Here is a 60,948-nt window from a genome sequence, read left to right on the forward strand (position 1 = left end):
TCCAGGGCCAGTGTTGTTAGATGAGGCCATCCACATTACAACAGGGCCTGTGCTACTGGCTGAGGCTAACCAAAATTCACCAGGGAGTATCTTGCCGGCTGAGGCCATTTACATTTCACCAGGGCCTGTGTTCAAGGCTGAGGCCAACTACATTTCACGAGGTCCTGTGTTGGTGGCTGATGCCATCCACAATACACAAAGACCTGTGCTACTTGCTGATGCCATCCCCATTATACACCAGGTCCAGTGGTGTTCGCTGAGGACATGCACAATACACCAGGGCCTTTGGTGCTGGCCAGTACCATCCACATTACACCAGGGACCGTGCTTCCTGTGAGGCCATGTTAACCACACTTGGGCCTGTGCTGTTAGCTAAGGCACTCCACATTTCACCAGGGCCTTTGGTGCTGGCCAATACCATCCACATCTCACCAGGGCCTGTGTTGCTGGTTGATGCAATCCAAATTTAACCAGGGCCTGTGCTACTGGCTGAGGCAATCCACATTACACCATGGCCTGTTCTTCCTGTGAGGCCATCTTCAACACACCAGGGCCTGTGCTGCTGGCTGATGCCATCCACAGTACATCAGGGCCTGTGGTGCTTGCCGATACCATCCACATTTCACCAGGGCCAATGTTGTTGTCTAAGGCCATCCACATTACAACAGGGACACTGGTGTTGGCTAAGGCCTTCCACATTACACCAGGGAATGTGCTGTTGGCCGATACCATCCACATTTCACCAGGGCCATTGGTGTCGGCTAAGGCCATCCACATTTCGCCAGGGCGTATGTTCCCGACTAAGGCCATCTACATTTAACCGGGGCCTGTGTTCATGGCTGAGGCCAACTACATTTCACCAGGTCCTGTGTTGGTGGCTGATGCCATCCACAATACACAAAGGCCTGTGCTACTGGCTGATTCCATCCACATTACACCAGGGTCAGTGCTCCGTGTGAGGCCATCTTCACCACACCAAAACTTTGCTTCTGCCTTAGGCATTATTTACCAGACCAGGGCCTGTGCTATTGGCTGATGCCATCCTCATTATACCAGGTCATGTGCTCCCTGTGAGGCCATCTTCACCACACCAGGGCCTTTATTGTTGCTGTCTGAGGCCATCCACATTGCACCAGGGCTAATGCTCACTGTGAGGCCATCTTCACGACAGCAGGGCCTGTGCTGCTGTCTGAGGCCATCTAAATTTGACCAGAGCCTGCGTTGCTGGCTGAGGCCATCTACATTACACCAGGGCCTTTGGTGCTGGCCAATACCATCCACATTTCACCAGGGCCTGTGTTGCTGGTTGATTCAATCCAAATTTAACCAGGGCCTGTGCTACTGGCTGAGGCCAGCTAAATTTCACCAGGGCGTGTGTTGCTGTCTGAGGCCATCTACATTTCACCAGGGCATGTGTTGCTGGCAGATGCCATCCACATTACACCAGGGTCTGTGGTACTGGCTGAGGCTATCCACATTACACCAGGGTCTGTGGTGCTGGCCATTACCATCCACATTTCACCAGAGCTTGTGTTACTGGCTGAGGCAAACTACATTTCACCACGTTCTGTGTTGGTGGCTCATACCATCCACAATACACAAAGACCTGTGCTACTGGCTGATGCCATCCACAATACACAAGAGCTTGTGCTACTGGCTGATTCCATCCACATTACACCAGGGTCAGTGCTCCCTGTGAGGCCATCTTCACCACAAAAGTAACTGTGTTTCTGCCTGAGGCCAACTTTACCAGACCAGGGCCTGTATTGCTGGCTGAGGCCATCCATATTACAACAGGGCTAGTGCTCCCTGTGAGGCCAACATCATGACAGCAGGGCCTGCGCTGCTGCCTGAGGCCATCTACATATGACCAGAGCCTGCATTGCTGATGATGCCATCCACATTACACCAGGGCCTGTGTTGCTGGCTTAGCCCATCCTCAATACACAAGGCAGTGTGTTGCTGGCTGTTGCCATCCACAAAACTCACGGGAGTGTGTTGCTGGCTGTTGCCATCCACAATACACAAGGGCCTCTGCTGCTGGCTGATGCCATCCACATTACATCAGGGCCTGTGGTCCTGGCCAATACCATCCACATTTCACGAGGGCCTGTGGTACTTGCCGATACCATCCACTTTTCACCAGGGCCAATGTTGTTGGCTAAGGCCATCCACATTACACCAGGGTCTGTGGTACTGGACATTACCATCCACATTTCTCCAGGGCCAGTGTTGTTAGATGAGGCCATCCACATTACAACAGGGCCTGTGCTACTGGCTGAGGCTAACCAAAATTCACCAGGGAGTATCTTGCCGGCTGAGGCCATTTACATTTCACCAGGGCCTGTGTTCAAGGCTGAGGCCAACTACATTTCACCAGGTCCTGTGTTGGTGGCCAGTACCATCCACATTACACCAGGGACAGTGCTTCCTGTGAGGCCATGTTAACCACACTTGGGCCTGTGCTGTTAGCTAAGGCACTCCACATTTCACCAGGGCCTTTGGTGCTGGCCAATACCATCCACATCTCACCTGGGCCTGTGTTGCTGGTTGATGCAATCCAAATTTAACCAGGGCCTGTGCTACTGGCTGAGGCCATCTACATTTCACCAGGGCGTGTGTTGCTGGCTGAGGCTTTCCACATTACAGCAGGGCCTTTGGTGCTTTCCGATACCATCCACATTTCACCAGGGCCAATGGTGTTGGCTAAGGCCTTCCACATTACACCAGGGTCTGTGGTGCTGGCCATTACCATCCACATTTCACCAGAGCCAGTGTTACTGGCTGAGGCAAACTACATTTCACCAGGTTCTGTGTTGGTGGCTCCTACCATCCACAATACACAAAGACCTGTGCTACTGGCTGATGCCATCCACAATACACAAGGGCTTGTGCTACTGGCTGATTCCATCCACATTACACCGGGGTCAGTGCTCCCTGTGAGGCAATCTTCATAACAAAAGTCAGAAACACCTCAGGTGTTTCTGATCTGAGGCCAACTTTACCAGACCAGGGCATGTATTGCTGGCTGAGGCCATCCACATTACAACAGGCCTAGTGCACCCTGTTAGGCCAACATCACGACAGCAGGGCCTCCGCTGCTGACTGAGGCCATCTACATTTGACCAGAGCCTGCATTGATGGCTGATGCCATCCACATCACACTAGGGCCTGTGTTGCTGGCTGAGGCCATTTACATTTCACCAGGGACTGTGTTGTTAGCTGAGGCCAACTACATTTAAACAGGGCCTGTGTTGCTGGCTGATGAATCCACAATACACCATTGCCTCTATTAGTCGCTGATGCCATCCACATTTCACCATGGCCAGAGCTCCCTGTGAGGTCATCTTCACAACACCACGGCCTGTGCTGTTGGCTGAGGCCATCTTCACCAGACCAGGGTCTTTGCTGCTGGCTGATGCCATCCAAATTACACCAGGGCCAGTGATTCCTGTGAGTCCATCTTCACCAGACCAGGGCCTGTGGTGCTGGCCAATACCATCCACATTACACCAGGGACAGTGTTACTGGCTGAGGCAAACTACATTTCACCAGGTTCTGTGTTGGTGGCTCATACCATCCACAATACACAAAGACCTGTGCTACTGGCTGATGCCATCCACAATACACAAGAGCTTGTGCTAATGGCTGATTCCATCCACATTACACCGGGGTCAGTGCTCCCTGTGAGGACATCTTCACCACAAAAGTAACTGTGTTTCTGCCTGAGGCCAACTTTACCAGACCAGGGCCTGTATTGCTGGCTGAGGCCATCCATATTACAACAGGGCTAGTGCTCCCTGTGAGGCCAACATTACGACAGCAGGGCCTGCGCTGCTGCCTGAGGCCATCTACATTTGACCAGAGCCTGCATTGCTGATGATGCCATCCACATTACACCAGGGACTGTGTGGCTGGCTTAGCCCATCCTCAATACACAAGGCAGTGTGTTGCTGGCTGTTGCCATCCACAAAACTCACGGGAGTGTGTTGCTGGCTGTTGCCATCCACAATACACAAGGGCCTCTGCTGCTGGCTGATGCCATCCACATTACATCAGGGCCAATGTTGTTGGCAAAGGCCATCCACATTACACCAGGGTCTGTGGTACTGGACATTACCATCCACATTTCTCCAGGGCCAGTGTTGTTAGATGAGGCCATCCACATTACAACAGGGCCTGTGCTACTGGCTGACGCTAACCAAATTTCACCAGGGAGTATCTTGCCGGCTGAGGCCATTTACATTTCACCAGGGCCTGTGTTCAAGGCTGAGGCCAACTACATTTCACCAGGTCCTGTGTTGGTGGCTGATGCCATCCACAATACACAAAGACCTGTGCTACTTGCTGATGCCATCCCCATTACACCAGGGCCAGTGGTGTTCGCTGAGGACATGCACAATACACCAGGGCCTTTGGTGCTGGCCAGTACCATCCACATTACACCAGGGACAGTGCTTCCTGTGAGGCCATGTTAACCACACTTGGGCCTGTGCTGTTAGCTAAGGCACTCCACATTTCACCAGGGCCTTTGGTGCTTGCCGATACCATCCATATTTCACCAGGAAATGTGCTGTTGGCTGAGGCCTTCCACATTACACCAGGGAATGTGCTGTTGGCCGATACCATCCACATTTCACCAGGGCCATTGGTGTCGGCTAAGGCTTTCCACATTTCGACAGGAAGTATGTTCCCGACTAAGGCCATCTACATTTAACCGGGGCCTGTGTTCATGGCTGAGGCCAACTACATTTCACCAGGGCCACTGTTGTTGGCTGAGGCCATACACATTACACCAGGGACAGTTCTTCCTGTGAGGCCATCATCACCACACCAGGGCCTGTGCTACTTGCTGATACCATCCACATTACACCTGGGCCTGTGGTGCTGACCAATATCATGCACAATTCACCAGGGACACTGGTGTTGGCTAAGGCTATTCATATTACACCAGGGTGTGTGGTGCTGACCAATACCATCCACATTTCACCAGTGCCACTGTTCTTAGCTGATGCCATACACATTACACCAGGAACAGTGCTTCCCTTGACGCCATCTTCACCCAACCAGGGCTTCTGCTGCTCGTTGATACCATCCACATTACACCTGGGCCTGTGGTGCTGACCAATATCATGTCCATTTCACCAGGGCCAGTGGTGTTGGCTAAGGCCATTCATTTTACACCAGGGACAATGCTTTTGGCTGAGGCCATCATCACCACACCAGGGCGTGTGGTGCTGGACGAGGCCATCCACATTGCAACAGGGCCACAAGGGACAGTGCTTCCTGTGAGGCCATCTTCACCCGACCAGGGCCTCTGCTGCTCGTTGATGCCATTCACATTACACCTGGGCCTGTGCTCCTGAATGATGCCATCCACAATACATAAAGACCTGTCCTACTGCGTGAGGACATTTACATTTCACCAGGGCCAGTGGTGATGGCTGAGGTCAACTACATTTCACCAGGGCCTGTGTTGGTGGCTGATCCCATCCACAATATAAAAAGGCCTGTGCTACTGGATGATGCCATCCACATTGCAACAGGGCCACTGCTCCCTGTGAGGCCATACTCACCACACCAGGGCCTGATTTGCTGGCTGAGGCCATCCTCATTTCACCAGGGCCTGCGTTGCTGGCTGATGAGATCCACAATACCCAAGGACCTGTGCTACTGGCTAAGGCCATTCACATTACACCAGGGTGTGTGGTGCTGACCAATACCATCCATATTTCACCAGGATCACTGTTGTTGGCTGAGGCCATACACATTACACCAGGGACATGGCTTCCTGTGAGGCCATCTTCACCACACCAGGGACTGTACTGTTGGATGAGGCCATGGACATTACACCAGGGACATTGCTCCCTGTGAGGCCATATTCACCACACCAGAGCCTGTGCTGCTGGCTGATACCATCCTCATTTCACCAGAACCTGCGTTGCTGGCTCATGCCATCCACATTACATCAGGGTCTGTGCTGCTTGTTGATGCCATCCACATTACCCCCGGGCCTGTGGTAATGTCCAAAACCATCCACATTTCCTAAGGGCTTGTGTTGCTGGCTGATGACATCCACAAAACACAAGGGCCTGTTATACTGGCTGATGCCATCCACATTTCACCAGGGCCATTGTTCTTAGCTGATGCCATACACATTACATCACTGCCTGTGATGCAGGCTTCTACCATCGACATTACACCAAGGACAGTGCTTCCTGTGAGGCCATCTTCAACACAACAGGGCCTGTACTGTTGGCTGAGGCAATCCACATAACACCAGGGATGGTGCTTCCTGTGAGGCCATCTTCACCCGACCAGGGCCTCTGCTGCTTGTTGATGCCATCCACATTACACCAGGGCCTGTGCTACTGGCTGATGCCATCCACATTACACCAGGGCCAGTAGTTTTGGCTGAGGACATTCACATTACACCTGGACCTGTGGTGCTGAACGATATCACCCACATTTCACCAGATCAAGTGGTGTTGGCTATTGCCATTCACATTACACCAGGGTGTGTGCTACTCGTTGATACCATCCACATTTAACCAGGGTTTGTGTTGCTGGCTGATGCAATCCACATTACACCAGGGCCAGTGCTCCCTGTGAAGCCATCTACACCACACCAGGGCCTATGCTGCTGGCTGATACCATCCACATTTTACCAGGGCCTGTCCTTTTGGCTGATGCCATTCACATTACACCACGGCCAGTGGTGTTGGTTGAGGACATTCACATTACACCAGGGCCTGTGGTGCTGAACCATTTCATGCACATTTCACCAGATCAAGTAGTGTTGGCTATGGCCATTCACATTACAGCAGGGTGTGTGCTACTCGTTGATACCATCCACATTTCACCAGGGTTTGTGTTACTGACTGATAGGTTCCACATTACACCAGGGCCAGTGTTGTTGGCTGAGGCCATCCACATTACACCAGGGCCAGTGCTCCCTGCGAAGCCATCTACAATACACCACTGTCTGTGTTGCTGGCAGAGGCCTTACACATTGCACCAGGGCCAATGCTCCCTGTGAGGCCATATTCACCACACCAGGGCCTGTGCTGCTGGCTGATACAATCCACATTTTACCAGGGCCTGTGCTTTTGGCTGATGCCATCCACATTACACCACTGCCAGTGCTTCCTTTGATTCATTCATCACCACACCAGGGCCCGTGGTGCTGGCCAATACCATCCACATTTTCACCAGGGCCACTGTTGTTGGCTGAGGCCATACACTTTACACCAGTGACAGTGCTTCCTGTGAGGCCATCTTCACCACACCAGGGCCTGTACTGTTGGATGAGGACATCCACATTACAACAGGGACAGTGCTTCCTGTGAGGCCATCTTCACCACACCAGGGCCTGTACTGTTGGATGAGGACATCCACATTACACCAGGGACAGTGCTTCCTTTGAGGCCATCTTCACCACACCAGGGCCTGTACTGTTGGATGAGGCCATCCACATTACACCTGGGCCTGTGGTGCTGACCAATATCATGCACATTTCACCAGGGCCAGTGCTGTTTGCTAAGGCTATTCACATTACACCAGGGTGTGTGGTGCTGACCAATACCATCCACATTTCACCACGGTTTGTGTTGCTGTCTGATGCGATCCACAATACACAAAGGCCTGTGCTACTGGCTGAAGACATTCACATTACACCAGGGCCTGTGGTGCTGGCCAATACCATCCACATTTCACCAGGACCACTGTTATTGGCTGATGCCATACACTTTACATCACGGACAGTGCTTCCTGTGAGGCCATCTTCAACACAACAAGGCCTGTACTGTTGGCTGAGGCCATCCACAATACTCCACTGACTTTGATGCTGGCCTATATCCATCCACATTTCACCAGGGCAAATGTTGTTGGCTTCTACCATCCACATAACACCAGGGACGGTGCTTCCTGTGAGGCCATCTTCACCCGACCAGGGCCTCTGCTGCTTGTTGATGCCATCCACATTACACCAGGGCCTCTGCTACTGGCTGATGCCATCCACAATACACCAGGGCCTGTGCTACTGGCTGATGCCACCCCAATTACCCCAGGGCCAGTGGTGTTGGCTGAGGATATTTACATTACGCCAGGGTGTGCGGTGCTGACCAATACCATCCACATTTCACCACGGTTTGTGTTGCTGTCTGATGCGATCCACAATACACAAAGGCCTGTGCTACTGGCTGAAGACATTCACATTACACCAGGGCCTGTGGTGCTGGCCAACACCATCCACATTTCACCAGGGCCACTGTTGTTGGCTGAGGCCATACACTTTACACCAGGGACAGTGTTTCCTTTGAGGCCATCTTCAACCCGACAGGGCCTGTACTGTTGGCTGAGGCCATCCACATTACTCCAGGGACTTTGGTGCTGGCAAATACCATCCACATTTCACCAAGACAAATGTTTTTGGCTTCTACCATCCACATTACACCAGGGCCTGTGCTACTGGCTGATGCCATCCACAATACACAAGGGCCTGTGCTACTGGCTGATGCCATCCACATCCCACCAGGGCCAGTGGTTTTGGCTGAGGACATTCACATTACACCTGGGCCTGTGGTGCTGAACGATATCATCCACATTTCACCAGATCAAGTGGTGTTGGCTATGGCCATTCACATTACACCAGGGTGTGTTCTACTCGTTGATACCATCCACATTTCACCAGGGTTTGTGTTGCTGGCTGATGCCATCGACCTTTCACCTGGGCCAGTGTTGTTGGCTGTGGCCATCCTCATTACACCAGGGCCAGTGCTCCCTGTGAGGCCATATTCACCACACCAGGGCCTGTGGTGCTGGCTGATACCATCCACATTTTACCAGGGCCTGTGCCTTTGCTGATGCCATCCATATTACACCAGGGCCAGTGGTGTTGGTTGAGGACATTCACATTACACCTGGGCATGTGGTGCTGAACCATTTCATTCACATTTCACCAGATCAAGTGGTGTTGGGTATGGCCATTCACATTACACCAGGGTGTGTGGTGTTGTCCAATACAATCCATATTTCACCAGGGACAGTGTTGTTAGATGAGGCCATCCACATTACAACAGGGCTTGTGCTACTGGCTGAGGACATTTACATTTCACCAGGGCCTGTTGTCATGGCTGAGGCCAACTACATTTCACCTGGGCCAGTGTTGGTAGATGAGGCCATCCACATTGCACCAGCGCTAGTGCTCCCTAGGCCAACTTCACGACAGCAGGGCCTGCGCTATTGTCTGAGGTCATTTACATTTCACCAGAGCCTGTGTTGCTGGCTGATGTGATCCACATTACACAAGGGCCTGTGCTACTCGTTGATGCCATCCACATTAAACCAGGGCCTGTGGTGCAGTCCGAAACCATCCACATTTCACCAGGGCTTGTGTTGCTGACTGATGTGATCCACAATACACAAGGGCCTGTGCTACTGGCTGATGCCATCCCAATTACACCAGGGCCAGTGGTGTTGGCTGAGGGCATTCACATTACGCCAGGGCCTGTGGTGTTGGCCAATACCATCCACATTTAAAGAGGGCCAGTGTTGTTGGCTGAGGAAATACACATTACACCAGGGACAGTGCTGCTAGCCTTCCACATTACCCAAGGGCCTGTGTTGCTGGCTGATGCCATTCACAATACTCAAGGGCATGTGGTACTGGCTGATACCATCTACATTACAGAAGGGCCTGTGGTGCTGGCCAATACCATCGACATTTCACCAAGGCCAGTGTTTTTTGCTGAGGCCATCCACATTACACCAGGGACAGTGTTGTCGGCTTCTACCATCCACATTCTACCAGGGCCTGTGCTTCCTGTGAGGCCATCTTTACCCCACCAGGGCCTTTGATGCTCGTTGATGCCATCCACATTAGGGCCTGTGATGCTGGCAGATATCATGCACATTACACAAGGGCCAGTGGTGTAAGCTTAGGCCATCCACATTACACCAGGGTGTGTGGTGCTTACCAATACCATCCATATTTCACAAGGGCCAGTGTTATTAGATTATGTCATCCACATTACACCAGGTCCTGTGCTGCTGGCTGAGGCCATCCACATTTCACCGGGGCCATGGGGTTGGATGAGGACATTAACATTACACCAGGGACTGTGTTGCTGGCTGAGGCCATTCACATTGCAGTAGGGCCTGTGCTGCTGGCTGAGGCCACCTATATTTTACGAGGGCCTGTGTTTTGATGGCTGATGCCATCCACAATACACCAGGGCCAGTGATTTCTGTGAGGCCATCTTCACTAGACCAGGGTTTGTGCTGCTTGCTGATGCCATCGAAAATACACCAGGGCCAGTGATTCCTGTGAGGCCATCGTCACCAGACCAGGGCCTGTGCTGCTAGCCATCCAAATTACCCAAGGGCCTGTGTTGCTGGCCGAAAACAACCACATTTCACCAGGGCCTTTGGTGTTGCTGGATGAGGCCATCCACATTACACAAGGGCCTGTGCTACTCCTTGATACCATCCACATTTTGTCATGGTCCTGGGTCAAGCGACCCAATGTTTGAGTCACTATGGTGAGATATTCCGCGGGACACGCCTGGCCTTTGGGGTCCCCCGGAGTTGCCAGGAGCTCCCGCCTGACGCTCCGCCAACACTCGCCTCCTCAGCCTCTGCGAAGCCGCAGGAGGTTCCACTTTCCACGTTAACGGGGCCCACGGCCAAGAAGAAACGGCGTTCGCGTCGCCACCGCATCGCCCGACGCTCGGAGGTGAGTGAACCTGTTCTGTCACCCCAAGTTCCTCTGAGCAGACGGCATGTGAAGTAACTACAGACTTAGCCGGTGATATGGCTAGCAATGAGCTATTCACCAAGCCACAGGCTAGAGACAGTCCTTCTCAGTCGATCACGACTGCTTCACTCAATCCTGCAGGGACCACAAAATCTACACATAGACTGAAAGAGACTTCCACTGATTCTCATGTTAATAGTGTGAGTAGTGGGGTGAAGGAGTTTCCTTTTGTGTCTTTTACCATGTCTGAGATTCCATCCAAGTCTGAGCTATCGGTTTCTGAGCCTGACCTCAAGAACTGTGTTTTCTCACCTCCGGGGCCCTCTGAAGCCACAGTAAGCAAGGATATTGCAGAGTTGGCGAATCATGAATTAAAGTGTGATATGACTAGTGATCCTGTTTTCCCTGCTACTCTTGTGTTTAATGAACTGAAAACGGTGAATGCCGATCATGAACTCACGCTAATCTGTCAAGATGAAAACATAAATGCGGATCATGGTAACCTGGACTGTGTAACATCACAACATGAATTCTGTCTTCCTGAAGGTCATACACAGGGTGATTTTGAACTGTTTTGCTCCAGCACCATTAACTCCACTCAGGAGTTTGAGGCTGAGATCAGGGTTAATGTGACACCGTTTTCTCCTGTCTCTGTGAACTCATCACTAGATAAGATTTTGGCCCCGACCAATGATGTTACCTCCCACTCTCAGCCTGAAGTGTCACCTGCTTCAGTTAATGGTTCAAGTACCGTTTTACCCGTATCTGTCTCTCCACTCAATGTAGCTATGACTCTGAAGCCACAGATCACTACGGGTGCAGGTTCCAACACACACATTCATCCAACACATCACAGTCATGCTACCACGGTGCCATTGGTTAGGTCCATACCTGTGTATTCACTGTTTTTCCAGGAGTCAGCTCCTGATGATCTGAGCCTTGTTTTTGTGGATCGAGTGGCAATTCTTGTTTTCCGTAGGGTTGTACCAGCTCCTCTGAGCCGCACACTACCATCGATTAAATCCAACCAGCTTATGTTGACCTCTCCTGGGGTTACAGAGACAGGGCCATTAACCTTTGAGCCACTTTGGACTGATGCAGACTCTGGGTACCCTATGATTGCTGGCTCAGAACTGGTGGTCACTACCACTGTTCACTTCATGGTATTTTGTGCTAAGATATTAAGCCCTATAGACTGTTTTTCACCTGCTCTCTCTCTCTCTGGGATTGTGCCTCAGCAGCCTGTGTTTCCTCAGCTCCTAGTCCGGCCAGGGGCCTTCATGCCTGTTTGTCCTACGTCTGCTGTTGGACTCCCGGGTGTGCCTATCCGGCACCCTGCGGCGACACCACCACTTCATGCCACGTCAGCTGGGGGTTCAGGTGAACCGCACCAGCCTCATGTCTCGTCAGCTGGAGGGCCCGAGGAGCCCGTCCAGCCTCATGTCTCGTCAGCTGGAGGGCCCGAGGAGCCCGTCCAGCCTCATGTCTCCGCTGGAGGGTCCGAGGGGCCCGTTCAGCCTCCTGTCTCCGCTGGAGGGTCCGAGGGGCCCGTTCAGCCTCCTGTCTCCGCTGGAGGGTCCGAGGGGCCCGTTCAGTCACCAGCTGCTCCACCAGCATCCTCATCCACGTTTGCAGCAGCCGTGTCTCCGCCCATGCCGTCGCCTGGTCCGGCTTCTGCTTCAGCTCCTGCTTCGCCTGGTCCAGCTTCTACTTCAGCTCCTGCTTCGTCTGGTCCGGCTTCGGCCTCGGCTTCTGCTTCGCCCTCGTCTGGTCCGGCTTCGGCCTCTGTTTCTGTGTCGGCCTCACCTGGTCCCGCGGCTGTGTTGCCGCCGCCCAAGCCACGTTTTACCCCTCGGAATCGCCGGCCGCTTTCCGGGCCGTCAGCTGGACTTCGTTGCCATCGGGGTCGGCCGCCTGAACTGATGAACTGTGACCTGCTGTGCTCTCGACCTCCGGGTCGGCCCCCTGAACCTTTGACCTCTGATCTGCTGTGCTCTCGACCTCCGGGTCGGCCCCCTGAGCTCATGGATTTTGGACTGCTGGACCGTTGGCCTCCTGGTCGGCCCCCTGGTCGGCCCCCTGAACTGCTCCGTCGTCGCCTTCGCCGCCGCCGCTGCCTTCCGTGCGGCCGGCCCCCTGAACTGTTCCGTCGTCTCCGCATTCCACGCGGCCGGCCCCCTGAACTGCTCCGTCTCCTTCGCCGCCGCCGCTGCCTTCCAGGCGGCCGGCCACCGGGTCGCCATCGCCTGTGTCACTGCCGTTGCCTTCCGCACGGCTGGCCCCCTGAACTGTTTCCACGTCTCCACCGTTGCCGTCCGCATGGTCGACCCCGCCGCCCACCCTGGGTCGTTTTCTGTTTGGTTTTGTTTTCCTGTGTTTGGGCTGTCTGGAGCCAGCCCTTACCAGGGGGGGGGGGGGGGGGGGGGGGGGTACTGTCATGGTCCTGGGTCAAGCGACCCAGTATTTGAGTTTATGTATTTTTTGTACTTCTGTTGTGCCTTAGCTTAGTGCACCTAGTTAATTTCTAGATTGCTGTTTAGTCTCGTTCCTTAGTTGTTTATGTCATCTTCCCCTGTACTAAGTCTCCCTGGTTCATGTGTCACGTCTGCGTGGTTATGTTTAGTTCATGTCATGTCTAATCTCCATGTTTCCTGTTTTACTTTGAAAGTCTGTATTCAATGTCAGTGTATTCAGTTTCACCTCTCCTGTCCTGTCGTGATGGTTCATGTGTGTCAGCTGTGCTCCCATGTGTGACCACTTCCCCAGATCATCCCTCATGTGTATTTAGTCTCTGTGTTTCATGTAGTCTGCGTCGCGTCGTCTGTGTTCCCACCCCCTGTGTTCCGTATCTCCAGCCATAGCTTTTCCATAGTTTATGTCCAGTTTAGGTTTCTGTTGAGTTATAATCTTATGCTCCCCTCACTCTGGTTTGTTCCTTTTCATCAGCCATAATAAAAGGCTCGCTTTTATTTAATCCACTCCTGTATCTTTGCTTTTGTTCGCACCTGGGTCCACCACACACATTTCTGCACGGTCTGCCTCCGCAGATCATGACACATTTCTCAAGGGCTTGTGTTGCTGGCTGATGCGATCCACAGTACACAAGGGCCTGTGCTACTGGCTGAGGACATTAACATTACAACATGGCCTGTAGTGCTGGCCAATACCATCCACGTTTCACCAGGGCCAGTGTTGTTGGCTGAGGCCATACACTTTACATCAGGGACAGTGCTTCCTGTGAGGCCATCTTCACCACACCAGGGCCTGTACTTTTGGCTGAGGCCATCCACATTACACCAGGGCCTTTGGTGCTGGCCAATACCATCCACATTTCACCAGGGCCAGTGTTGTTGGATGAGGCCATCCGCATTACACCAGGACCAGTGATTCCTGTGAGGCAATCGTCACCAGACCAGGGCCTGTGCTGCTAGCCATCCAAATTTCCCAAGGGCCTGTGTTGCTGGCCGAAAACAACGACATTTCACCAGGGCCTGTGGTGTTGCTGGATGAGGCCATCCACATTACACCAGGGCCTGTGCTACTCGTTGATACCATCCACATTTCGCCAGGGCTGGTGTTGCTGGCTGATGCGATCCACAGTACACAAGGGCCTGTGCTACTGGTTGAGGACATTCACATTACATCAGGGACAGTGCTTCCTGTGAGGCCATCTTCACCACACCAGGGCCTGTACTTTTGGCTGAGGCCATCCACATTACACCAGGGTCTTTGGTGCTGGCCAATACCATCCACATTTCACCAGGCCTTTGGTGCTGTCCGAAACCATCCACATTTCACCAGGGCTTGTGTTGCTAGCTGATGACATCCACAACACAGAAGGGCCTGTGATACTGGCTAATGCCATCCACATTACACCAGGGCCAGTGGTGTTGGCTGAGGACATTCACATTACGCCAGGGCCTGTGGTGTTGGCCAATACCATCCACATTTAAAGAGGTCCAGTGTTGTTGGCTGATGAGATACACATTACACCAGGGACAGTGCTGCTAGCCTTCCACATTACCCAAGGGCATGTGCTACTGGCTGATGACATCTACATTACAGAAGGGCCTGTGGTGCTGGCCAATACCATCGACATTTCACCAAGGCCAGTGTTGTTTGCTGAGGCCATCCACATTACACCAGGGAGAGTGCTTCCTGTGAGGCCATCTTCACCACACGAGGGCCTGTGCTGCTGGCTGAAGCCATTCAAATTACACCGGGGCCTCTGGTGCTGGACAATACCATCCACATTTCACCAGGGCCACTGTTGCTGGCTTAGTCCATCCACCTTACACCAGACACTGTGATGTCGGCTTCTACCATCCACATTACACCAGGGCCTGTGCTTCCTGTTAGGCCATCTTTACCCCACCAGGGCCTTTCATGCTCGTTGATGCCATCCACATTAGGGCCTGTGATGCTGGCCGATATCATGGACATTACACCAGGGCCAGTGCTGTAAGCTAAGGCCATCCACATTACACCAGGGTGTGTGGTGCTTACCAATACCATCCATATTTCACAAGGGCCAGTGTTGTTAGATTATGCCATCCACATTACACCAGGTCCTGTGCTGCTGGCTGAGGCCATCCACATTGCAACGGGGCCATGGGGTTGGATGAGGACATTAACATCACACCAGGGACTGAGTTGCTGGCTGAGGCCATTCACATTGCAGTAGGGACTGTGCTGCTGGCTGAGGCCACCTATATTTCACGAGGGCCTGTGTTGATGGCTGATGCCATCCACAATACACCAGGGCCAGTGATTTCTGTGAGGCCATCTTCACTAGACCAGGGTCTGTGCTGCTTGCTGATGACATCGAAAATACACCAGGGCCAGTGATTCCCGTGAGGCCATCGTCACCAGACCAGGGTCTGTGCTGCTAGCAATCCTAATTACCCAAGGGCCTGTGTTGCTGGCTGAAAACAACGACATTTCACCAGGGCCTGTGGTGTTGCTGGATGAGGCCATCCACATTACACAAGGGCCTGTGCTACTCGTTGATACCATCCACATTTCTCCAGGGCTTGTGTTGTTGGCTGATGCGATCCACTGTACACAAGGGCCTGTGCTACTGGCTGAGGACATTAACATTACAACATGGCCTGTAGTGCTGGCCAATACCATCCACATTTCACCAGGGCCACTGTTGTTGGCTGAGGCCATACACTTTACATCAGGGACAGTGCTTCCTATGAGGCCATCTTCACCACATCAGGGCCTGTACTTTTGGCTGAGGCCATCCACATTAAACCAGGGCCTTTGGTGCTGACCAATACCATCCACATTTCACCAGGCCCTTTGGTGCTGTCCGAAACCATCCACATTTCACCAGGGCTTGTGTTGCTGGCTGATGACATCCAAAACACAGAAGGGCCTGTGATACTGGCTGAGGCCATCCACATTACACAACGGCCTGTGGTGTTGGCCAATACCATCCACATTTCACCAGGGCCAGTATTGTTGGATGAGGCCATCCGCATTACACCAGGGCCAGTGATTCCTGTGAGGCCATCGTCACCAGACCAGGGCCTGTGCTGCTAGCCATCCAAATTTCCCTAGGGCCTGTGTTGCTGGCCGAAAACCATCCACATTTCACCAGGGCCTGTGGTGTTGCTGGCTGAGGCCATCCACATTACACCAGGGCCTGTGCTACTCGTTGATACCAACCACATTTCACCAGGGCCAGTATTGTTGGATGAGGCCATCCGCATTACACCAGGGCCAGTGATTCCTGTGAGGCCATCGTCACCAGACCAGGGCCTGTGCTGCTAGCCATCCAAATTTCCCTAGGGCCTGTGTTGCTGGCCGAAAACCATCCACATTTCACCAGGGCCTGTGGTGTTGCTGGCTGAGGCCATCCACATTACACCAGGGCCTGTGCTACTCGTTGATACCAACCACATTTCACCAGGGCCAGTATTGTTGGATGAGGCCATCCGCATTACACCAGGGCCAGTGATTCCTGTGAGGCCATCGTCACCAGACCAGGGCCTGTGCTGCTAGCCATCCAAATTTCCCTAGGGCCTGTGCTGCTGGCTGATGCGATCCCGAATACACAAGGGCCTGTGCTTCTGGCTGAGGACATTCAAATTACACCAGGGCTTGTGGTGCTGGCTGATACCATCCACATTACACAAGGGCCAGTGCTGCTAGCCTTCCACATTACCCAAGGGCCTGTGTGGCTGGTCGAAACCATTAACATTTCACCTGGGCCAGTGTTGGTAGATGAGGCCATCCACATTATACCACGACATGTGCTCCCTGTGAGGCTATCGTCACCACACCAGGGGCTGTATTGCTGGCTTAGGCCATCCAAATTGCACCAGGGCTAGTGCGCCCTCTGAGGCCAACTTCACGACAGCAGGGCCTGCGCTGGTGTCTGAGGTCATCTACATTTCACCAGAGCCTGTGTTGCTGGCTGATGCGATCCACAATACACAAGGGCCTGTGCTACTTGCTGATGCCATCCCAATTACACCAGGGCCAGTGGTGTTGGCTGAGGACATTCACATTACGCCAGGGCCTGTGGTGTTGGCCAATACCATCCACATTTCACCTGGGCCAGTGTTGTTGGCTGAGGAAATACACATTACACCAGGGACAGTGCTGCTAGCCTTCCACATTACCCAAGGGCCTGTGTTGCTGGCTGATGCCATTCACAATACTCAAGGGCATGTGCTACTGGATGATGCCATCTACATTACAGAAGGGCCTGTGGTGCTGGCCAATACCATCGACATTTCACCAGGGCCAGTGTTGTTTGCTGAGGCCATCCACATTACACCAGGGAGAGTGCTTCCTGTGAGGCCATCTTCACTACACGAGGGCCTGTGCTGCTGGCTTAAGCCATTCATATTACACCAGGGCCTCTGGTGCTGGACAATACCATCCACATTTCACCAGGGCCAGTGGTGTTGGCTAAGGCCATTCACATTACACCAAGGTCTGTGGTGCTGGCCATTACCATCCACATTTCACCTGGGACAGTGTTGGTAGATGAGGCCATCCACATTACAAAAGGGCCTGTGCTACTGAATGAGGCCATCCACATTATACCATAGCTAGTGCTCCCTCTGATGCCCACTTCATGACAGCAAGGCCTGCGCTGCTGTCTGAGGCCACCTATATTTCACGAGGGCTTGTGTTGCTGGCTGATGCGATCCCCATTACACCAGGGCCAGTGTTGTTGGCCAATACCATCCACATTTCACCAGGGCCACTTTTGTTGCCTGAGGAAATACACATTACACCAGGGACAGTGCTTCCTGTGAGGCCATCTTCACCACAACAGGGCCTGTGCTACTGGCTGAGGCAGACTACATTTCACCAGAGCGCATGTTGCCGGCTGTGGCCATCTACATTTCACCAGGGCCTGGCTGCTGTCTGAGGCCATCCACATTACACCATGGCCTGTGCTTCCTGTGAGGCCATCTTCACAACACTAGGGCCTGTACTGTTGGATGAGGCCATCCTCATTACACCAGGTACAGTTCTTCTTGTGTGGCACTCATCACCAAACCAGGGCCTGTGGTGCTGGATTAGGCCATCCACATTTCACCAGGGATTGTGTTGCTGGCTGATGCGTTCCACAAAACACAAGGGCCTTTACTACTGGCTGAGGATATTCACATTACACCAGGGCCTCTGCTACTCGATGATACCATCCACATTTCACCACGGTTTGTGTTGCCGGCTGATGCGTTCCAGAAAACGCAAGGGCCGTTACTACTGGCTGAGGATATTCACATTACACCAGGGCCTCTGGTGCTGGCCAATATAATCACATTTCACCAGGGCCACTGTTGTTGGCTGAGGCCATACACATTACACAAGGGACAGTGCTTCCTGTGAGGCCATCTTCACGACGCAAGGTCCTGTGCTTCTGGCTGAGGCGATCCACATTACATCACGCCCTGTGATGTCGGCTTCTACCATCCGCATTACACCAGCGACAGTGATTGCTGTGAGGCCATCTTCACCCCACCAGGGCCTCTGCTGCTCATTGATGCGGTCCACATTACACCTGGGCCTCTGGTGCTGACCGATATCATGCACATTTCACCAGGGCCAGTGGTGTTGGCTAAGGCCATTCACATTACACCAGGGTGTGGTGCTGACCAATACCATCCATATTTCACCAGGGAAAGAGTTGTTAGATGAGGCCATCCACATTACAACAGGGCCTGTGCTACTGGCTGAGAACATTTACATTTCACCAGGGCCTGTGGTCATGGCTGAGGCCAACTACATTTCATCAGGGCCTGTGGTCATGGCTGAGGACATTCACATTACACCAGGGCCTGTGGTGCTGGCCAATACCATCCTCATTTCACCTGGGCCAGTGTTGGTAGATGAGGCCATCCACATTACAACAGGGCCTGTGCTACTGGCTGAGGCCATCCACATTATACCAAAGCATGTGCTCCCTGTGAGGCTATCGTCACCACACCAGGGCCTGTATTGCTGGCTTAGGCCATCCACATTACAACAGGGCTAGTGCTCCCTCTGAGGCCAACTTCACGACAGCAGGGCCTGCGCTGGTGTCTGAGGTCATCTACATTTCACCATAGCCTGTGTTGCTGGCTGATGTGAACCACATTACACAAGGACCTGTGCTACTTTTTGATGCCATCCACATTAAACCAGGGCCTGTGGTGCAGGCCGAAACCATCCACATTTCACCAGGGCTTGTGTTGCTGGCTGATGCGATCCACAATACACAAGAGCCTGTGCTACTGGCTGATGCCATCCTCATTACACCAGGGCCAGTGGTGTTGGCTGAGGACATTCATATTACGCCAGGGCCTTTGGTGTTGGCCAATGCCATCCACATTTCACCAGGGCCAGTGTTGTTGGATGATGCCATCTATATTACACCAGGGCCTGTGGTGTTGGCCAATACCACCGACATTTCACCAGGGCCAGTGTTGTTTGCTGAGGCCATCCACATTACACCAGGGACAGTGCTTCCTGTGAGGCCATCTTCACCACACCAGGGACTGTGCTGTTGGCTGAAACCATCCACATTACATCAGAGCCATTGGTCCTTGTCGATGTCATCCACATTTCACCAGGGTGTGTGGTGTTGGCTAAGGCCATCCACATTACACCAAGGTCTGTGGTTCTGGCCATTACCATCCACATTTCACCTAGGCCAGTGTTGGTAGATGAGGCCATCCACATTACAACAGGACCTGTGCTACTGGCTGAGGCCATCCACATTATACCACGGCATGTGCTCCCTGTGAGGCTATCGTCACCACACCAGGGCCTGTATTGCGGGCTTAGACCATCCACATTGCACCAGGGCTAGTGCTCCCTCTGAGGCCAACTTCACGACAGCATGGCCTGCGCTGCTGTCTGAGGTCATCTACATTTCACCAGAGCCTGTGTAGCTGGCTGATGTGATCAACAATACACAAGGGCCTGTGCTACTGGCTGAGGACATTCACATTAAACCAAGGCCTGTGGTGCTGGCTAATACCATCCACATTTCACCAGGGCCAGTGTTGTTTGCTGAGGCCATCCACATTACACCAGGGACAGTGCTTCCTGTGAGGCCATCTTCACCACACCAGGGACTGTGCTGTTCGCTGAAACCATCCACATTACATCAGGGCCATTGGTCCTTGCCGATGTCATCCACATTTCACCAGGGCCAGTGGTGTTGGCTAAGGCCATCCACATTACACCAAGGTCTGTGGTGCTGGCCATTACCATCTACATTTCACCTGGGACAGTGTTGGTAGATAAGGCCATCCACCTTACAACAGGGCCTGTGCTACTGAATGAGGCCATCCACATTATACCATAGCTAGTGCTCCCTCTGAGGCCCACTTCACGACAGCAGGGCCTGCGCTGCTGTCTGAGGCCACTTATATTTCACGAGGGCTTGTGTTGCTGGCTGATGCGATCCACAATACACAAGGGCCTGTGCTACTGGCTGATGCCATCCCCATTACACCAGGGCCAGTGGTGTTGGCTGAGGACATTCACATTACGCCAGGGCCTGTGGTGTTGGCCAATACCATCCACATTTCACCAGGGCCAGTGTTGTTGCCTGAGGAAATACACATTACACCAGGGACAGTGCTTCCTGTGAGGCCATCTTCACCACAACAGGGCCTGTGCTACTGGCTGAGGCAGACTACATTTCACCAGAGCGCATGTTGCCGGCTGTGGCCATCTACATTTCACCAGGGCCTGGCTGCTGTCTGAGGCCATCCACATTACACCATGGCCTGTGCTTCCTGTGAGGCCATCTTCACAACACTAGGGCCTGTACTGTTGGATGAGGCCATCCTCATTACACCAGGTACAGTTCTTCCTGTGTGGCAATCATCACCAAACCAGGGGCTGTGGTGCTGGATTAGGCCATCCACATTTCAACAGGGATTGTGTTGCTGGATGATGCGTTCCACAAAACACAAGGGCCTTTACTACTGGCTGAGGATATTCACATTACACCAGGGCCTGTGGTGCTGGCCAATATAATCCACATTTCACCAGGGCCACTGTTGTTGGCTGAGGCCATACACATTACACAAGGGACAGTGCTTCCTGTGAGGCCATCTTCACCACACCAGGGCCTCTGCTGCTCGTTGATGCCATCCACTTTACACCTGGGCCTGTGGTGCTGACCGATATCATGCACATTTCACCAGGATGTGTGGTGCTGACCAATACCATCCATATTTCACCAGCGACAGAGTTGTTAGTTGAGGCCATCCACATTACACCAGGGCCTGTGCTACTGGCTGAGGACATTCACATTACACCAGGGCCTGTGGTGCTGGCCGATACCATCCACATTACACCAGGGCCAATGGTGTTGGCTGAGGACATTAACATATTAGACCAGGGACTGTGTTGCTGGCTGAGGCCACCTATATTTCACGAGGGCCTGTGTTGATGGCTGATGCCATCCACAATACACCAGGGCCAGTGATTTCTGTGAGGCCATCTTCACTAGACCAGGGTCTGTGCTGCTTGCTGATGACATTGAAAATACACCAGGGCCAGTGATTCCTGTGAGGCCATCTTCACCAGACCAGGGCCTGTGCTGCTAGCCATCCAAATTACCCAAAGGCCTTTGTTGCTGGCCGAAAACAACCACATTTCACCAGGGCCTGTGGTGTTGCTGGATGAGGCCATCCACATCATACCAGGTCCTGTGCTACTCGTTGATACCATCCACATTTCACCAGGGCTTGTGTTGCTGGCTGATGCGATCCACATTACACAAGGGCCTGGTCTACTGGTGAGGACATTCACATTACAACATGGCCTGTTGTGCTGGCCAATACCATCCACATTTCACCAGGGCCATTGTGGTTGGCTGAGGCCATACACTTTACATCAGGGATAGTGCTTCCTGTGAGGCGATCTTCACCACACCAGGGACTGTACTGTTGGATGGTTTCATCCACATTACACCAGGGCCTGTGCTACTCGATGATACCATCCACATTTCAGCAGGGCCACTGTTGTTGGCTGAGGCCATATACTTTACATCAGGGACAGTGCTTCTTGTCAGGCCATCATCAGCACACCAGGGCCTGTGGTGCTGGATGATGCCAACAACAACAACAACAACAACAACAATCTTTATTGAAGGGAATCATTGCCATGGTAACAACAAATGGTAGTTAAAAAAATGTAGCATTAACAAAGATGAGGAGATACATTTACTGAATACCAAATAAAGACACCTTCAATAAGATAAGATAAGATAAGATAAGATAAGATAAGATAAGATAAGATAAGATAAGATAAGATAACTCTTTATTGTCATTGCACAGTCATACATAGTACAGTAGTACAATGAAATTGGAAAAACTGTCCTACGTCGGCACTACATATAACACAACACGACACGATATGACACATCACAACGTAACAAACAACACAACACAGTATATTAACTTAGTATAAAAAAGAAGAATAAGTGTATGTGTATTGCACACTGTTATTATTGCACATTAATTATTATTGCACCTTGTTATAAATATAAATATTATTGTTATCGTTTTAAACATTGTTACCTCCCCCTAAAAAGTCCAGGGAGGTATCCAGTCAGGTCAGCTATTTACATTGATCAGGGCTATTGCCCTGTTGTAAAAGCTGTCCTTGAGTCTATTTGTTCGGGACCTCAGCAGCCTGAACCTCCTGCCAGACGGCAGCAGCTTAAACACCCGGTGTCCTGGGTGTGTGCAGTCCCGTAGGATGCTGCGTGCCCTCTTGAGACAGCGAGTGCTGTACAGGTCCTTCAGGGAGGGAAGAGGATGTCCAATGATTTTTTGGGCCATGTTGATGACCCTCTGGAGTGCCTTTCTGTGTGCTGTGGTGCAGCTGGAGAACCACACACCGATGCAATATGTCAGCACACTTTCAATGGAGCAGTGGTAGAAGACGGTCAGCAGCTCCTTCTTCAGGTCCATTTTTCTGAGGATTCTCAGAAAGTGGAGATGCTGTTGGGCCTTCTTTAAGACCGCAGAGGTGTTAGAGCTCCATTGGAGGTCTGTGTCTATGTGCACACCCAGAAACTTGAAACTGGAGACCCTTTCCACGCACTCCCCGTTGATGCTGACAGGCTGCAGCTCGGACTTCCTCCTTCTGAAGTCAACTACCAGTTCTTTTGTTTTGGTGGTATTGAGGTCCAGGTTGTTGTCTGCACACCAATCTGACAGCCTCTGAACTTCAGCTCTGTATGCAGTCTCATCTCCCCCTGAGATGAGCCCCACCACAGTGGTATCATCTGCAAACTTGATGACTGTGTTGTCTGGGTGGGAACTAACACAGTCATGTGTGTACAGAGTGTACAGTAGGGGACTCAGTACACAGCCTTGTGGAGAGCCGGTGTTGAGGCTGAGGGCTGAGGAAAGATGAGGCCCCACTCTAACTCTCTGTACACGGTCTGAGAGGAAGTCTCTGATCCAGCGGCAGGTGGTGGAAGGAAGTCCAATTTCCAGCAGTTTATCTATTAGTCTGTCCGGGAGTATCGTATTGAAAGCAGAGCTAAAGTCAACAAAGAGCAGCCTGGCGTAACGGCCCTGCACTTCCAGGTGAGAGATGGTGGTGTGGAGCGTTGTAGCAATGGCATCTTCAGTTGATCTGTTAGCTCTGTATGCAAACTGGAGCGGGTCGAGTGTGGGTGGCAGGCAGGACATGATGTGACGTCGGACCAGTTTCTCAAAGCACTTCATTATAACAGGTGTTAGAGCAACTGGTCGGTAGTCGTTGAGGCTGCTAATGTTAGTACGCTTTGGCAGTGGGACAATTGTGGCTGATTTTAGGCACGGCGGGATGCAGGACTGGGACAGTGAAGTGTTCAATGCTAAAGATATCACAGGTGTAATGTAATGTTGCTATGGTTTAGATTTTATTTTCTATCATTCATAGACTATGATGTGTTTGTAGCCACATGGACATCTCACACTGATTTCAGGACCTGCAAAGAAAACAACATGGCCACCATGTTGGATTTTTGGAGTCACAAATCTGGGCTAACGTTAGCAAGCTGCATTCAGAGAAACTATGGATTTTGGGACTTGTGAGCCATACTTTTCGCTGGCAGCTTTATCTACATTTAAATTAAATCAATGTCTCTCCCAGAGCTCCAGTTCGGTGGCGTCTTATATGGCTCGATCACCTTACACTGGTACCAAGATCAATGCTTTCAAAGTACGGACATCTACATGCGTTTTCGATCTGGATGGGTAAATATGGTTGTCATCAGAGAGGTGAAGAACAAGAAATTGTTGTTTGCTGAAATGAATGATCACGTGTAAATCTTATATTTTGTTGACTTGGAATTTTACAGTGAATCAGTCCTACAGTTTAAATGAGCCTCCATTGACAGACTAGGTTACTGTGGAAATGCAGGGATTGGCGTGATTTGACCTGTAAGGCAGGGTCAGGAGGGGTGTGTTCACATGTTGGTGCCATATTCTACGCCCTTCTGGCCGCTGTAAAGAAACACGAAAAGGCAGCAGCTATCCGGCATTTTGGCTAAACTCAAAGACGTTCAAAAGATGGCTGGAGAGCAAAGGACTGCACTACTGTTTTGACTTTCATGTGTGCATGTCCCAGTAGCTCTGATGTCACGTGAAGACTCTTTTAAAGCAAAGAAACAGATGAATAAAATACTAGCATTTTACTCAGCAAAACTGAAGTGGGTGGTTTGTAGCAGTTAGCAGGCCAGACTATTTGTCATAAAAAAAAATACTCCAAAAGGCACCATGAGCACAAACACAGTTGAGAGGTTCAGTTCAGCCACAGTGTATTAGTGGAAGCCAAAGAGTTCATCAAAGAGGACATGCACCCAAACTTTAAGCCTCAGCAAAACTGAAGCAGTTTAGTTCTGAGAAAGAGTTCAGTTATCATAGACAGAAACTATCCATGTTTAAAGTTGGACATTTTAACATGGGACACCCATGATTCCCAGCCTCAAGTGGCCACTATTGGAACTGCATCTTTCAGCACCTCAGTGCTGCTTTTCTTTTCCAGCCCCAGATGATGTAGCTTTGTGTACCTATCTACACCCTAATTACAAACATTGGTAAAAAAAAAAAAAAGAAAAGGAAAAAAAAAGTTTTTTCTTAAGTTTCTAACTTTGGCTTGATTCATGACTTCCTCTTCATTGGTCCATACATGATGTAAGTATGTATTCTAGTTGTCAACTAGAAAGTGCATTTTCTGAAGAAACTGCAGTGTGAATGCTTGAATCTGAATGTATGCATTGAAATGAATTAATTGCTGAATTTTAAGTTAAAAAGTTTTAATGAGATAAAAAGAAAAAGAATTTAATCTGAAAACAAAAGTGCTGAAGTGCTAAAAGCTGACATTTACACAGAAGAAGAAGTTGGAAAAAAGCTGAAAATGTTTTAATTGTAAATTAGAAAAACCTTAGAAATGAGAAAAGAAAATTTAGAGTCAGAAAACCTCTGAATGAATATTAAAAGTTCATATTCTTTGAGTCACTGAATGACTAAAATGTGATCCCTCCACTTGGATCCACACAGTTTAAAAATTTTAAATGTCTGAGCTTTGAAAGACAAGGTGTTGGAAAGAGAACAACGATGGCAACGTTTTGAGGGTAAAATCATACCTGTAGAGCAAACACTGAGGACACAGCAGCAGTTGAAAGAGAAGTGTTTAAGATGAATCTTGGCAGAGTGAGAGACAGAGCTAGTTAAGCAGGCAGGTGTGAGCCTGGTTGCTATAGTGACTGCACCCAATGGCTCCATACACATGCACACAGACATGCACCTCACTTCTGCTGCTTAAAATGAACAGAAAAGTCATGTGAGTGAAGTTGGCCCCCCCACCTTCTTCAAATCCAACAAAAGTGGTATCAAACGTTTGTGCTACGTTTGTGCTGGTTTGTGCTGCAAAAACTTTCATTTGTGCTACTATCATTTTAAAGATTTTAATCAAAATTTCTAGAGGTCATCAGAGGTCAACCAGCCCCCCCACATTACCCAAATCCAACAAAAGTGGTATCAAACGTTTGTGCTACGTTTGTGCTGCTAAAATTGTCGTTTGTGCCGCTTTCATTTTAAAGATATTAATGAAAATGTAAAGGTCAAAAGGTCAACCAGCCCCCCCACATTAATGGAATCGAACAAAATTGATGTCAAATGTTTGTGCTACGTTTGTGCTGGTTTGTGCTGCTAAAATTGTCATTTGTGCCGCTTTCATTTTAAAGATATTGATAAAAATTTCTAGAGGTCATCAGAGGTCAACCAGCCCCCCCACAGTAATGGAATCAAACAAAACTGGTGTCAAACGTTTGTGCTACGTTTGTGCTGGTTTGTGCTGCTAAAATTGTCCTTTGTGACGCTTTCATTTTAAAGATATTACCAAAAGTTTCTAAAGCTCAACCAGCCACTTTCTTTACCGTAAAGAAATTGAGAGATATTAACCAGCATTGGATATTTTTTTCTTATGATCACACTCTTAAACCTAGTAATCAAACTGCAATAACTTATTTAAAAACTAGGTTAAATATAGCATTTAAAATAATTAATGCATTCGGTTAGAGAAAAAAACTTTATTTGCTGGTAACAAAATACAAAACTACGAGAACAATGTAGTATATATGTTTCCTGTTAGAAAAGGTAAATACATTGAACTGTCTGAGCCTCACAAGTCTAATACAATAACTGAAAAATAACAGCTATTTCCATCATCTAACTCACAAACTAGAAAAGGACTTTCTTTCATGAGATCTTGCCATCATTCCTTTGTGTAGAGCACAGTGTGCGGACATACGCTGGTGTTTTCAGATGCTATGGTTATATCCTTTCTTAGGTCATCATACATCTCCCAGATGTACGGGGTCCTGTTACAGAATGTCATATAATGCCCGAGTGTTTCTGGTGTTGGGCCCTCCTGAAATGTAATGACTGCTTTCAGTGTGAATTTCTCTCCTTGAAGTAGCAGAGTGGATGGGAATTCAGTAAGCAAAAACCTTTTTGGACTGTGAAAACTGTGCTCCAGAGTTTCTGTAGAGCATTTTCCAAGGTCTGTGTCAATCCATACAAGCTCTCTCAGGGTGAAACTGTGACAAACAGTCCCTGTGCAAAGTTGCTTTCCTGATGAATCTGTTTTAAATGCTGTTGGAGATGCATCAGGACTTTCGATTGGTCTTAGGCATGGCGATGCTGGAAGGTTGAGCCCTTGTTCAACAGCAGACTGAAGGTGAGCTATGCCAGAAGCTGAGAGGACTGACAGATCAATGGAAACAAAAGGTATTTGCCTTGTGTTTGGTGTGTAAAGTTTGCAGTACTGGGAGGAACACTGTCTTGTGAAGTGAACACTTGGATTTTCCGTCATTGTTTTTTGAATTACTGTGGACACATGGCACTGTGCATCAACACGATGAACACCAGTCTTCAACTGAACAGGGCAGAATATTGAGCTCAGCACCTCTGCCCTCAATGAATAGGCATGTTGAGTGACACCCTTTGAAGCAAGGGATTTCACAAGCTGGAATACATAGTTCTCCTCTGAACTATTCAACATGTTTTGAGCAGTACGACTGTCACAGTAAGCACAGCATAGACTTTGACAGAAGGCATCAAAGGCACAGGTGTTCATGACACAGTGTTGTCCTTTGCCAAGTTTTACTGCACTGTAAAGCCCAACAGTCTACCTGACATATAAAGTTTGTGGATATAACAATTGAAATTCCTCAAAGTTGAAACAACTTAAAACTTTTGTTCTGTTAACGATTCAAACAGTTATAATTGTACATGGCTTAGAAGTTAAGAGTAAATACTGCTTTCTTAATTATGATTTTTGAGTAAAAGGACAGAAGAAAAAAAAATTCAGACTGCAATTAATTTCAGGTGGAGACAGTAAACACAGGTGAGTTGAAAGATCTATTGAAGAGTCCTTTCTTCATGGCCATTAAAACATTTTTAGGTTAAAAGACCCGTGTCATGAATCGCTGTGCGGCAGGCAGGATTTGACCCAATTCAATTCAATTTTATTTATATAGCGCCAAATCACAACATAAGTCGCCTCAAGGCGCTTCATAGATACAGAGAAAAACCCAACAATCATATGACTCCCTATGAGCAAGCATTTTGGCAACAGTGGGAAGGAAAAACTCCCTTTTAACAGGAAGAAACCTCCGGCAGAACCAGGCTCAGGGAGGGGCGGCCATCTGCTGCGACCGGTTGGGGTGAGAGAAGGAAGACAGGATAAAAGACATGCTGTGGAAGAGAGACAGAGGTTAATAACAGATATAATTCAATGCAGAGAGGTGTGTTAATACATAGTGAGTGAGAAAGGTGACTGGAAAGGAAAAACTCAATGCATCATGGGAATCCTCTGGCAGCCTATGTCTATTGCAGCATAACTAAGGGAGGATTCAGGGTCACCTGGTCCAGCCCTAACTATATGCTTTAGCAAAAAGGAAAGTTTTAAGCCTAATCTTGAAAGTAGAGATAGTGTCCCCTGAATCCAAACTAGAAGCTGGTTCCACAGAAGAGGGGCCTGAAAACTGAAGGCTCTCCCTCCCATTCTACTTTTAAATACTCTAGGAACAACAAGTAGGCCTGCAGAGCGAGAGCGAAGTGCTCTAATGGGGTGATATGGTACTACAAGGTCATTAAGATAAGATGGGGCCTGATTATTTAAGACCTTGTATGTGAGGAGCAGGATTTTGAATTCAATTCTGGATTTAACAGGAAGCCAATAAAGGGAAGCCAAAACAGGAGAAATATGCTCTCTCTTTCTAGTCCCCGTCAGTACTCTTGCTGCAGCATTTTGGATTAGCTGAAGGCTTTTCAGTGAGTTTTTTGGACATCCTGATAATAATGAATTACAGTAGTCCAGCCTGGAAGTAATAAATGCGTGAACTAGTTTTTCAGCATCACTCTGAGACAGGATATTTCTAATTTTAGAGATGTTGCGCAAATGGAAGAACGCAGTCTTACATATTTGTTTAATATGTGCATTGAAGGAGATATCCTGGTCAAAAATGACTCCAAGGTTCCTCACAGCGTTACTGGAGGCCAAGGTAATGCCATCCAGAGTAAGAATCTGGTTAGATACCATATTTCTAAGCTTTTCAGGGCCGAGTACAATAACCTCAGTTTTATCTGAATTAAGAAGCAGAAAGTTAGCGGCCATCCAGGTCTTTATGTCTTTAAGACATTCCTGCAGTTTAAGTAATTGGTGTGTGTTATCTGGCTTCATGGACAGATAGAGCTGGGTGTCATCTGCATAGCAGTGAAAATGTATGCTATGTCTTCTAATGATGCTGCCTAAGGGAAGCATGTATAATGTAAACAGAATTGGTCCTAGCACTGAACCCTGTGGAACTCCATAATTAACCTCAGTGTGTGAAGAGGACTCTCCATTTACATGAACAAACTGGAGTCTATTATATAGATATGATACAAACCACTGCAGTGCAGTACCTGTAATACCTACAACATGTTCTAATAGCTCTAATAGGATATTATGGTCAACAGTATCGAATGCTGCACTAAGGTCTAGCAGGACAAGCACAGAGATGAGTTCACTGTCAGAGGCCACAAGAAGATCATTTGTAACCTTCACTAAAGCTGTTTCTGTGCCGTGATGAACTCTGAAACCTGACTGAAACTCTTCAAATAAGCCATTCCTCTGCAGATGATCTGTTAGCTGTTTGACAACTACTCTTTCAAGGTTTTTGATATGAAAGGAAGGTTGGAGATTGGCCTATAATTAGCTAAGACTGCGGGGTCTAGAGATGGCTTTTTGAGTAAAGGTTTAGATACAGCCAGCTTGATGGCCTGTGGTACATAGCCGATTATTAGAGATAGGTTGATCATATTTAAGATTGAAGAATTAATTAATGGCAGGACTTCTTTGAGCAGTTTTGTAGGAATGGGGTCTAAAAGACACGTTGATGACTTGGAGGAAGTAATTATTGAAGTTAACTCAGAAAGATCAATTGGAGAAAAAGAGTCTAATATAACATCAATGGTACTAAGAGTAGCTGTAGATAATATTACATCTGTGGGATGATTATTGGTAATTTTTTCTCTAATGATAAAAATTTTATTTGTGAAGACGTCCATGAAGTCATTACTAGTTAACGTTAAAGGGATGGTTGGCTCAAAAGAGCTCTGACTTTTTGTCAGCCTGGCTATAGTGCTGAAGAGAAACCGGGAGTTATTCTTATTTTCTTCAATCAGTGACGAATAGTAAGATGTTCTGGCTTTGCGGAGGGCTTTCTTATAAAGCAGCAAACTATTTCTCCAGGCTAAATGATGATCCTCTAAATTTGTGACACGCCATTTCCTCTCCAGCTTACGAGTCATCTGCTTTAGGCTATGTGTTTGAGAATTATACCACGGAGTCAGGTACTTCTGATTAGAGACCTTAGTTTTCACAGGAGCTACAGTATCCAGAGTCGTATGTAGTGAGGAGGTGAAATTGGGGGTAGCAATCAGATAGCTGCTCTGCTCTATGTTGGTACAGGGCATTGAAGATGATAACAGTGGGTGGATTATATTCTTAAACTTAGTTACAGCGCTTTCAGAAAGACATCTACTTTGATAAAGTCTATAGATACCCAAAATGCAGGACTCAGACTCAGGGGATGAACTCAAAATCACAGCTTTAATTGCTAGTCACAGAAAACGAGCATACAAAATTAAACTGGGAAAATATAAACTCACACCTTGCAGAGAGGCACACGAAGAAACACACAGCTTGAGGGACGACGCAGCACTGACTCAGAGAAACACAGGGTTTAAATACAATGGGAAGTAACGAGGGGAATGAGACACAGAAGGAGAGCACAGCTGGGAGAAATCAGAACTGACGAGACAAGGGAGCAAAGTAGGATACACTCACATGAGACACAGACCTTCAAAGTAAAACAGGAATTAGCACAGATGCAAACTAGACTAGGGGAGACAGAGCAACTAAGAAACACAGAGGGCAGCTACCAAATACTCAGAACTAAACAGAATACAAGAAAACCAAACTCAGACACTACACTAAAGAATACGCTGGGACAACAAAGAGAACTAAGAACATAATACAAAAAACTCAGAGGCAGAAGAAACTCAAAACACTGGGTCACTGACCCAGGACCCTGGCTTTGTCACACTGAATCATGTTTAAAAGATATATTTTCATGGCTCCCCCCATTACCATTTCCTTGTACTTCTTTCTACCAGTCTATTTTATTTTGTGACATTAACATCTTAAATGTACCCCACCAGTTTAATTATTAATAGCTGTGTTAGTATTTATAATGCTTTTTTTTTTTTTTATCTTGTGCAGATCTACCAAGGGTCAGTGGCACAGTTCACCTTTTGTGGTAAGTTATAACACTTCATATGTGGTCACATAAGTAAGTTGTTTCATTCAATTCAATTCAATTCAATTCAACTTTTTCAATTCAATTCAATTCAACTTTATTTATATAGCGCCAAATCACAACATAAGTCGCCTCAAGGCGCTTCATAGATACAGAGAAAAACCCAACAATCATATGACCCCCTATGAGCAAGCACTTTGGCAACAGTGGGAAGGAAAAACTCCCTTTTAACAGGAAGAAACCTCCGGCAGAACCAGGCTCAGGGAGGGGCGGCCATCTGCTGCGACCGGTTGGGGTGAGAGAAGGAAGACAGGATAAAAGACATGCTGTGGAAGAGAGACAGAGGTTAACAACAGATATGATTCAATGCAGAGAGGTCTGTTAATACATAGTGAGCGAGAAAGGTGACTGGAAAGGAAAAACTCAATGCATCATGGGAATCCCCCGGCAGCCTACGTCTATTGCAGCATAACTAAGGGAGGATTCAGGGTCACCTGGTCCAGCCCTAACTATATGCTTTAGCAAAAAGGAAAGTTTTAAGCCTAATCTTGAAAGTAGAGATAGTGTCCGTCTCCTGAATCCAAACTGGAAGCTGGTTCCACAGAAGAGGGGCCTGAAAACTGAAGGCTCTCCCTCCCATTCTACTTTTAAATACTCTAGGAACAACAAGTAGGCCTGCAGAGCGAGAGCGAAGTGCTCTAATAGGGTGATATGGTACTACAAGGTCATTAAGATAAGATGGGGCCTGATTATTTAAGACCTTGTATGTGAGGAGCAGGATTTTGAATTCAATTCTGGATTTAACAGGAAGCCAATGAAGGGAAGCCAAAACAGGAGAAATATGCTCTCTCTTTCTAGTCCCTGTCAGTACTCTTGCTGCAGCATTTTGGATTAGCTGAAGGCTTTTCAGTGAGTTTTTTGGACATTCTGATAATAATGAATTACAGTAGTCCAGCCTGGAAGTAATAAATGCGTGAACTAGTTTTTCAGCGTCACTCTGAGACAGGATATTTCTAATTTTAGAGATGTTGCGCAAATGGAAGAACGCAGTCTTACATATTTGTTTAATATGTGCATTGAAGGACATGTCCTGGTCAAAAATGACTCCAAGGTTCCTCACAGCGTTACTGGAGGCCAAGGTAATGCCATCCAGAGTAAGAATCTGGTTAGATACCATATTTCTAGGCTTTTCAGGGCCGAGTACAATAACCTCAGTTTTATCTGAATTAAGAAGCAGAAAGTTAGCGGCCATCCAGGTCTTTATGTCTTTAAGACATTCCTGCAGTTTAAGTAATTGGTGTGTGTTATCTGGCTTCATGGACAGATAGAGCTGGGTGTCATCTGCATAGCAGTGAAAATGTATGCTATGTCTTCTAATGATGCTGCCTAAGGGAAGCATGTATAATGTAAACAGAATTAGTCCTAGCACTGAACCCTGTGGAACTCCATAATTAACCTCAGTGTGTGAAGAGGACTCTCCATTTACGTGAACAAACTGGAGTCTATTAGATAGATATGATACAAACCACTGCAGTGCAGTACCTGTAATACCTACAGCATGTTCTAATAGCTCTAATAGGATATTATGGTCGACAGTATCGAATGCTGCACTAAGGTCTAGCAGGACAAGCACAGAGATGAGTTCACTGTCAGAGGCCATAAGAAGATCATTTGTAACCTTCACTAAAGCTGTTTCTGTGCCGTGATGAGCTCTGAAACCTGACTGAAACTCTTCAAATAAACCATTCCTCTGCAGATGATCTGTTAGCTGTTTGACAACTACTCTTTCAAGGATTTTTGATATGAAAGGAAGGTTGGAGATTGGCCTATAATTAGTTTCATCAGTTGTTCAGTTCTTATAAAATGTTGTATAATTGTACCAAATCACTGAGGATACATCCAATGGGTAAATCACAATCAACAATTTTACTGTGATATTTGCTCGTGTTTAGAGAATCTCCATTATCTTTGTTACTGAGTTTCCATTTTTGTAGGGCCAAATTTGTATTAAAAATTAATATTTTCATATGATGTGAAATGACTCAATCATTTCTAATTTTTAGAAGAAACCATTCATTAAGTCCCTTAAGGTGAAGATTTCATATATTGATAATGATAAAATTAACACAAATTAAAGGTTTCACTGATAAACACACAATTTTTCCTTGCTTTAAACCCCATGTTCTATATAGCTCTGATCTGGAGAACACTATTTTAAAATACTGTGTAGGGTTTTTGTCAAATGATTAAGAAACAGACTCTCTGTCACAAGAGACAGAAAGGTTGTATCTTAAAAGAAAAGTCTCCAAAATTTGGTAGAGTCTGATGTCATGCAGTTTCATAAACATGTATTCTCCCCAAAGAATGACACCTGAAAACTTTGCGTTAAATGAACTGAGGCAGCAGGTGAGGAGTAAGTGAGGCAGCAGGTGAGTAAGTGACGGAAGTGACGGACAAGGTAAGCGACTCATGTTGTAACTGACGTCAGACGCCGGAGATTTTGGCGGAAAATTAAAGCAAATGGTAGTTTAGATTTGAACAAATTCATTTAAGCTTCAGCATTACCAAATACACTTATCAATTGTCTTATAACTAACACTATTTGTCTAAATAATCTCCAACACCCTGGAGAACAACGAGGAGAGTTTAGAGACTCTCCAAGATTATATTGATCAGTGCTTTCAGGATCTCGTGATGAAGAAGACCCCGTGTGCAGCTTCCCCGGCCAAACCTGAGACGCCGTCGTCGAAAAGACAACGCCCGGCAGATTCCCCCGGCTCAACATCGCCAGCCGGCAAAGATATTGTCGACATACTGGAGTCAATCGACAAGCGATTGTCCAGTTTCGACGCAAGGCTGTCCTTGGTGGAGATTCTTCACCGAGAATTTAAATGCTTGCGAGAATCCCTGGAGTACAGCCAGCAGCAGGTGGAAACGCTTGCTGCTGAAAATGCCACGCTAAGGGAGTCGGTGAAATGTCTCACAGATAATGTTACCCAGCTCAATAGAGAAAATAAAAAAATAAAAGAAACAGTTATCGATCTACAAGCTCGTAGCATGCGTGATAATCTGGTATTTTCTGGTATTCCAGAAGCCGCTGGAGAGGACGCGGAGACCACGGTAAAAAGCTTCATCAAAACCCACCTGAAGCTGCCGGAGGACACTGTGAAGAACATCGTCTTTGATTGGGTACATCGCCTCGGCCCCATTCGGGCTACGGCCGGGAGACGCGGCTTCATCCAGAAGGGCTCCCGCGCTGTCATCGCTGTGGACCGGCTGTACGTGGACGGACAGCTCCACCGCGACCCCAACATCACTCCGTGGCTGTATTAACCTCACACCAGATAAGAATCAGCTACACCATTTCCCTATCCACTCACACTAACTTGCATTAACATCTGTTTAACTTACCAGTATCAAATCGCATCTTAAAGTGTGATTTCATAGCAGAATTAACACCGTCACTCTCCGTCAGTGATTTAATTGGAATGTTTACGTTTTGTTTCTGTTTTTTTTTTCCTCCTCTCTTTTCCCCCTCTTGGTTTTATGCTGCTCACCCCTGTCCTTGGTTTCTTTCTTTATTCCTTTCACTGCCTCGATCACCTGCTTCGACACTCATCCACAAACATCCTTTATTTCGACACATACGCACCATGCGCTCAACGGCAGCACATTTACATCAGTCAGACAGCGCACACAGTCATATAAGATACACACACACTTAAGCCAAGCCTACTCATATTAGTAACTATGCATACACAAAGTCAGACTCAGGGAGCATCTCGCCACACATTTTTTCTCTCTCTCCTTCTCTTTATTTATGAACAAGTGACGTATTCTCTCCACCTGTCTAAGCGACGCACACAGCATACATCCCTAGTTATACACAAACATCTATGGGTACACTGAGGTTCATTACATGGAATATAAATGGAGCTGGCTCCAGAGAAAAGAGGTTAAAAATATTTAACCAACTCAAAAAACTACAGGCAGATGTTGTCCTATTACAAGAGACCCACAGACCTCTTAGAGGTTCGAATGAACTTAAAACACCTGAGTTTCCCAATGTGTTCTCAGCTTGTTATAATTCTAGACAAAGGGGAGCAGCAATTTTAATACATAAAAATATTAATTTCACAGTACTCGATACAGTTATAGATCCAGAGGGTAGATTCTTAATCATTAAACTATCTATACGTGATAAAAAGCTATGTATTGCAAGTGTATATGGTCCAAATGTTGATGATCCCTCATTCTTTCACGGTTTTTTCAGTGCACTCTCTGAACACTTAGATGGCACACTTGTTCTTGGAGGTGACCTCAACCTTGGACTAAATGAAGACATGGATAGGCTCAATACAGCGGGAACTCAGCGTAATTGGCAGTCAACAAATATAATCAAACAGTATATGAGCGACTTTGGTCTTTGCGATGCATGGCGCTCCCTTCACCCCACCAGTAAGGAATATACTTTTTTCTCACGTCCATCACTCCTACTCTCGTCTGGATTATTTTTTGGTCAGCAGCTCACTGCTGAACGACATTTCAGACACTGAGATTCACCCTATAGCTGTCAGCGATCATGGTCCTGTATCTTTAACACTAATGCACAAGAATAATACTACGCCAAGAAAAAACTGGAGATTTAATATATCACTACTTAAAGATGAAGACTTTATTAAATATTTTAAAAAAGAGTGGACTTCATATTTGGACTATAATGACACTCCCGAAACATCAGCTTCTGTTCTATGGGAAGCAGGGAAAGCTGTGATGAGAGGTAAAATAATTTCTTTCTCATCACATAAAAAGAAAAAAGAAAACAAAAATATTCAGGAATTAGAAAAAAACATCAAATCACTAGAAGAAGCCTACGCGTCCCACCAAGATCAGGAAACATTGAACAAAATACGCAAAACAAAACTAGAATTAAATGAGATAATTGATAAAAAACAAAATTCTTAGTACAAAGACTACGCCTACAAAATTATGAACATGGTAATAAATCCGGTCAATTTCTAGCAAACCAGCTAAAAATAAATAAAGAAAAAACAACTATATGTGCTGTTCAAGATTCATCTGGGAACACATTATATGAACCGATACAAATAAACAACATTTTCAGGGATTTCTATAAAACGTTGTATTCACCACAAATAAACCCATCTAAAAAAGAAAATGATCAGTTTTTGGACAACATAACTCTTCCAAAATTATTGGACACTCAAGCAATGGCACTGGATTCACCACTGACACCTGGGCCCTATTTCAGGAAGCTGGTTTAGAAAACTCAGAGTGAAAAACGATACTCAGGGTTGAGTAACCCCGAACTGTCCAACTCGGGGTTATTCGGTTTCAGAAAGGCTGATAACAATTAGTTCAATCAACGCGGAGTTGCTTTAACCCCAAGTTAAGCGCGCGCACGAGGATACATAAAGCCCTGATTAGTGGAGCACAGATTAAGCGAGTCACCATGGAGACGGAGGGAAAGAAGGCGCGGTCAATGTATTTTACAGCGCTTGAGGCCGAAATTCTGATGGCATCATATGCCGATAACATGCAAATTGCGCGGAAAAAAAGTAACACAGCCTCAGCTGCAAAAGAAAGGGAGCATGCATGGCAAAACATAGCCGACAGAGTCAATGCGTGAGTGTTAATTTAAACATTGATCTAGGGATTTCCACCCATTTAACACGTTATTATATTATATATATATGTTTTTTTTTTATTTCATACATTTTATTTTGTGATGTGATGTGAGCGCAGGTGCAACCCAACAGGCCCCAAACGTTCCTGGCAGCAAGTAAAAATGAAATATAAAAATATAGTCCAAACAGGTAAGGTGTAATTGTATTATGAGCCATAGTGCTTGGTCTGTTTGTCCTATGTAAATCAATTGCAGTTAGAGGCTACATTAACTTTCTTTCTGTAAGCACTTATTGAAATTATCTGAGCACATTACAAGTACATATTTGCTTACTCTGTATGCTCAAATGTGACCCGTTATAGCCAACAGAAAAAAAGCGGAGGCCCGAAAAACAGGTGGGGGTCCTCCACCACCACCACTCACAGAGGCTGAGCAGTTGGCTTCCACATTTGTGATAATGTTGGCAGCATCACATATGATCTTCACAGTGCAGAGAACACAAATTAGCATCCATTACTATAATGAAATAATTTGTTAGTTTGAAATGCTACAGGGAACTATGTACCTGTACATTAACGCTGTGGAAAGACTTCCTGTTCACATAGTCTCCTTCATTTACTGAAGGAGCAATGATTGGAATGTGAGTGCCATCTATACAGCCAATCACGCCTGGGAACCGTGAGAATAAATGTAAAATTTAAGTAGTAGCTCAAGTATCACCACATCATGAATTAAGTTTCGTTCATCCTGATACCTGCAATTTTGTGGCATCCCTCTGATAAATCTTGTGGGTCTATGACCGGGGAACACCACAAACGAGTACAGGAGACGTTTCAGTGCAACTGTAACATTCCTGACTGCGTGACAGACGGTAGCCTTGGAAACGTGCTCAGCGTCACCAATATTATACAGAAAGCTCCGGTTTGCAAAGAACCGAAGTGCAATACAAATAATATGTACAGAACTGAGAGAATGTCCGCGATGTGTCACATGAGCAATATTAGGCCTGAGGATGTTATTCAAATAAATTATAGATTGTGCTGAAAAACGGTAACGTTCACACAGGAAATAATCAGGAAATGATAAAATGTCCGAACGCGCTCTAATCACTCTCTCCCGGCGGAGAGCTCTGCGGAGAATTTGGGCTTCAACATCTACTGGCTCTTCAAGGAAGGAGCACGCCATGTCTGACACTTCCTACAGTCAGGTTTCCGACAAAGAGGCGGAGAACGTCAGGGTTAGTTGAAGTAAACCTGCTAGGGGGCAGGTTAGCTTCACGGAGTGTGTCGTCATAGTAACTCACTCAGAATTAATCTAAACTCGCTTTGTGAAACCGAAAACCCAGAGTTTTCGTTAACTCAGGGTATACTTACTCAGAGTTTGCACTAAACCGGCTTCCTGAAATAGGGCCCAGGTGAACTCCAGGAAGCTCTGATAAGTATGCACAATAATAAGGCTCCAGGTCCAGATGGCTTTCCTGCAGAATTCTACAAAGAATTCTGGTCGATTCTAGCACCAGTTTTCTACAGAACGTTGTTGGAAATTAAAGAAAAGGGCAGACTTCTATCAAATATGAATTCTGCAAACATTAATCTCCTGCTAAAACCAGGCAAAGACCCTGTATATCCCTCAAGCTATCGTCCAATATCCCTTATAAATGTAGACCTTAAAATAATCTGCAAAGCTCTCTCAAAGAGACTGGAGAAAATAACCCCCCTCTTAATTCATCCTGACCAAACTGGCTTCATAAAAGGTAGGCACTCATCAACAAATACACGTAGATTACTTAATTTGATAGACTACTCATACAGTAAAAACCTAGAAACTACAATATTCTCTTTAGAGGCAGAAAAAGCATTTGACAGACTTAACTGGAAATTTCTATTTGCAACTTTACACAAATTTGGTTTTGGATCCTCTTTCATAAACTGGTTAAAAATATTATATAATTCCCCAACAGCTTGTGTTAGAACAAATGACCAGACATCCTCCAGCTTCTGTCTCTTGAGGGGCACCAGGCAGGGATGCCCACTCTCCCCTTCACTATTTGCAATTTTTATTGAACCACTAGCAGCAGCAATTAGACAGAATTCAGTAATTAAGGGCATAAAATGCAAGAACGTGGAACATAAAAATCAGCCTTTATGCGGATGATGTGTTACTCTTTCTCCAAAATTCACAAACCAATATCTCTGGGGTGATTGAATTGATAAACTCTTTTGCAAGAATATCAGATTACTCAATTAACTGGTCAAAATCTACAGTCCTACCGATTAATTGCTCCTTCCATAATTCCTCTTCTACACCACTGCAATCGGGAAATATAAAATATTTAGGTATTAATGTTTCTCCCAAGCTTGCAGATCTAACTAAATTAAACCATATCCCACTTTTAAAGAAGGTAGAAGATGATCTGGCTAGATGGAAATGTCTACCCATATCACTCATGGGAAGGGTTGCCGCTATAAAAATGATGGTCTTACCAAAAATAAATTATGTATTCTCAATGATCCCAACTAAACCGCCACAAGATTGGTTCAGATCTCTAGATTCATGTATGTCCAAATTCCTTTGGAAAAATAAACCCCCACGTATAAGCTTAAAAACACTACAAAAGACCAAGGATAAAGGAGGACTAGAACTGCCTAACTTTCAGCACTACTTCTTAGCCAACAGGCTTCAGTTTATCTCAGGATGGCTAAAACACACCCTCTTAGATGAACCTTGGCTAGATGTAGAACAAGCACTTTGCAATAATCTAGAGATCTCAGACCTACCATTTATCAGCTCAAACATCCAACGACATGAATGCTTTAAAAGCATCAACATCAGCTCTTCTCTGACAGCATGGTGGGAGTTTCTAAAATTGACGGCGTCTTCATTAATCCCATGCAAACGTACACCTATCTGGAACAACCCTGACATATTACAAAACAATAATATGATAAACTTTTCAGATTGGAGTGATAAAGGAATCAAATATTTAGAACATATACTAGAAGGAACAGAATTTATTTCATTTGACGGACTAGTTACACAATATGGGATCAACAAGAAAAGATTTTTAGAATATCAACAAATTAAATCCATAGTAAAAAAGAAATTTAAACCGGGTCAAGTTGAACTACAAACACCACCAAGTGTGGTTCAATTTCTTACTCTTAAACCCCCCAAATTACTATCCAAAATATACAGAATGCTTTCTAAAACAGATGAATCAATATCACTTCCTATTGCAAAATGGGAAGCGGATTTATCAGTTAACTTAGACCTAAACTTCTGGTCTCAGATTTGCTTAAAAACCTTTCATCTAATTAGAAATCCCAGTCTTCAATTAATTCAATACAAAATATTACATAGAGTGCACTATACAGGTCATCGGATGTTCAAGATGGGCTTTACGTCTACCAACAACTGCTCACACTGCCAAACCAATTCACCGGACAATTATATCCACGCTCTTTGGTTCTGTCCACCAGTTCAGAAGTTTTGGCGCGAGATATGTGAAGACTTATCGAAGTGTCTGAAATGTAACATTCCAACTTCCCCCTTAGTGTGTTTGTTGGGCAGCTTAGATAATGTCACTTCAGAAAAGAATATAGCCCATATGGTTTTCACTGCCCTATGCATAGCCAAGAAAACGGTCCTCATGAACTGGAAAAATAAAAATAATCTTAATTCTAACCAATATAGAAATTATCTATTAGATTACATTAGTCTTGATACAGCCTCTGCCACCACATCAGATCAATTGCTCTGGGCTCCTTTGATCAGCTCCATCACCTAGTGGGGGTGGGGGGTCATAGTTTGGTCCCGCCTTCACTGTTGTGATTGGTGTGGGGGTAGGGACAGGCTTAGGGCGTCGGGGGGTTCCCCGGAGGCATCTTCCTTGGGGGGCTCAACCGGGGTAGCGGTCATGTCCGGTTAGGGGCTCTGTTGGCTCTCAGGTGACTGTTTCCTCGCGGCTGCGTGCAGTGGGGCTAGGGGAGGGTCTGTGCTGACGGACGTGGGTTACTGACCTGGTAGCCTGGCTGCCCCTGGGTGGGTCTGGGATGGGCGTGAGGTTCTGGGGGCGCTCCGTCTCTGGGCTGGGACCCGGACCGGGCCTCGGGGGCTTGGGTCCTGGTTGGTGTGTTGCCGGGGTTGTGGGCGGGTGGGTGCATGGGGGCCCAGCCCTGGAGCAGGGTGCCGCCGGTGCGTCGAGCCACCTGGGGGGCTCTTCAACTGGTGGGGGAGATTGTCACATCTTGCAGGAGCTTTCCTCTCCTCAGGAGCTCCCTCTGCAGGAGGGGGAGATACAGGAGAGGTGGAGGAAGATCTCAGCCTGGGTGTTTATTGTCTTATGTAGTCTGGAAGATGAGTGGATGGTGGGGTGGGTGCAGTTTTCTCTGTGGTGGGGTTGGGTGGACTGTCCCGGGCTCTGTGGGGCCGGGCGGCGCTGCTGCACTGGGCCCCGGTCTGGATGGGCCTGGGCCCCCTTTCCCTGGCGGATCGCGGAGTATGGGGGTGCCTACTGGGGTCAGCGGGGGAGCTGGCCCCAGGGAGGGGTCACTTGCCCCTCCCTTCCTTCCCTCCCTCCCCATCTCCAGCTGCCTCCCTCTTCCCGCTCCACCACAACCACCCACACATGCAGGGCCTTGGAGTAGGGGTATGTCACCAGGGTGCAGAGGAGGCTACCCCCCCCCCCCTGTCCCCTTCTGGCTGCCTCTGCCTCAATTTTATCCCACAACTTAGACATTCACATTACTCACACTCTCATTACACATACATATAGGATCTTGGGGGTGGGCACGATACACGGAGTCCAAAGTACCATCAGGGTGTACACCCCACCCCTGGCATCGTTGCCCACCTCTCAATTTTAAATACACGTAGACATTGAGGGCTAGCAGGAGGGACCATGCGCTTACCTGCTGCTCTCTGGCAGGTAGCTCCAAGCCCTCCTGGGTTTTAAATGCACCTTAGAACACACATGCATCAACACTACAATGAGCGGGTGGAGGGAGGTTTGGAGTCTTCTCTCACCCCCATTCTCTGCGACCTGCTGGAGCAGGGGGGCTAGGACTAGGAGGAGGAGTTGGCCGTCCGACTGCGGTCTGGAGTGTGGAGCCTTCCTGCTGCTGCGGAGTCGGGGCGATCTGCCTCCCCCCACCGCAGGGAAAAGGGAAACACCACCTGGGTCTGGGTGCAGTTCCCCCCTCCAGGGGCGGGGGCACCTAGACCCGGTTTGTAGAGTACGCTTGGGGAGTGTGATCGTGTGTACAACGTCTCTTTATGTCTGTCTCCACGTTGGTTGAGTGTGGAGTAAGTGCATATGAGAGCATGAGGGTGGGAATGGATGTTTGTATCTGTGTGTGCCTGTATGTCTGTGTCTATATGTCAGGTTGGGTGTCAGGCGCCACCTCTCTGGGGACATCTCAGGCCCTCCAAGGTTTGGAGGCCTATCTCCCCCTACCACCACTTCCCCTGCCAGTGGCGGACCCCCTCAGACATCGGTGCGTTGGTGGTTCTTTGTGTCCGGGGATGGGCGTCCAGGTACACACCGGCTCACTCCTTGGCGGCCGCTTATCGGGGCCTGGAGCCTGGGGCTCGCTCGGGCCACTTCGGAGGTGGGGTGCCCCCGGCCTCTCTGCCTGGGGCTCGGTCACTCAGGCGCAGCTGGCTGCCGGCGGAGCTCACGGGCGTGTCACTGCAACTCCCCCTGGCTTCTGCTCCGCGGCTGCTGAGTGAGCCCTCATCTGGGACTCTCCTCAGCTCTTTCCGGGACAGTGGCACAGCTGCCCCTCTGTTGGTCTTCCTTGGTCTCTTGTGTTCTGGGGGCCTCTGGATGTCTGGAGTTTGATCTCCTCCACACCTGCTTCATGCCCTGGAGGACGGGGCTGTGGCCCCCCCACACCCTCTAGCAGATTATTACATGAAGGAACCTTTTAAAAAACAAAAAACAAGCGCGTCCATGCTCACAGGTGTACACACGGGTGATCACACCCACAAACTACACCCTTTTTGGCTCCTACCTCAAAGCACACTGTGTTCTGTTGATCTTATGTGCTGCACAATAATGTTTAACATTTAGTATTTACTGTCATATTCCCATATATCATTGTGATGTTGTTTATTCTATTACTCTTGTTCTCTTCTGCTTGCTTTCTTTTTTCTTTCTCAGCAGGTGATCCAGGTGATTGATATATGCATTTTTTTTTCTCTGCCCGTTCTGTTGGTTTTTGTCTTTTGCCCTTCTCCCCCGTCCCTCTTCTCAGCTGTTTCTCTTTCCCTCTTTCTTTCTCCCCTTCTTTCCCCCAGTCAAGTCTGTCCCGTATTCAGTAAGTGAAAATAAAATAAACAATAAAAGGTGAATCAAATGGACCATTACGGCAAGGCTGGGATGGTCAGTTTGGTAAAGTAAATCCGTTGGGCATCTTTCTTTGCCTTTAGACAACAATTCTGATGGCAAAAGAGCCAAACGGGACAGGCCAAAAAGGAAAAAAAAAAAAAAAAAAAAAAAAAAAAAAAACTTTTCTTTTCCCTTTTTAGGAGGCGCCTGATATCAACGTGAAACGCACTGCAGTACTTCGTGCCCTTCCTGTATGTCTATGTCTGTGTCAATTTTGGGCTCCTGAGAGGGGTTATCATCCACTTCCTGCTCCACAAAGGCTTTGTGTGGATACTGACGCTTCACTGTACCATCCTGTCTGGCAACCTCTGCTTCTTTTCGTATTTGTTTTGCAGAACAGATCCGCATGTTCCCTTCAATAAAACCGAGATGACGTGCAATGAATTTATCTATCCTTATTGGGAGATTTTCATGCTTGAACAGACCATGTTTAATGTTCTTGAACTCTGCTTCAACATTAGCTGAAGTTGCAGTGAGTTTTTCGCTCTGAAATAGGGGAACCATTTCTCCAGTCCAGAGTGGTAGGTATCCTCCCAATCTAATTAGGTGTGGGACGAGCTCAGGTAGATAGTGCATATTGTCTCGATAACCATGATCTTCAGCATGGCACCTGCTCCCCTCACAAATATCTGCCACCCACTGCCTTAAGTCGGTGTTTATTTCTGTGCATGGATCCAATCTAATGTCTTCTTCTTCCTTGTCATCAGAAACAGATATAGTCTCATCTGCAATTTTTCTTTTCAGATTTGATTTGGACACTTCTGACATAATGGGGTTTCCAAAACTGTCACAGCCTTCTGTCTCACTTAATGCCACAATAGCAAGGATTGGGACTTGACAAGTTGTGCCATTGATCGCACGTAGAAATCCCTCACCTGATGAGGCTTTTTTCTCAAACAGTCCCACTGGCAAATCATTTTGAATAAGTGTGTCACATCCACTCTAATGAAACATTCAATTCAATTCAATTTTATTTATATAGCGCCAAATCACAACAAAAGTCGCCTCAAGGCGCTTCATAGATACAGAGAAAAACCCAACAATCATATGACCCCCTATGAGCAAGCACTTTGGCGACAGTGGGAAGGAAAAACTCCCTTTTAACAGGAAGAAACCTCCGGCAGAACCAGGCTCAGGGAGGGGCGGCCATCTGCTGCGACCGGTTGGGGTGAGAGAAGGAAGACAGGATAAAAGACATGCTGTGGAAGAGAGCCAGAGGTTAATAACAGATATAATTCAATGCAGAGAGGTGTGTTAATACATAGTGAGTGAGAAAGGTGACTGGAAAGGAAAAACTCAATGCATCATGGGAATCCCCCGGCAGCCTACGTCTATTGCAGCATAACTAAGGGAGGATTCAGGGTCACCTGGTCCAGCCCTAACTATATGCTTTAGCAAAAAGGAAAGTTTTAAGCCTAATCTTGAAAGTAGAGATAGTGTCCGTCTCCTGAATCCAAACTGGAAGCTGGTTCCACAGAAGAGGGGCCTGAAAACTGAAGGCTTTTATTCGATTCCATTACTGTGGGGGGGCTGGTTGACCTTTTGACCTTTACATTTTCATTAATATCTTTAAAACAGATGCAGCACAAACGACAATTTTTGCAGCACAAACACAGCACAGTTGATTGACACCAGTTTTGTTTGATTCCATTAATGTGGGGGGGCTGGTTGACCTCTGATGACCTCTAGAAATTTGTATGGATTTCTTTAAAATGATAGCGGCACAAACGTAAATTTTTGCAGCACAAACGTAGCACAAATGTTTGACATCAATTTTGTTCGATTCCATTAATGTGGGGGGGCTGGTTGACCTTTTGACCTTTACATTTTCATTAAGATCTTTAAAACAGAGGCAGCACAAACAACAATTTTAGCAGCACAAACCAGCACAAACGCTTGACATAAATTTTGTTCGATCCCATTAATGTGGGGGGGGGGGGCTGGTTGACCTTTTGACCTTTACATTTTCATTAATATCTTTAAAACAGAGGCAGCACAAACCAGCACAAACGTAGCACAGTTGATTGACACCAGTTTTGTTTGATTCCATTAATGTGGGGGGGCTGGTTGACCTCTGATGACCTCTAGAAATTTGTATGGATTTCTTTAAAATGATAGCGGCACAAACGTAAATTTTTGCAGCACAAACACAGCACAGTTGATTGACACCAGTTTTGTTTGATTCCATTAATGTGGGGGGGCTGGTTGACCTTTTGACCTTTACATTTTCATTAATATCTTTAAAACAGAGGCAGCACAAACGTAGCACAGTTGATTGACACCAGTTTTGTTTGATTCCATTAATGTGGGGTGGCTGGTTGACCTCTGATGACCTCTACAAATTTTCTTGAATATCTCTAAAATGATAGCGGCACAAACGTAAATTTTTGCAGCACAAACGTAGCACAAATGTTTGACATCAATTTTGTTCGATTCCATTACTGTGGGGGGGCTGGTTGACCTTTTGACCTTTACATTTTCATTAAGATCTTTAAAACAGAGGCAGCACAAACAACAATTTTAGCAGCACAAACCAGCACAAACGCTTGACATAAATTTTGTTCGATCCCATTAATGTGGGGGGGGGGGCTGGTTGACCTTTTGACCTTTACATTTTCATTAATATCTTTAAAACAGATTCAGCACAAACGACAATTTTTGCAGCACAAACCAGCACAAACGTAGCACAGTTGATTGACACCAGTTTTGTTTGATTCCATTAATGTGGGGGGGCTGGTTGACCTCTGATGACCTCTACAAATTTTCTTGAATATCTCTAAAATGATAGCGGCACAAACGTAAATTTTTGCAGCACAAACCAGCACAAACGTAGCACAGTTGATTGACACCAGTTTTGTTTGATTCCATTAATGTGGGGGGGCTGGTTGACCTTTTGACCTTTACATTTTCATTAATATCTTTAAAACAGAGGCAGCACAAACGACAATTTTAGCAGCACAAACCAGCACAAACGCTTGACATAAATTTTGTTCGATCCCATTAATGTGGGGGGGGGGGGGGCTGGTTGACCTTTTGACCTTTACATTTTCATTAAGATCTTTAAAACAGAGGCAGCACAAACCAGCACAAACGTAGCACAGTTGATTGACACCAGTTTTGTTTGATTCCATTAATGTGGGGGGGCTGGTTGACCTTTTGACCTTTACATTTTCATTAATATCTTTAAAACAGAGGCAGCACAAACGACAATTTTAGCAGCACAAACCAGCACAAACGTAGCACAGTTGATTGACACCAGTTTTGTTTGATTCCATTAATGTGGGGGGGCTGGTTGACCTTTTGACCATTACATTTTCATTAATATCTTTAAAACAGAGGCAGCACAAATGATAATTTTAGCAGCACAAACGTTTGATACCACTTTTGTTGGATTTGAAGAAGGTGGTGGGGCCAACTTCACTCACATGCTTAATGGCTCAAAACACCTTATGCAATTATAAACTGATACGCACCTACTGGCATGCCCCTTTTAATTTCTTCATAAATGTTATTTAATGTTATTATTACGGCAGCACGGTGGTTAGCACTGTTGCCGCACAGCAAGAAGGTCCTGAGTTCAATTCCACCATCACGCCAGGGTCTTTCTGTGTGGAGTTTGCAGGTTCACTCGCCATGTTTGCGTGGGCTCTCTCCGGGCTCTCTCCAAAGACATGCAGCTTGTGGTGATAGGTTAATTGGTTAATCCGAATTGCCCATAGGTGTGAATGTGAGTGCGAATGGTTGTCTGTCCCTGTGTGTTGGCCCTGTGACAGACTGGCAACCTGTCCAAGATGTACCCTGCCTCTTGCCCTATGACAGCTGGGATAGATTCCAGCACCCCCTGCGACCCTTAAAAGGATAAGCAAATGGATGGATGGATGGATGGATGGATGGATGGAATTTTATTAATATCTTTAAAATAATAGCACCACAAACAAAATTTTTTGCAGCACAAACCTGTGACATCAACTTTTGTTTGATTTGGGTGATGTGGGGGGGCTGGTTGACCTTTTGACGTTTGCATTTTCATTAATATCTTTAAAACAGAGGCAGCACAAATGACAATTTTAGCAGCACAAACCAGCACAAACACAGCACAGTTGATTGACACCAGTTTTGTTCGATTCCATTAATGTGTGTGTGTGTGTGTGTTGGGGGGGGGGGGGGGGGCTGGTTGACCTTTACATTTTCATTAATATCTTTAAAACAGAAGCCGCACAAACCAGCACAAACGACAATTTTAGCAGCACAAACCAGCACAAACACAGCACAGTTGATTGACACCCATTTTGTTTGATTTAATTAATTTGGGGGGGCTGGTTGACCTCTGATGACCTCTAGAAATTTTGATTAATATCTTTAAAATGATAGCAGCACAAACGACAATTTTTGCAGCACAAACCAGCACAAACGTTTGATACCACTTTTGTTGGATTTGAAGAAGGTGGGGGGGCCAACTTCACTCACATATGTCATGTCTACTGAATTCTCATTTTTCATGCCTGTGGAGTTTATTATATGGACATGGTGACAGTGTAAAGACAGCCTGCTCTTCTGATTTAACTTTTCAAGCATTCACACTAATTAGTGTTTAAACCTCCCATGGTTCTATATCTGGGGATGTGGCTTTGGTTTGCACTGATGAAAGCTTATAGTTGAAATGTGTTTGACAGTAAATGGTCAATAAAGAAGACAGCATTTTGTTTTGTTTTTACACAATGATTTTGTCATGTGCTGTGTGCAGGCAGGAACTGTGGACCCAATGTGCAGACACTTGGAGGTAAAAGTGTGAACTCAAAACAGCTTTAACGCTAAACACAAATATAACAAAAGCAAGAATACCAAAAGAAACTTACACAGGCAGCCAAACAGAACACACAGCATAGGATGAGGGAGATCGCAACAAAGACCAAAGAAAACTCAGGGCTTACATACCCAGAGAGAGCCATCAGGGAATGGGAGACAACAGAGAAACACAGCTGGGACAAATAAGGGTAGCGAGACAAGGGAAGCAAATCCAGATACATTAACATGAGACATGGACTTTCAAAGTAAAACAGGAAACATAACACAGACAACGCGGACTTGACGAGGGGATACAGCACACAGGGGGAGACAGAACAACTATGTAACACAGAGACAGAAACCAGAAGACAGAACTCTAAGAAACCAAAAGACTAGAAATGATAAATAATGGCAAAATCAAAGTTCAATAATAATGTAAAACTCAAAATTTTGGGTCAACGAACCCAGGCACCCTAACAGATTTATTTTTACAGTTAATTTTTTTCTATTTAATTATTTAGTTATAGTCCACCATACCTCTGATCCCCTGTCAAGCCATCCACCCCCTTTTTAATGGTGTATCTGATTCAGGGTCATGAAGGGCTGGAGCAGCTGTCACAGACTGAGCAAGGTACACCCTGTACAGGTCACCAGTCTATGGCAGTGTCCCACTGTGTGTATTTTAAAAAGTACCGCATCTTAAAAACCACGGCTGCAGATAGATGGCCTTGGCAACTCTTCACTACATTATGAGGGGGATTTTATTATAGCAAATGACAAAAAAAATGGACCACTCATGATCTATTCAAAATACAATCTAGAGATGTTTTAGTCCCTTAAAGAGAGCTAATTATGTTTGTTTCCAGCTCCATACTTTAATTTGTGCACTACAGCAAATTTGTGTGATTCATTGCTGAAAATATGCTTATTTATCCTATACTGAGTCTTGGTGCAGTCCTTCAATTTATCTTCCATTTGAAATATGCCAGTTTAGCTGTCCTCTCTTTGAGCCAACCTTTGTCTTATTGGCTGCTCCTCAGAAGTTTTGAATAGCAGGTGGGTGGTACTTCTGTGCTTGGAGAAGGGATTACTTGTACATATACTGACCTCATTATTTGAAACTTGGCCCATGTTCGATATGAGCATTCACCATTTATATATACACAATATCTGTTGGTGTGTGTGTGTGTGTTAGAAAATATGGAAAAGGAATATTAAGTATTGGTCGAGGAGTTTGATTTCCAAACCAAATGCAAATCTTACTTTCATTCAGCACTCCACCTTTTCTCAAAGCTCAGTTAAAGACACTTTTGACAATGTCATCTGGGTTGTAGCTTTGTTCCTGAAGATGTGCATGTCTTCAGGAATGAAAAGAAAGAAAGAAAGAAAGAAAGAAAGAAAGAAAGAAAGAAAGAAAGAAAGAAAGAAAGAAAGAAAGAAAGAAAGAAGTCCAGGAGATCTGAGTAGTTATTATGTCTGATGAAAAGAACAATCGAAAACAACCAAGGCACTTTGTCTTCAGGTATTTGTATTAGGATCAGCACAGATTTCACTCTCTGGCTTTATTTATAGCATAATAAGACATTTTACTTTTAAAAATCAAGGACACCAACAAGGCAGATAGGGCACATGCACTGGGGCCACAAATGTCCCAGGTTTAGTCCGTAATTCAATTCAATTTTATTTATATAGCGCCAAATCACAACAAAAGTCGCCTCAAGGGGCTTCATAGATACAGAGAAAAACCCAACAATCATATGACCCCCTATGAGCAAGCACTTTGGCGACAGTGGGAAGGAAAAACTCCCTTTTAACAGGAAGAAACCTCCAGCAGAATCAGGCTCAGGGAGGGGAGGGGGCCATCTGCTGCGACCGGTTGGGGTGAGAGAAGGAAGACAGGATAAAAGACATGCTGTGGAAGAGAGCCAGAGGTTAATAACAGATATGATTCAATGCAGAGAGGTCTATTAACACAGCGGTCCCTAAGCGCCACGGACCGGTTCATGCCCGACAATATTTTTACGGACCGGCCTAGTACCGGTACCGTAAAAAAGATTTATTCATAACACACGTGAAAAGACCCAGGAAAACCGAGTTAACGATAAAAACGATAACAAAATAACGATAAAAAAACGATAAAAATCCTGAGAACCATACATTTCACACCTGAGCCTCAACTCTCAACTCTCGTGGCCCGGTACCAAACGACTCACGGACTGGTACCGAGGCCCGGGGGTTGGGGACCGCTGTATTAATACATAGTGAGTGAGAAAGGTGACTGGAAAGGAAAAACTCAATGCATCATGGGAATCCCCGGCAGCCTACGTCTATCGCAGCATAACTACGGGAGGATTCAGGATCAGTGCTCTAAGTGCTCTAATGGGGTGATATGGTACTACAAGGTCATTAAGATAACATGGGGCCTGATTATTCAAGACCTTGTATGTGAGGAGCAGGATTTTGAATTCAATTCTGGGTTTGAAGGGAAGCCAAAACAGGAGAAATATGCTCTCTCTTTCTAGTCCCTGTCAGGACTCTTGCTGCAGCATTTTGGATTAGCTGAAGGCTTTTCAGCGAGTTTTTTGGACATCCTGATAATAATGAATTGCAGTAGTCCAGCCTGGAAGTAATAAAAGCATGAAGTAGTTTTTCAGCGTCACTCTGAGACAGGATATTTCTAACTTTAGAGATGTTGAGCAAATGGAAGAACGCAGTCTTACATATTTGTTTAATACGTGCGTTGAAGGACATATCCTGGTCAAAAATTACTCCAAGGTTCCTCACAGCGTTACTGGAGGCCAAGGTAATGCCATCCAGAGTAAGAATCTGGTTAGATACCATATTTCTAGGCTTTTCAGGGCCGAGTACAATAACCTCAGTTTTATCTGAATTAAGAAGCAGAAAGTTAGCGGCCATCCAGGTCTTTATGTCTTTAAGACATTCCTGCAGTTTAACTAATTGGTGTGTGTTATCTGGCTTCATGGACAGATAGAGCTGGGTGTCATCTGCATGGCAGTGAAATTGTATGCTATGTCCTTTAATGATGCTGCCTAGGGGATGCATGTATAGTGTAAACAGAATTGGTCCTAGCACTGAACCTGTGGAACTCCATAATTAACCTCAGTGTGTGAAGAGGACTCTCCATTTACATGCACAAATTGGAGTCTATTAGATAGATATGATACAAACCACTACAGTGCAGTACCTGTAATACCTACAGCATGTTCTAATCGCTCTAATAGGATATTATGGTCGACAGTATCGAATGCTGCACTAAGGTCTAGCAGGACAAGCACAGAGATGAGTCCACTGTCAGAGGCCATAAGAAGATCATTTGTAACCTTCACTAAAGCTGTTTCTGTGCTGTAGGAGCTCTGAAACCTGACTGAAACTCTTCAAATAAGCCATTCCTCTGCAGATGATCTGTTAGCTGTTTGACAGCTACTCTTTCAAGGATGTTTGATATGAAAGGAACGTTGGAGATTGGCCTATAATTAGCTAAGACTGCTGGGTCTAGAGATGCTTTTAGAGTAAAGGTTTAACTACAGCCAGCTTGAAGGCCTGTGGTACATAGCCGATTATTAGAGATAGGTTGATCATATTTAAGATTGAAGAATTAATTAATGGCAGGACTTCTTTGAGCAGTTTTGTAGGAATGGGGTCTAAAAGACACGTTGATGGTTTGGAGGAAGTAATTATTGAAGTTAACTCAGAAAGATCAATTGGAGAAAAAGAGTCTAATATAACATCAATGGTACTAAGAGTAGCTGTAGATAATATTACATCTGTGGGATGATTATTGGTAATTTTTTCTCTAATGATAAAAATTTTATTTCTGAAGAAGTTCATGAAGTCATTACTAGTTAACGTTAAAGGGATGGTTGGCTCAAAAGAGCTCTGACTTTTTTCTGATCATCGAGGCTAAATGATGATCCTCTAAATTTGTGACACGCCATTTCCTCTCCAGCTTACGAGTCATCTGCTTTAGGCTATGTGTTTGAGAATTATACCACAGAGTCAGGTACTTCTGATTTGAGACCTTAGTTTTCACAGGAGCTACAGTATCCAGAGTTGTATGTAGTGAGGAGGTGAAATTATTAACAAGATAATCGACCTCTGTTGGAGTAGTATTCAGATAGCTGCTCTGCTCTATGTTGGTACAGGGCATTGAAGATGATAATAGTGGTTGGATTATATTCTTAAACTTAATTACAGCACTTTCAGAAAGACATCTACTTTGATAAAGTCTACTTTCCACTGCTGTGTAATCAATTATTTCAACACGTTCTCACTCCCAACTCGTCAAACGTGTGACGCATGGTCAGGCCCCCTCTGCTGCACATATGGACGCGCAGGGTACCCCTCTGGCGTCGGGAATTGACGTGAAGGGTCCTCCGATTGAAGAGATTTTGTCGGTATATTTAGACATTTTCCAAATCACATTGTAACGACCTATACTGAACACAATAAATTATATAATGCAGGCAACTATCTGAGAGAAAAGTACTGCAGATAAAACTAATTACAGGCTGTTATTTGTGTATCGGTTCTTGCATTGACGGAGTGAGCGATGTATGCTGGGTAATGGCACAGCTAGCGATTGGGTGAATTTATTGCACCGGTTTTATAAACTGTTCTACAATCCTTTTGATATTTGGAAATCTGTCGATCATTCTGCTACAGCTGTAAGATATCTTCTCCAACTCCTCTGAATACATGCAGTCATTTTACCGTCTGCTTTGGCTAATCACGCTCTTACGTATTAAATTAAATTAAATGCCTAATAAAAAAGCTGTTCTTTTTTATTAGGCAAAAACATTTTCGGCAAAAAAACATTATGCAAAAACATTTTCAGTGCTGTTAAGGAATTCACAGCGACTCACTTGTTTATTTTTGAGAAAGTTTATTTTTTTATCATATCAGATGAGCGGCAGTGACGTCAACGTACTCGATCGTACCACAGGTAAGTGCGAATCTGAATCTGTAGATTTTTTAAAATTATTTTTCTTATTTAAAACCAAAAAGAAAACCCCGAAACAGTGAGCTCACAAAGCTGCTTTTAGCAGTTCCATGGGTTAAGATTAGCAATTTCGTGGAACAGCGAATGACTTAACATTTAATAGCATATATGTTACCACACCACATGTGCTGTAAGTTAGCTAAATTCATTTCTGTTAGCCAATCAAGTTAAGCTTATCATATATCATCATCCAGGGTACAGTGATAGAGAAGTGTGTGCTGACGTTTGCTGTTGTTGCCACTTTGTAAAGTTTGAGGGTTCTAATAAGGGTCAGTGTTGCCAGATTGGGTTGATGCTGAAATTGAAGATAGACGTTATCTATCAATCTAGCTCTCTCTTTATGGCTCTCTCTCTCATTCTGGCTCTCTCTCTCTCTCTCTCTCTCTCTCTCTCTCTCTCTCTCGATTTTAAACTTAATAACAGCATTACATAATCATTAAATAGCAGACCGATCATCTATGCTGCAAATGAAATACAAATGGACACTAAACAGGGTTTATCTAAATCGTTACAATAGGGTTTAATGTATATATTTATTTATAAGGTGCTTCTGAATTCTGAATACTTTTTTTTTTCTAAACAGGTTCTTCATCAATCAGCCTATTATTGATTGATTCCTTCCTACATCTGCTTTTTGAAAAACTCCTAAAGGCACTTTTAAGAGCCACGTCAGTCTGTTTGTATCTGTTCTTACTGCTGTCCTTATTGGTCTGTCTCTCTGTTTCTGCCTCGCTCTGTTGGTCTCTGTCTTGTTTGATTATTCTGTTTGTGTGTGTGTGTGTGTGTGTGTGTGTGCGTGCGTGCGTGCGTGTTTGTTTGTTTGTGTGTTTGTTTGTGTGTTTGTTTGTTTGTTTGTTTGTTTGTTTGTTTGTTCTTCTTTCTGCCATGAGTGACTCCGAAATTCAAGATCCTTTAAGGATCCTAGATAATCTGACTGATCAGCAGGAACAAATTGATGAGCTCCAACACCTCGATGACATGCTTGGTGAGCTGAAGCAAGAGGTAGCTCCTGTACCTGTGAAGCCACCTGAACTAACAGTAAAATGGAAAAAAAGAGACAAAGATGGAAACCAACTCTATGCGAGGCCAAGATCAATCCGGAGTCAATTACATAAGGGTCAGTACTCTTTCATACAAGATAATTTGAAGATATAGATTGTATGGACACAAAACCATAAATTTAACGTATTAATTAATTTAAATATTTGTAAAGACAAACAGGAAAGTAATTTGTTTGTTTTGACACAAAAGGACATTAAATAAACCACAGAATTATCTCTTAAAACTGAATGATCCCCCCCCTAGCAAGTATGGCATTCATTACGTTATGTTAGTCCAGTAACAAAATGTGGCTGACAGTTACCTCCTCACAAGGATTTTGGTAAAAGATATTGGTACTTGGCAGCACAGTGGCACATCAAAAAATGTCCTGATTTCAATTCCACTATCAGACCAGGGTCTTTGCGTGTAGAGTTTGCGTGTTCTTCCCTTGTTTCTATGCTCGCAGGTTACCTGGTTTACTCCCACAGTCCTGAGATGTGGAGTTTGGCTAATTGGTGATTCTAAATTGTTTCTGTGTTATAAATGTGGATTTGATTTGTGTTTTTGATATACTGTTGATGTTTTATACAGCTGCCCACAGTCAGAAGACCAATTCTACCACTAATAACAGTCACTGTGAGGTGGCATTTGCCCCAGAGACTGTTGGTATGTACTCCACTGTGTCTTCACTAGATCAAAGCAGTATGTTCATGTGTTTGCAGCAATTGCTAGCATATTTATAGCCATCAAGCTTTACTCTCATAGCTACTCTGTCCATTACACTTTTATAATTTAATCAATTTTAATAGAAAATGTATTTGTTTTTTTTAACAGAGCACTTTCTACAAGAACTCCAGAGCTCACTGAATGATTCTTCAGACGATCACCATGAAGCACCACCACCAAAAGCTCCTCTTTTGGCTTCCTTGAACTGGAGCACAAGAAAAACTCTTTTTTCAGAGAGTTGGAGGGCCAAAAGACCCCATCTGGTGAATACCATGGCAGCTCAAGAAAGTGTGTCGGAACATATATGCCAACAATGTGGGAGCAATCCAGCTGTGCTTCGTTGTCGTGACTGTCTACCACGCCCCCTTTTTTGTGATAAATGTGATGTCATCACGCACACCAGATATGTCCTTCACAATAGACGTGCCATGACTGCCGGATTCTTCCAGCCATTGCCTCCAACAACTTACATTGTAAATAAGACCCTTTGCCATGATGGTAAGTTCTGTGACTAAACTTATTATGTTTACTGTTTATACATTTCCCTTACGCTCTCTCTCTCTATCTCATTTTTTAAAAAAGTTGATGCTTCCTCAGCTCTCAACTACACTGTTAGCTTTGAGCTGTTAAGTTGGTTTTTTTTATTGTTTCAAGTAAGGCTCAGTTGGTCCTACCATATCTTAGTCACATTTCAACGTTTTACTTCATAGTTAATAAACTTATTTAAATCATATGTTACGCATACATGTTGACTTCTTTAGCACGACTTGTACCTGTGGAGAGCCCAGTCACAATCTGCGGCTGTCCACCAGAGTGTTTGAGGGTCAGACCAGGAAAGGTTGTTGCTGTGGTCACAATGAATGGTAAGAAGAACTTCATTTTGTCCTGACTGACAACCATCTGTAAATAATTCACCTAAAACTAAACCCTCACAAGCATTGTTGCAGTATATTCTGAGACAAAAAGAAGACCTAACCCAAAGATAATAAACTTTTACTCTGGAGTCATGAGTTTTTCACTTTTCTAGGACGTTACAATCTCAGCATGCCAGAGCTGAGGTGTGAGACATGTGAAGCTTCTTGGACTGCTGGAGTAGATGACCTAAATCTAAGTGATTACTGGCCCGCTACCCTTCACTTTTCTACTTTGTACGCAACAGATGTCTTCTTCACATTTGAAGAAATGAAGATGGCATCACCCGGACTCTCCTGCAAAGCATTTTTAAAAATGCTTGATCAACGAACTCTCCACTTTGGCCGTGTGAGCATTTTAGTTTATGCATCCTTTACAGTATGGTTCTTCTGTGTTATTCAGGATTTAAAAGTCACTTGTAGCGTAGTTGTTTTCTGTTTATGTCTTTCATTTTAAACCAGACGGGAAAGATCTCTGCAGATGGCTTTAAGAAAAGTTTCTTTGAGTGGGAAGCCGTGAGATATGAATTAGACAAGATTTTAAAGGAGGATCCCTTCACATGTCATGCATGTGCCCCAGACATGCTTGCAATTTCAGTGGATGGAAACCGCAAGCATTACCGTTTCAAGAATGCAGCCAGGTAAGCAAATGCTTCGAGAAGCTGGTCAGGGACTTCATCTGCTCTGCACTACCCGACTCACTGGACCCTCTACAGTTTGCATACCGCCACAACAGGTCCACTGATGATGCCATAGCCCTGACACTACACACTGCCCTGTCACACCTGGAGAAGAGAGACACGTATGTGAGGATGCTGTTTGTAGATTACAGCTCAGCATTCAATACCATCGTTCCCTCGAAGCTGGACAGGAAACTGCAGGATCTAGGACTGAGCAGCTCCCTCTGCAGCTGGATCCTTAGCTTCCTGTCTGACAGACGCCAGGTGGTCAGACTGGGCAGCATCACCTCATCCCCCATCACACTGAACACTGGTGCTCCACAGGGGTGTGTACTGAGCCCTCTCCTGTACTCACTCTACACCTACGACTGCACAGCCACTAACAGCTCCAACATCATTGTGAAGTTTGCGGACGACACTACAGTGGTGGGTCTTATCACCAACGGTGATGAGACGGCTTACAGGGAGGAGGTCAGCGCCCTGACCCACTGGTGTCAAGACAACCATCTCACCCTCAACGTCGCAAAGACAAAGGAGTTGATAGTGGACTTCCGGAGGTGCAGAGAAGTACACACCCCCATCACCATCAACGGCGCTGCTGTGGAGAGAGTGAGCAGCTTCCGGTTCCTTGGAGTACATCTGGCTGAGGATCTTACGTGGTCAGTACACACAAACAAAACAGTGAAGAAGGCGCAGCAGCGCCTCTTCTTTCTCAGGAGACTGAAAAGATTCGGCATGAGCCCCCGCATCCTCAGGACCTTCTATCACTGTGCCATTGAGAGCATCCTCACTGGATGCATCACCACCTGGTATGGCAACAGCACCGCCTACAACCGCAAAGCTCTCCAGCGAGTAGTGCGGTGCTCTGAACGGATAATTGGAGGTGAGCTTCCCTCCCTCCAAGACATCTACAGGAAGCGGTGCCTGAGGAAAGCGGGGAGGATCATCAAGGACTCCAGTCACCCCAGCCATAAACTGTTCAGACTGCTTCCATCAGGAAGGAGGTTCTGCAGCATCCGGTCCCGTACCAGCAGACTGAGAGACAGCTTTTTCCATCAGGCCATCAGACTGCTGAACACGTCATAGACACCTCAGCTTCACTACTGGAACTTCAACATTATGCACTCCACACTGTATATAAATGCCACTTGTTTTGCACATATTCAACTCTGTATATTTTATATATTTTATTATTATTATTATTATTATTATTATTATTATTATTATTAATTTTTTTTTGTAATTTTTTTTTTAACTATTTAATTTGTAAAAATGTGCATACACACCACACACACACACACACACGTAGGAAAATATTTAGTATACACATCCAGAAATGCATACACTATTATATATTGTACATATATTTATTAGTTTCAGGTTGGCCATTCTTGTATTTTGCTCGTTTGTGTTGTTGTGTTTGCACATCTCTGTTGCTTGTGGGGCTCGCACACAAGAATTTCACTCGCATGTGCTGTGCCAGTGTGCCTGCACATGTGATGTGACAATAAAAGTGATTTGATTTGATTTGAGGTACAGCAAAATATGTGTAATACCAACGTTTGTTTCAGACAATGTGACTATAAGGTGCACCAATTAACTTTGGACTTACTTTGTATGACACCATAAAGTATACTGTATTGCTATTTTGTTCAGATCTGAGGAACTGGGCATCTTTGAAGACGCCTTCATAGCAAAGGATGAAGATGTGGGAAGATTTGTGGACTACATACACAGCACATCCAGACATGTAAGATTGAACGCTCTAATTACATAGACATAATTATGTTAACCTTTAACACTCTGTTGAAGAGATTGTGAAAAGACATTGTCACCAGCTATTTAATGCATTTTAGGTCTCCGGACGAGGTGTTTGTGGAGGGGAGTGGTCAGCAGCCAGAGAGACCTCCCAAAGATCCAGCAGCAAGGTGGATGAGGAGGGACTGGAGCTTGCAGTGTGTAGGCATGGAGTGCTGCTCCGTGCTCTAAATATGTACAGGGGTGAAATTTTTGCTTATCCCTTGTACCTGCAACAAAAGCTGGCCAATAGACATATCACTTTTTTTTGTATGGATGTTACCTGCAAGTATTGGCCATATCTTGAAAGAGTAACAAAAAGCTGTCCAGAGCTCCAGCACCTTCTTAGCATGAAGCCATTTCTTTCAGTCTTTCATGCTAAAGCCCACGATTTCAAATGTGAGGTATGAAATTCTGACTTTAATGACTTTATCTGAACAATTGCACATCAACATTTTGTGTAATTTGTATTTTATCTGTGTGTGTGTATGTGCATCTGTGTGTGTGTGTGTGTGTGTGTTTTTTTTTTCAGGTGAAATGGAGTGGAGCATATCAAGATGGGGCTGGTTTGACTCTAGGGGAGGAGGTAGAGCAATGTAATGCCTTTTTGTCAAGGATTGCAGTTACCACAAAACATATGTCCAAAGCAGATGAGAAGGCAAATCCTGCACTAGTTAGATTTTAAGTGTGTAATTATGATGAAAGTGGTAACACTACGTTTTCTGTGTTTGCAGGACGGAGTGACATGCTAACTCTTATGGCCATGCGCTGGAATCAACAAAAGCTAGACCAGTTGGCCACCTCTCTGACCCATCGATATCAGAAGGTAATGATATTGTTACTTTATTTTTAGATGATTACTCCTCTGTGTTCTTATTATTTGGAGTAAACATGTGTTTAGTGTTTTTTGTTTGTTTGTTTGTTTTTTAATCTCAAATTGACAATGTAGGCCACAAAAGCTCTTCTAACCCAGCTTCAGAACCTGGAGTCCTTAAAAGTCCAATTAGCAGTGACTGACAGTCAACTGGATGAATGGGTCAGTGATGTAAAGGATTGGGCAGAAGGTGAGCAAAAACTGATTCAAAAATGTGATGCAATTGTACAATGACTTTATGTAAGTGTAGCTGTGTTATTTCTTCTAAGCAGCAACAACAAGCACAAGTGATATTGATCCCTTGGTGAGCAGAATCGAAGTGCTCGTAGCGAGCATAAAGAGACGATCCCAGCGTCTGTACAAAGACACCGATGGAAATAAAGCCCGTGCCAAGATTCGTCGCAAGATCAGAGAAGAGAAAGGAATCTTGACTTCTGCTGTGGAAAAATACAACAGAATGTTTCCAGACAAAGAAACTCTGTGCTTGGAAGAAATTCTGTCTGGTGACACAAGCTGGCCGTGGCAGCGGGCACACAGCGGTAGTTGTACATATATGTTGTCTACTTTCAGCATATCTGACATATAATGAAACCCTAAGCTTCAGGTGTTGACCTAAAATCATTTATGACTTCAGACGTTCTTTGTGAATTGATTTATAACTTTGTTATAAATGCATTTCAGACTCTGTCAGCCTTACAACAAAGAGAAGGGCATTCGATATCATCATGGCAATAAGAAGACTTGAGGAGGAAAAGAAGATTCTTGTTACAGAGATGGACCATCACTGGAAATCTCTTTCAAAATATGATGATATCCTGAAAGAGCTGTCCGGCCTGTTTTCCAGTGAGATATTTAAAAGTATGTATTTAAGTAATGCATACAAAACACTGACTGTTTCTTAAGGCATTAAAGCAGACTAAATTATATGTTCTATTTTTAAGGTTCGCATTGTGGCCTAAGTGAGGAGGGTTTGAGAGGTCTACAGAGCATCATCCTCAGAAAACGACAGAATGTGAAACAAAACAAGCTGCACGCAAGACAGTGTTACATGCAAGTTTTGTCAGGAGCAAAGAACATTAACCTTGATCATACTTCCGACGATGACTTTTACAGTGACTCTGAATATTCTGATTAAAGTCGGTAATAAATATCTGTAATATATCAGTTTGTCCTCAAAGTTATATCAACTTGCTACCTTGCAGGTTTAATGCTGGGGGCCCCAATTTTTTCAAGTTGGCCATAGACCAGTCATTGACAGTGCATTCCCAAGACTTCATCACATCAATGCATATAGTTTTTTACAAAGACAGCTGGCACATTTTTATTTAATGTCATTCGTAGAGCTAAAAACTACCCTGTTACACTGTTTTTAAACATGCATTTTGGTAATACATAATAGTACACTGTTATGTATCAGAGGGAGATTTTGTACTTTTTACATTTTTGTCATGTTAAGTTACTGTAATATATTTTTGGCT

The 60,948-nt window shown here is 45.8% G+C and overlaps 2 protein-coding genes and 1 long non-coding RNA gene across 4 annotated transcripts; all 3 read left to right on the plus strand.

Moving 5' to 3' along the window:
- The first annotated feature begins 28,083 nt into the window (after positions 1 to 28,083).
- On the plus strand, positions 28,084 to 43,821 carry LOC147339444 (uncharacterized). The gene is made up of 3 exons (XR_015130292.1): positions 28,084 to 28,138; positions 31,562 to 31,598; positions 43,777 to 43,821. It is a non-coding gene; the product is annotated as an uncharacterized LOC147339444 (long non-coding RNA).
- A 10,421-nt stretch (positions 43,822 to 54,242) lies between these two features.
- LOC147339445 (uncharacterized) lies at positions 54,243 to 56,764 on the plus strand. The gene is made up of 6 exons (XM_086299486.1): positions 54,243 to 54,558; positions 55,074 to 55,148; positions 55,317 to 55,706; positions 55,970 to 56,071; positions 56,236 to 56,468; positions 56,582 to 56,764. The coding sequence occupies exons 1-6, from the start codon at positions 54,327 to 54,329 to the stop codon at positions 56,762 to 56,764; spliced, it is 1,215 nt and encodes a 404-aa protein (XP_086155612.1). The 5' UTR covers positions 54,243 to 54,326.
- Positions 56,765 to 58,452: 1,688 nt separating this feature from the next.
- Positions 58,453 to 60,605, plus strand: LOC147339446 (uncharacterized). Of its 2 annotated transcripts, XM_086299509.1 has the most exons (8): positions 58,453 to 58,549; positions 58,656 to 58,758; positions 59,129 to 59,242; positions 59,327 to 59,422; positions 59,546 to 59,660; positions 59,740 to 60,009; positions 60,152 to 60,328; positions 60,412 to 60,605. In XM_086299509.1, exons 1-8 carry the CDS (start codon positions 58,500 to 58,502, stop codon positions 60,603 to 60,605), a joined length of 1,119 nt encoding a protein of 372 aa, XP_086155635.1. In that variant the 5' UTR covers positions 58,453 to 58,499. The 2 variants fall into 2 exon arrangements, with proteins under 2 accessions (XP_086155635.1, XP_086155625.1); XM_086299499.1 differs by lacking the exon at positions 58,453 to 58,549 and having other exon boundaries at positions 58,683 to 59,000.
- The last annotated feature ends 343 nt before the right edge of the window (positions 60,606 to 60,948 follow it).

The sequence above is a fragment of the Aulonocara sp. 'chitande type north' Nkhata Bay genome, linkage group LG1, assembly GCF_057382095.1.
Source record: "Aulonocara sp. 'chitande type north' Nkhata Bay isolate Kocher_YH1m ecotype deep benthic linkage group LG1, A_spYH_male_GT1.1, whole genome shotgun sequence".
Lineage (NCBI taxonomy): Eukaryota > Metazoa > Chordata > Actinopteri > Cichliformes > Cichlidae > Aulonocara > Aulonocara sp. 'chitande type north' Nkhata Bay.

Excerpts from the sequence above, each read along its gene's own strand:
- LOC147339445 (XM_086299486.1), top strand. The coding sequence starts at position 54,327 with ATGAGTGACTCCGAAATTCAAGATCCTTTAAGGATCCTAGATAATCTG. Across the intron at positions 54,559-55,073 it reads CCGGAGTCAATTACATAAGG|CTGCCCACAGTCAGAAGACC; the intron begins GTCAGTACTCTT and ends TGTTTTATACAG. Across the intron at positions 55,149-55,316 it reads ATTTGCCCCAGAGACTGTTG|AGCACTTTCTACAAGAACTC; the intron begins GTATGTACTCCA and ends TTTTTTTAACAG.
- LOC147339446 (XM_086299499.1), top strand. The coding sequence starts at position 58,791 with ATGTACAGGGGTGAAATTTTTGCTTATCCCTTGTACCTGCAACAAAAG. Across the intron at positions 59,001-59,128 it reads CCCACGATTTCAAATGTGAG|GTGAAATGGAGTGGAGCATA; the intron begins GTATGAAATTCT and ends TTTTTTTTTCAG. Across the intron at positions 60,010-60,151 it reads GTGGCAGCGGGCACACAGCG|ACTCTGTCAGCCTTACAACA; the intron begins GTAGTTGTACAT and ends AATGCATTTCAG.